Below are 70,612 nucleotides of genomic sequence, written 5' to 3' on the forward strand. Positions count from 1 at the left end.
TCAAATCTAATAATTCTTTTTTTATTTTATAAAGATGATCTTTAAGTGACGTACACTAGAGAAAATAAACATTAGCGGCTATAATGTTTGAACTATAAAATACTATATATTATTGATTCTTCCATCTCCTACTTGGTTTTCTATCCACAGTCCCCTCCCAACACACACGCAATATATATACACATTAGACATTAGAGTTTTGGATGGGTATATATGGACCATACTCGTCCTCTCTCTCTCTCTCACACACACACACACACATGCTAATGTTGTCATCATGACATGATAACTGAGATCATATTGGTGATGGCGACACATATTTTTCTCTTGAATGATATTAAGCATCAGTCATAACAGTTAATTTAATTAAGGCATGTTAATTATGTTGCATAATATTAATTATATGAAGTAATAAAATTAAAAATTCAATCATTTACATAATGTATGTTGCATAATATCATTTTTTACGAAGAAAAGTCGATATAGTATTCTTGAAGAACAGAAAATAATTCGTTTCATCTTTTTTGTTTGAAATAATTCGCTATATCATAATATTCGTTTTAGTTATCATTTTCATCTTCATTTGACTGATGACGAATCATTATTATTCTAATCACTGTGAAGAAGCAATTAGATTCTTATCAAGTATCACTGGCTTTGGCCATTCCTTTTTGCTGCTCTGCTCAGATCTGCAGCTGCCTGCATATTATATGTATATTTAAACAAATTAATATGGCAGCAGCAGGAAATAATTTTTACCCAAAAAGTGATCAGGAAATTTAGGGGTTCCTGAACAAAGTAAAACTGCAGTCTTGGTTGGAGGAGCAATGTCAATGTTGAATTTAACTCACTTGATGAAAAACCTGTAACTCCCTATTTAACTCACTTCTTCTTTTTTCTGCTACTTTAGGGCAGATATTCAGATAACTTATCTGCTCTCTGTGTATGATGAACTCTGAATATAGCTTTCGGTTTAAATTGTTCAACTACAATCTCTAAAATTGGTAAAATCCCTAAATAACTGCTGCCCCAGAATTGGGTTGATGCCAACAATAAAAAGCATACTAATTTTGAGTATAATATTATGTAGATCTTATCATTATTCTTGTACTGAGGAGACAGGAGCCTTTGATATCACACACACATATATGAGGAGCTAGAGAAGGCTTGCTAGGGTTTATGTTTCTGCAAAAATATATGTTTACTTTAAGTATATCAGTTTCAGAGGGTTTAAACCATATAAGGCTATGTTAAATGTTGCTTAAAAATTAGTTAAAATGGAATGATGATCAAACTGTTACTTATTATTATGGAGAAGTAAAATTATTTGTCTTGGCCAGATGTCAGAGTGTCGGCCGGTTTATTTCTTGTCTTGAATGTCTGTAAAGGGAATGGATCCCCTCCTAATCAAATCACACATACCGTTGGATTTTAATCCAACGCGTACAAATAGGAAGCCTTTCTAAAAGTTATCATAATTGTATCCGTTTGATCAAAATCTAATGGTTCGTGTGATTTGCTCACGAGGCTCAGCCTCCTAAGCTCAGAAGGGGATCCGTTCCAGTAGGACTTCAGCTTTTGAACTGCAACTAGTACAGTACTCGATCTATATTAGCGTACGTTCTCAATTATTTTGTTGAAGATTGTTGAGGTGCCCTTTTATGCACACATTTGTTGAAAGATTCCACTACTTTTCTTGATTATTGAGGTGCCCTTTTATGCACACATTTGTTGAAAGATTCCACTACTTGTCTTGATTATTGAGGTGCCCTTATGCACACATGTATATATGAAGAACTCTCTCACCCTCTCTCTCTCTCTCTCTCTCTCTCTCTCTACACACACACACACACACACACACACACACACACACACACACACACATCAAACTGCTACTTGAAATAAAGATGCAAAGAGTAAATATATGTGCAATTACGTATATATTATTTTTCATTCATGTACGTTATATTAGCGAAAACTAGTGCAACTTGGGGTTGTGAAAATCTCACTGCATTCTGTAGATATGTAGTGGTCCAGGTCCCTTCTCTCTCTCTCTCTCTCTCTCTCGATGCATTCAGTGGATGCCTTAAAGAACCTGTACTTTGGTCCCTCCTCTACTCTTCTCTAAAGGGTCTAACCCTTCTATCCTTGCTCTCTAAATTGTACATATATATATATATATATATGCTGCTGATTACGTACATACATACATAAATATATATATATATATATATATATATATATATCCCAACTGGTATACTGTATACAGACGATAGCTTGCATACACCACAATTTTAGGAGCCACATGACTGAAGATTACTGTTATGTAAGTATATATATAGCAAACTCTAGTATCTTACTAACTATTCAGACTTACTAATTATAAATATGCATGCCCCTTCTTAATCTTAAATTTTGCTCCACACAAAATGAAGAAGAAACTAAAACTGTTGCTAAATATTAAAAAATGAGTACTTACAATATAGTTTTTGGTGAAGGAAATGTTAGCAAGTTAGTAAATTTGGTTTATTATCCGTAATTTTGTTAGGTTATTTTGGTATTTTTATTAGGGTTTCTAGTAGAATAAAGTATATTAAGATTGCTTTCTTGCTTGTTGCTAGGGTTTAGTTTTGTTTTCTTGTTTGTTTCATGGTTTAAGTTTTTAAAATTCACATCTTGTAATTTTATAAGAATTAGGTCTAGCAAAATGTAAATCTTTTCAAGTTGTGTAGTTACTTTGACAATTTTGTAGTGTTTTTTATTTTTGTTTGTAGAATAAATCAGATCGTTTACAATTTTTTTTTCTCTTGTATCATCCTTTGATTTGTCAAGATTCTTTTTGAAATATTGATATGTTTTATATAACTAAATCACTTATAGTACTATTTAGTTTATATATATATATATATATATATATATGATTTTTATATGAATATTGCACTACAAATTTACATGTAGGGGAAAAAGATCGAAGAAACATTATCTCCAAGGGATTTATATATAGATTTTTTTTTTCTTCTGCTTTCTTAATTAAACTGGTAGCTAGGCATGCCTTCTTCAATTCATGCTATGTGGAAAAAGCTATTTGTAGTTGCCGATAAGTGTGAGATGGTCCCCCTTCAAAATAATCCAACATCTATACCTAGAGAACCTATTGCATAATATTATACGGTAAACTGCGACCAAACTTATTCATTAATTAAGTAGTGATTGTTCAGTCTGTGGTATGAACAAATTGATGAAATTTTTATACTGTGGCTTGACAGATGGACGAGAAAGTATAGGTATCGTGAACACAAGTTATGTAATGTATAAATTTATGTGTTATAATAAGAGAGGACAATGGAGTTAATATGTCCTATATTTAGGACATTAGTAAAAACAAATTCACGTGTTATATTATAAAATTTGAGTAGAATGATGATAACGCTATGTTGTCTTGTTTCAGATACATAAAAGATTGCTCTAAATTAACGTGTTAGCATATTCAGATGCCACGTGGCCATAAATGTGCCATACCTTTTCCTTTTTCATTCCCATGCAATATGGTGTGGTAAATTCTAGTTAGCATCTTTTCTTTACCAAATGGTCGATTATTATTTCTGAAAGTTTATATTCTCTCTATTTCTCTCTGCAGCTAAGAGCCTCTAAGATGTTGAATTTGACAGGCAAATGAAGTACACAGCTTAGTAAGAAATTCAAGAGAGAGCATCATATATACTTTAGCAAGAGGTTTGAAATCGCACTGTTGCATCCTGTTGGTCTGTCCTACTTCTTCTGTTTCTTTTTAATAAGTTTTCGACATCCAAGAACTAAATCTCAGCTTCTACGACCTCGGTTTTCAATCTGATGTGAGTACAGTTCATCTTATGATCCTAATTATATCTTTCAAAATATATTGATAAGAGGTAAAGGTAATTTAGGGTTTCCGGTAGTTTGAATTTGTATGATTTTGTGAAAGTAGATCAAGAAAAAGACCTCATTGCAAACTCTGATTTTCTACTAGCTTTTGCTCATCCTGTTAACTCTCAATTTTAAACAATTTATAAGTTCTTTAACTTCTTTGACGATTAAAATGGTTCAACTCATTAATCATATATATATGTGTGTATATATTTATCTTCTATAGTAGTTTGTGACCATTCTTTTTAATGCAACATCTGCTCAACTTCTCAGCACAATTTTCAGATTTGCAAATGGAGGATCTCCTTAATAATTAGGGGAGCATATATATATATATATATATATATATATATAGATGCAAATAAATACTAATATTGGAAACTTTGATGAGAAAATGTTTTCTTTCTCATCTATCGATCAGGAACTGAACAGTGATTAATTTAATTAGTTCATGAATCAATTTTCCATAAGATATAAACCCATATGGATTCCAAAAGAAATTAAGAATAATCATATGAATTCATGTAGTATATAACAGTTTATTATTTTTCCCCTTTTATTTTTATTCTTGTTTTTTTTTTTCAGTTGGATCTTTGGAGTCGAGCGATCGGAGAATTTCTTTCCATATCCGCAAAAAAGGAGCACTTGAAAGAAGGGCGAGATTACTATAATCAGAAATACTACAATGATAACAAATTCAAGGGACAAGGGTTTCCAAGCCAAGCAAGAGGGCCACAACAACAACAATAACAATGATGGGAACAACAATAGCAGTTTTCAGAAGGCATCATCATCAAGTACTACTACTTCAAGGCAATGGTCTGGATTTAGAAATCCAAGGATCGTACGTGTTTCGCGTACTTTCGGTGGGAAAGATAGGCACAGCAAGGTTTCCACAGTGAGGGGATTGAGGGACAGGAGAATTAGGCTTTCAGTACCAACAGCCATTCAATTATATGATCTTCAAGATAGGCTTGGTCTTAGCCAACCTAGCAAGGTAATAGACTGGCTGCTTGACATTACGGAACAAGATATCGATAAGCTCCCTCCACTTCAAGTTCCTCATGGATTTGGTCATCAATTTCATCAACCAATGCTAAATCCTCATAAAGCTGGTAATTCTCTTGTTGCTCCTTTCTTTGATGTAAATTCTACTTTTATGGAGGCAGACCAAGTTGATCATCAAGAAGTTCATGATCAAGCAAAAGGCAAGTCGATCAGGACAAACGACGGACAAGATGATCAAAATCGTCATGATCACGAAGGAAATGTTAGTGGACAACTCTTAGCTCAAAAGCTATTTCCCATAGGCAATCATCCTTCTTCCATACCTGGCTTGCTAAACAATGCAATGGCATACAACTACTATCACAACTATTCAGAGCCTTCAACGCTATCTCTAGCGCAGTTTGGTAGCCATGAATTTCCACAAGTACCACAAATAGATCAGCATCATAGTCACATGATGAGTACTAATGCCTTGTCATTTTCAACTCCAATGCCATCTGTTTCTCAATTATTCTTCTGTCCACCTACAGCAACACCGACGCTTTTCGGTTCATATTCTCCATATATTACCAATCCAATAGTGGAGGGTACTAGTACTGCTACTGATCAGCCTCGACAAGCCAACCATTTCCAATTTTTGAGCTCACCAAGTAATTCACAAAATTTCCTAGCTAACAATGCTCTCATGCCTCCTCTTCATTCAGTTAGCTCATCCTTGAAATCCTTTCCATCATTGGTTCATCCCAAGCAGCAGCTCCATTTGAATTCACAAAATAACAATGGAAGCCAACCAAATAAAGACGTTCCATAACTTATTAGCCTCATTGCAAGTAAGTTCGTATACCTTAGTTGTTGATCTCTCGTAATCTTGGAACATCTATCTCTTTATATCATGCATCGATTTGCACAACAGACGGGAGATGGAAACTGATGAACATTGACATGCATGGATGTGTTGGCTGGAGGAGCAAAGCAATTGATTATTTCGGCACAAGCTATAGCTACAAGAAAAAGTCAATCTCCTCTGGTTGTATTTCCTGCACTACTTTCCTCCGTCTCCCTCTGCAAAGGCGACAAGAATTAATAGTGAAAAACTTTGTAAGTATGGCAATGTTATATGTAGACATTTGCGTACTAGTGATTCATTAGAGTGCTTATAATCTTAAATACTATACTTTTTCCTATACACATTAATCCATCGATATATATATGTGTGAGGTCAGATATCCACAGTGTTGCATTCGTATATATTGTGTGTGTGTGTGAGAGAGAGAGAGAGAGAGAGAGAGAGAGAGAGAGAGAGCGAGCGAGCGAGAGATCCAATGAAATTATAATTATAGTCTCAGTGCTGGGGATCATATGCATGAGCAATGATTATTAATTAAGTCATGGTAAGAAAAGAAAAAAAAAGAAAAAAAAAGAAAAAAAAAGAGATATAGAACATGAACTTCTCAATTTAATGGGTATATGTATATGTGTGTGTTGGTACGATTAGGCCCTAGTTTAGTGCTGAGGTGATTCTGAAAAAAATGGCCATAATTTATGTTTGGTAAACATTCAGCTTCAGTTTTTTTCCACAGTTTTGGGTGAAAAAAGCCAAAAACACAAAACTGCAAAACCCAGCTTTGAAAACCAGCTTTTTTTCACATCTGTTTTACATAAAAGTTTATCAAACACTATAATACTGCTTTTATTTTATTATTATTTTTTTTTCAAAAGCACTTTTACAAAAAAAAGTTTACCAAACACTCTACTGCTTTATTTCACAGCTTCTTATTCTCACAGTACAGCAGAAGCAATTTTTTTTTTTTCAAAGCACAACAATACCAAACCAGCCCTAGGTTTACTATATTCTTAGTTTTCTGTTGATGAAAGACCAGGATTTTATATATTAGATCATCAACAAATAATAACTATAGTAATGTAAATTACAGTGGTTGTGGTAAGGTTATATATTGTTGATTTAGAAGGTTTCCCTTCGCCAGTCTTGGACATGCGTATGTTTGGTCCGATAATGACATGAAAGAATAGAAAGAAGTAGTGAACATAAATTTAAAAAAGTTGGCCAAGAGTGGAATGGTGTTTTATATATATGGGTATGTGTGTGTGTGTATAGATATATATATATATATATATACACACACTACTGTGTACTAATATTCATACTACCTACTACATATAATCCACATTCAAGATTTAGTTCCTTTCAGATATATACATTACTAAAGAACTTGATAACTTGGGAAGAAAAGTGAGAGAAAATCCGCCGATTTCACACATAATTTGGTGGATATCTAAGCAACGTATGAGTAAGAATTTAATTATATATTCTTCATGTGTTCTTTTAAGTATGCAATGCCAAAGGTATCAAATTATTAGTTGATAATCTATGGTTTAGCTACTAGCAAGTAGCTGCGGGATTGATATTAATATAATGTTGCCCTAGTCATCCGTGTTAGGATTCATATATCAAGTATGTTATAAAACCTGGAGAGAGAAAACATGTTATATAAGCTTGATCTGCATAAGTAAATCTGTCAAAGTGATGTGTTTTTAGCTTGATATTGGCTAGGAGTATGAACTATGATATCCACATCTCTTCAAGAGCCAATTAATACAAAAGACCACGTTTAATAAGAGCTAAGGTTCTACGTTTATTAGAGAGATGGTACAATGTGATGATACACAGTAACACATCTTGAGTTCGATGGGATGATCAATTAGCTTGTACGTACTCTATATGCCAACTGCCCTACCCCTACGTAATGCATCATATGCTCGTTAATTAAGATCATATACGTGCTTGTATATAATACAGCAAAGCAGAATCATATTTGTTGGCTGATTTTGGTTAATTATATACAGGAAATCTTGGAGATGTTGGCCATGGTCATATATATGTATTATGTATTATGTATATATATGCCGCGCTGACATGCTATGCTGTAATGTTTATATATGTGGGTGTGGAATGATATATAAACAACACGTAGTCCTAGAGCCAAAACTGTGATCGCTATTCTTAAGATCTGCTGCTAAAACTATAGCTCAGTCCTCATGAATCATGATGACCAACGTACGTCCATTAACATTGAAGGATTCTGATTACTAATTGTGAGTCCTGACATATCTACTTAATCTGTATGAACATATTATAAACGTATGCAGTGTATTATATAATGCCAGAAACATGTACCACTGTTTGCCTCTATACGCTTGTGGGTGCATGTTTAATTGTATGGCACTCAATAATATATTAAGGGTAATGTTACAGAAACTAAATTTGTAAACTAAATAATATGTCGTCAGTAAGAATGAGCACGTTTATAACGCTTAAGTAATAATCCAATCATCAACTTTCATGTCGTTTAGTTTACAATATTTTGTCTACAAATTTAGTCTCCCTAGCCTTATCCATATATTAATGCTTCCAAAAATGAAGAAAAAGTAAACTTAGAATGAATGGAAAGTGTCACATCCCGGCCCGGGGCAGACCACTTCCTGGGCCCGCTCCACCACCGTAGCATGATATTGTCCGCTTTTAGGCCCCGACCACGCCCTCACGGTTTTGTTTTTGGGAATTCACGAGCAACTTCCCAGTGGGTCACCCATTATGGGATTGCTCTAGCCTCCTTCTCGCTTAACTTCGGAGTTCCAACAGAACCCGAAGCCAGTGAGCTCCCAAAAGGCCTCGTGCTAGGTAGGGATGGGAATATACATTTAAGGATCACTCCCCTGGGCGATGTGGGATGTCACATAAAGTGGCATGCATAATCTAATTGAGGAGAGAAACTTGTTTACGACGGAAATGTCATGTGACGGTATTTAAGTCATGTCATATCCCGGCCCGGGCGGCACCACTTCCCGGGCCCGCTCCACCACCATAGCACGATATTGTCCACTTTGGGTCCTGACCACGCCCTCACGGTTTTGTTTTTGGGAACTCACGAACAATTTCTCAGTGGGTCACCCATCATGGGATTGCTCTAGCCCCCTTCTCGCTTAACTTCGGAGTTCCTACGGAACCCGAAGCCAGTGAGCTCCCAAAAGGCCTTGTGCTAGGTAGGGATGAGAATATACATATAAGGATCACTCCCCTGGGCGATGTGGGATGTCACAAGTCATATTATGTATTGTTATGTGTTATGTGTTTAAACTTTTTAATATGACATTAAGTGATTAATTAACATCGAGGCATCTCTGTTGCACATGAACGTCGAGCTCTTCTTAAAGATCTCTCTCTCTCTCTCTCTCTCTCTCTCTCTCTCTCTCGGGCATTCTGGAATGCATGCCAAACTACTTCTTTAGACTTTAACCATATGCATGCATTAACTATATACATGTCTAAAGCAGAGCTAGCAAACTACATTAGCAACTTAACTGCAAGAGTATATATAATCCATTTCCTATAACCTACTATTGGTGGTTTTTCTTTTCTTTTCTTCTTTTCAAATTAATTGCATGAATGAATGTGTAGTCTTAATTTTGGCACACGAGAGCCGAGCTAGCAAGGATAGCCCACAAGTCAAATTGTTTCCCTTCATATCTGCTCCCTCCTTTTGAAGCAATAAAGATTATAATAACAAGCATGCATGACTCCGCACAAATGAAAAAGGAGAAACAAGAAAAACACTGGTTAATTAATTATTGTTCAAATTAGTTTCGAAAATAAATCTGCAGTTCTTTAGAGAATGAAAAGGAAAGAACATGAGTCCACAGGCAGAGAGGACTGAATTAGAAGGCAGACTCTTGTGTCTCTCAGGCTCAGCGCAGCAGCTGCAGCTGCAGCTAGCCATGTTAGAAGATGCAAGAAGCATTAAAGGACACCCAACCCTAGTTCCCTGCCTTTTATATTATGTAGGACCGTAGGTGCCATGCCATCATGCAAAAAGGCTTTCCCAGTACCAGTTGTGGTCCTCTACGCTTAACAGTGTGGGGCATGAGTAAAAATTCTACTACGTTCCCGTGTATGGTATGCACCAGATAAATAAAGTGTTGGCTATGTAGCTAAAGGTCCAGCAGTCAAGGATTCAACGGATGTTGGTGTATAGGATGGTGTTCAGGGTGTCATTAGCGCATAGGGTTTAGGGTTATGAATACAAAATCAAAAAGAGACAATTAGTAATCTGGTTAGTCCATCCCACTAAAATAGTTCGTATAATGTACCAGACGAGGAGTACATATATCTAGCATGCAGGCACATGAATACACAAGAAACTTTTCTTCTTTTCTAATTATTATTTTTACTGTTGTCAATACATAAGGGTCGAGATGAATGGAATGTGTGTACACTGTACAGGCATGCTGATAGGTACTCCTACTAAGATTTATGGAATTTTTTGTGGTCCTCAACGTTCTACACGCTGCCCTAGGTCAAGGACCATATTTGATCTATGGTCTCTTACTCAAATTCTCAAATTGGTTTTTAACCTTCCCTTTTCAATTTGGGTATTATTTGAACGGCTGAGATTCAAAATAAATTAAGCTCAATCCTAGCAAAATATTTGTCAACTTTTCTTTTGTATTCTTAGCTCATTGCTCTTGTATTCGAAAACCGAAATATGTAGATGGTTCGACTCATTCACAAACAAAATAATTTTTTTATATGTAGGTATCACTTAACCACATTATACAACCTCTAATACAAAAATCACACTTCTTTGTTAGAGGTATAACAATCCACCTGGTTCGACTGTCGAAACTCAAGATTTCTCCATTGCTCCACCTCCTTGATCACCATTTTTCTTCTTTATATTTGATTGCAAACAAGAACCAATAAGGCAACAAGTAAAAAAAAAATATATATATATATATATATATATAAAATAAAATAAAAGGTGATAAAGTTTCACAGTTAGGCCCAACTTATGCTCAAGTTTACGGATAAACATTCTGGATTTGGGTCAAATGTGGGAACGTTCCTCAAAAGTCCAGCCCATTTGAAAAAAAAAAAAAAAAAAAATTTAAAACTGTGAAAATAGAAAGCCCCCGGCGAGGATCGAACTCGCGACCTTTCGCTTACGAAGCGAACGCACTACCACTATGCTACGGAGGCTAATTGTTAATCTCTTACTTTATAATTAATTTATCCAAATACATAATCATTAATTTGCAAATGACTACTTTTTTTCCTTCCAAACTACGCAATCATTAGTTGACCATGAGCAAAATTAATTTTCCGGATTTAATCGGTAACCTAATGTGCAAATGGTTGTATTAGAAAAATAAAAATAAAAGTGCAAATGGTTGGAAAATTGTTGATTAGATTGTGCGAGGTTAGATGGAACATAGAAGCTATGCAATGTTTTGCTATTAATCCCTTGAATCCAATACCAACGGCTAATAGAACAACGTTCATTTTCAAACCTTTCAACCAATCAATACAACCCCAGAGACCGATTTTAGTTAAAACTCGAGCAGTTTCTTGAAAACTCATCTTCGGATAAGAAAATATGATATGATCAAACCCACACATAGCATGTTTGAAAGGGAAGTGGAAAGTGGAGAGGGAAGAAAAAACAGGATCTTATATGTTGATTTCAAATACAAGTTTATCTTTTTAAGGACTTTTACAAGTTAACTTCTTTACAAAACCCAGCATTAAGAACTGTAGATATAACACACAATTTAGTATGCTGCTTTGCTCGCGAGCTAGCTGCTGCCTCACCAATAACGATTTCGTTAACCAGGTCCTTGAAGATCAATCGTTCAACATCTAACACTACTCCGGACGTGTCACCATGGAAAAACTGTCCAGCTTTCTGACCGGTTTGCACCATATCCTCCCACAGTATGTTTTTCAAACCATCATCCTCGTCCTCTAAGCTGCACTCCGGTTTCTTGGCTTGCAATTGTTCTGTCTCGCTAGACAGTTCCTTCAGAAGCTTTTGTGCGTTGAGGGTCTTCTTTGCGAGCTTGTCAGTCTTCAACCATGGCACGAGGAGCAAATAATGGGGTCATAATATCAACCAAAAAGCTTCATTGGGCCATCTCGTCAAGCACCTAGTAGGTACCTGCCAATTCCTGTTAACATATGCTGAAAGTTTATGCCAACATATATCGACAACTATTCTTACTTGCAGAAGCTTGTGAAGGGTAGATGCAGGATATTATGGAGTAATGTTGAAAACTGCCAAAACTTTTTAACTAAAGTATTTCATGCATGAAGAGAAAAAAGAAAGACAAATGTGATAGAAGAAAATAGAAGAAGTACAGGAAAAGAAGGTTGTGATTTAGTTTGTTTTAGTTGTCTATACGGGTCAAATACAATATAACAACAAATATACATGAGATTTTTGAAGTTATTGGAGACAAGGACAACCAATGATCCCATGCTGGCTCCGCCATTGACGGGATGAATACCAGCTGAATCCAACTTGTGAACAAGAATCTCATTGACAGCGTAAAATATGAGTTTTCGATGAGATTTCTCTCTCTTGCTTCGCAAGGGTTACCTTATCAGGGCTGCATTCTTCTTTTGCAAGCAAACTGCTTGCCTTGGTTTTCTCCAAAACATAGAACAACACAGGGTTGATGGGGATGGCCTGAGGGATGGAGCTGAAATGTTGTCAAGCTGGAGCCGAGGTCTCTGGGTAGGAGGCCTGAAGCTAACAATATCTCAGAAATGTATCTATGGTCTGGATTTGTGTTCTGGCAGAGCGATGCAATATAGTCTGTTCTTGCTTCATCGTGATTATAGTTCAATCGTCTAAGCTTCTGAACTAAGTTTTCAAAGTTCTTCAATTTCATACGAATGATTTCCGATGTAAGACCAGATCCCTTGCTGTCAAGCTTATCTGCAGGATTCCATTGATCTTCACCTTCGCTGTGGTTGGCATCTTCTGCACCATTGCCTGTATTCCAAAGAAGTATTTAAGTCGGATTTCATGGTCGAGAGAAAAAAACTGTTTCTAGATGCAAATATGTTCACCACTAATTCAACTCTATCTAATCTTTCTAGTGACATTAAGGTTCAAAATAACGTATTCCCTTCTAAAGGTTGAACTGTACCTTGAAGGGCATTCGGCATCTGCTTTACGAGAGATCGCGCATCATCTCTATATGCCGAGACATCAAGAACAGACATCGGACTAGGATGTTCTGGACCAACTGTAGCAAGTTCAGCAACAGATCCATACTCTTCCAACCTTGGACTTGATTTCTGAAATGTGCATATATAAAGTTATAAACTAAATTTTTCAAAAAGGATGAGTGGAAACGGAAGATTAAAACACCTACTTGCTGCATTGAACCAGAAGCCAAATACTTGGCAGCTTTCAATGATGGACTCTGGTGCCATGAACCAGCAGTCAAGAAATTTTCGTACAAGGGTTACGCAATTGGCTGATCGGTAAGGAATTTTAGGTTGCTGGGTTTGGATTCTGGGGTCAGGACTATTGTTAGTGTGGGAAAATAAGAGCTTATTGGGGTCACTTGCATCCATTGACCCCGCCCTAACTCCATTACTAGATTCAAACCTAGCACGCCTCATCCAGAGGTAGAGATCATCTTAATCATGGATTGGAGTACATAAATGGATTCCGGATTTTATCTGTTCAATGAGATAATGAGACAAAGACACAATAATCAGATCGTACTAAACTTTTTCGCGCATCCCTGATAATTGTATTGTTGTGCCTGGCCTGTGAGGGCTCTTAGCCACATGAATAATTCAATGTGCTCATCAGCGCCTGACCCTGAGATGTGGATCATCCAAGGCACATTAGCATGGCGTACTTCTCTTGTTCAAACCAGGGTTTGAAACCAAACTTCTACTCAGGAGGATAGATGGGGCGATTCAGGTGAGATCCAACGTAAATCCAACTTTCTATGCACTAGTGGGATCCAGGCGGGCCGGGAGGGACCACCACGACTCCTCTATTCTTGAGACTCCATACATCCATTTTCAGATATGGACAGCTATCTCTCGAGCACAGGTTTAGGTTCGGCCTCAATGGGAAAATAAAACGGAGCACCTACAAGCGGGTGATGAAACAACACATGAATTAAACACCATGTAAACAAGAATACTCTTCTACTCTGGTATGTCACATGAAACACATAACCAGATGAACGTACATGATACAAATAAAGAATTTGGTTTACAAAATTCATCAGCTAATTCTACGAAAATACAGGATTTCACTACCTAACCCGACACACGCTCTATCTGTATGCTTGGTAAACAAAAACTGAAACATAACAACAACAAAAAACAAATCATACTATTACAGGTTAAGTGAAACTTGGGCCGTAAGGAAGTTAGAAACATCAAGGACCCGAGGCACAAGATTGGCTTCTGAAGAAGGAATGATACGGGATAAACTGAAGATTGAGTGGTCTCTCTCTCTTCATTTTTTTCGTACATGAAGCAAATCCTCTTGCTGTTTTTCCTTTCCTGAATTTTGAGTGCATATTTCAGCACTACACTCCGGGCATGAATTCAATTCAAATTCCGGGGCAGCAGCACCTTTCGTATTCTTCTTTCTTCTCCTATTACTCAATTCTCCATGAGGCTGTGTGTGAGACATTTTGCTAGTCCTTCAAGCATCGGACCAGCTCACAGCATATCTTTTTGCAACATGATCTTCATGCCGAAGCACTCTGTGCAGTCCCGCGTATCCCTTACCCTCTCGGGTGGCAGTTGTGCTACATTTTCTACTTTACTCTCACTGTCCTCTTCATGCAGATTTCTAGCCTGTGGCCCCGATGTGAATCCACCATCAACTTCGAGCCAGCCCCACCGTTACTCATCTGAGAAGCATGTAACAACGGTGTATTTTCAGGTCTGGCCAGGGCCAAAAGAGGACTGCGGACAAACTGATTCGCTGAATCTTCTTACGAGTCCATATCTCGTTCATCCTCTCTCGTACTCACTGAATAACAACCTCCAAATGAAAAGGGCTTTCCTCAATGCATATAACGGCAACGAGGTACGGTTTTTCATTGAACAATTGTCATATCAAAATTTGAAACCATACATACGATATGAACACTTTATGTGAATTTCTGTAACCAATTGTGATCATCTAGGGTTTTGGTGACATCTCGTTCGACGACTTTGTGCAGATGGAACAAGAGTTGAACAATACGATGGAAGATTTGAGCCGGATAAGGGTAGCAAACAGCGATCTAACGACGAGAGTTTGTGATCTTGATGAGAACCAAGGCAGTAAGTCAAGCTACGGATTCTGATACACAAATAAAGGTCCTTGGGTCCATGATTGCATAGTACAAGAGATCCATATTCCGGGAGGAGGAGATTCAAACTTGCCATCCCGGGTGAGAGGTAAATGTTCTTCACCGCGTGAGTTACATACGCGGTGAAGAAACATCCACACATTAGCACACTATGAAACATATAACCAACTAATCGAACACAATAAGAATATTGCTTATATATAAAACCGGTACATAACTAGAACGAAGAATTATGCCAACAAAAATCAGTAGCAGACTCTTTGAAGATATCGTATTTCTTACCTAAGTTGAATAAAACGCCATATCCTTCTAGCTCTGTGTGCTTGGTAAACAAAAACTGAAACAAAACAATGAATCATACTTTTACACGTTAGAATTGCACCGTTAGGAAGCAAAAAACATCGAAGGATCCAGGGTACAAGAGAGGCTTCTCAAGATGGAGCTGCCGAACAATTTTATCTTGGCTGGGAGCAAAAAGGTTCCATGTGGGTTGCCAAAACAACATACACAATTATTCATTGCCATATTTTGGTACAAAAAGAGGTGAATTAGAACTGAAAAATCGACCCACGAACCCGTTTCCTGGGTAACTTTAGCCAACTGCAACTCCGCCTGCCAGTAATGGTATCAATTTTTGGGTGACACTGCTTGATCCTCTATAACTTGACGATAAAATATCCATGAACGACTTTTTGTTGTTATGGGGCGTTGACCAAATGGATGCTGCTTCACGTATTCTTGAACATTTTGAGCCTCAACTAATCTTTCCAGATAATAACGAATATCGCCTCCTTCTCCTGTGATGACAAATGAGCAAAAGACAAGAAGCCGTAATAAAACACCTGGACGCTAAAATTTGACACCACTAACATTGTAAATACTTAGAAGTACAAGCAAGTACTACTTAGAGAAGTAAACAAGAACGTCGAGGTTGAGGATGGATAAACTGAAAATTACGAACTCAAACACAAAGCTGTGAAGCCACACAAACGCGCATAATACTTGAAAGACATAATGACAAGAATAGGTCCAAACCTGAATCAAATTATAACCTACGTAATTATTTTAACTGAGATCGACCATGTGTAATGCAATTGTGAATGAGGCTAGAATGTGTGATATAGGTGCATCCAATGATCTTACATTTCCAATACAACAAAAACTTGAATGGTATCTCACCTAGTGATCTATCTCTTCGATCCTTGAATCGAAAGGGGTAGGGAAATATTGCTGTGTTCTCCTAAGCAATCAGAAACAAAAGTATTAGTTTCAGGTTGTAACCCTTGTACCAAAACCAGTAATGTCCATGAGTGAAGAAATAAGGAGGAACGAGTTAATCAACTAACTGGATTGCATAAAGCTTTGTATGGTGAATCATCCACTAATAATGTGTTTGTCTCGTTGTACTCTCCCCTCGCCCAAGGAAGATCAGGATCATGCTTCTCCCATAACTTTTTAAGTTCTTTCAAAACAAGGGGTTTTTCCTCGTTGTCAAGAGTATTGAACTTCGTAGTAGTACAGTGGGATTGATTCTGCACGCGCCAATCACCGTAAGAATAAAGCAATAGAACTGAAATTCAATGCAATGATGAATTGATTGCATCCAAAATACAAGTTCTACAAATTGCTAAAGTAACACTGAATTACTTTACTGAGTAAGTTAGATTACAGAAGATTATCCTAACTCAACAAACTATACTGAATAAGTCCTTAAGTGGTTAAGATGGTTTTACCCAGCAAAAAAGCAATTTCTTTCTGGAATCTCCCCAAAGGTAATCTACCACCATTTCCACGTTCTTCCTGAAAAGGCAAGTGTAAAAGATCATAACCCAACCAAAAAAAGAAATGAGAGAAGGAACAGGTGTATCAGTCCTAGAATGAAGTTTACTCGGTTCTTGAAGACCAAACACCCACGTTAAAATTGTCAAAGCAGAATTGTAGAAAAGAATCACAACACGGCCTCTTAAAAACTGTGAAAAAACAAGTGGGGATTAGATTTCAGTAAGGGTAGAAAAGTATCTCTCCAGATACATTCAAATGTAAATTATCATCACCTGATTTCCTCGATATTGTTGTGTCTGGTCTATATAATTTATATTGCTCGGAAACCAATTGAACAATATCAGCAAGAAGGCCGTTTACATCAAGAATGAGAAGCTTTTTCTTAGAAACACTAACAAGAGGTCTTTCAACAGCAGAGTTTGATATCTGTGAACGACTGCCCTCCTTCGCGACAACAGCCAAATCAACATCAACTTTTACGGACGAAGATGGCAAGGAAGGAACTTCAATTTTGGTTTCCGTGCATTCTGTATCAGTAATATTGTCAGATTCAGGAAAAGCATCTGAACAATATGATTTAGTGCCACTAACCTCCATGTCAATTTTATTCCTTGAACCAGCATCTGCACTCTTTTGTAGACCATTTTGTTCCTTGAGGATAGGAGAATATTCTTTTATATCAGTAACATCGTTTACAACTTGGCCAGGAAAGCCAGTGCAAACTTGGTGGTTAGTGTCGTTATTTCCTGAGGCATTACAGCTCTTGTTCTGATCCTTGTCCTCATTTTGCTCCTGTAAAGTCTTTTCCTCCAAAAGTAATTGAGACACATCTAGCTCTGGGTCTGATACTATTGTAAGCGGAGGCTGTGGAGATGGATCTGCTCCTCGAATAATCTTCTCCACTAAAGTACCAACAGAAGGATCACAACTTGTATCATTACTCCCAACCATTTCAAGCCTTTTCTTCCGACACTCTCTCTTTTGTGAGCAACTCAAAACTTCAAAGGGTTTGGTACTCTCAGAATTGGTTCTCTGTCTAATTCCCTCCACAAGTGGTTGTTCCACTTCTAGATCTTGTTCCGAGAACACTGCAACTGGAGGCCGTACAGTCAGATCTACTCCTGGCATAGTATTTCCTACTAAAGAAGCATCAATAGAAAGATCACATCTTTCATCAATACACTCATTGGTTTTATGCCTTGTCTTTCGATTCTTATTCTTCTGTTCTTGTGACCAATTCAAGTCCACAGTAGGCGACTTGGGACCTTCTGAGCTTACTGTCGTGCAATTTCCCTCCACAAATGCTTGTGGCAAATCTACTTTTTCATCTGAGAATTCTGATTCTGGAGGCTGCTGAGCTATTCCGGGCATAATACTTTCCACTAAAGAAATACCAACTGAAAGCTCACCACTTTTGTCATTACCACAACTTTCATCATTAGACTTTTTCCACTGAGGCTTTTTCTGCTTTTTGCTTGAGGAACTCAGATCTTCAATAGGTTCAGAATTTTCTGAATTAATTTTTGTACTAATTCCTTCCATAAGTGGTTGGGTCAATTCGAGATTTTGTTCCAATGATTCTGAGACTGGAGGCTGTTGAGACGGATCTAGTCCTGGCATAACACTTTCCACTACAGAAATACCAACAGAAAGCTCACAACTTTCGTCATTACCACAATTTTCATCATTACCCTCACGGGTTTTACTTTTACAACTTTTCTTCTTTTTCATTGAGCAACTCAAATCTTCAATAGGTTCAGCAATTTTTGAGTTTTCATCTGTGCTACTTCCCTCCATAGGTGGTTGTGACATTGCCACCTGTAGCACTTGTTCGGAGAATCCTGCAACAGAAGGCTCTACAGACTGGTCTACTGTTGGAATAATAGTTTCCCCTAACAAAGTATCAACAGAAATATCGCAACTTTTATCATTATTCTCATGGATTTCATGCCTTTTATTCTGCTTATTTCTCTTCTTTTTTTGGTTGTGAAGCAAATCTTCTTGATGTCCTTCCTTTTCTGAAACTGCCGTGCAAATTTCAGCACAAGACTCAGGGCATGAATCTTCAGATTCTGGGGCAACACTTATCGTATCCTTCTTCTTTCTCTTCCTATTACTCAAGTCTCCATGAGGCGGTAACTCAGCTGGTACCAAATCTGAAACGATACTCATTGAAGGATCCTCCAACAGCATATCAGTCCCAAGTGAAGAATCCTGATGTGCATCCCTACCCAATGACTGCACACAAGAATTTTTTTCAGGAGTAATACTCTCAACTGAAAGTGTCCCCTTCAAACAACATAGATCTGAATCATCAGGACTTGGGTAATGGCTCCTCTGCACATTATGCGGGGATTCCACCGGATTTACCAGAATTTCCAAGGCTTGCACTGGAGCTGAATCTGTATTATCACTTAAATCAAGATCTAAATTATTAATAACTTTAGCACTACTACTCCTAGCTCTATTCCGCTGTCTCTTCGGCAGTACAGAAGGCAGGGCTTCAGCTAGAGGCAAATCTGCACTAAGATTTACTGAAGGTTCCTCCAACAGAGCATCGTTCCTGGACTCGCTGAGCTTCTCTGAGTCCTCCCTTCCTGACTGTGAATTTGGTTTTTCACTACACTCTGCAGTTTCCATATTGATCAGTAGCTAATGACTGGGGAAATCTTCTCCTTGAATCCAAGCATTGTCAACTAAAATTGTCTTCACAATAATTTTTCTAACACCCAAAAAAATGGTCAACATAAACAAAAAATCAGATTTGTAAGACATTTATGCATTTTCCACAAGTAATAAAGAAAAATAAGCTAATTCATTAAAATAGAGATATAACATCCGGAAACCAATATCATTAAACGCATGCTTGGATTTCAAATTTCATATCGAATTGAATGCAATTAAAAAATCATAATAAAGTAGTAAATGAATCAGTCCAGAGTGTACATTCATATAAGCATAAAACCTGTAACTGTAGGTTGTTATATGCATATTCAGTTAAAATCACTATCGTCATATAAATTAAACAAGATAGCAAATGATAAAAGGAATAAACTGAACTAAAGAATCCATGGAGCTGATAAACTTCTGCCTGACGACCAACCTCCGCTACTACTAAGAGACTTAATTCTTCAGCAGTCATATAACAATGGGACTAAGTAATTTGCTTCACATAAAAACGGAATTAAGTGTTTGCTTCGCATTAACAAAGGGATTAAGTAATTTGCTTATTCTAATAAAGAATTTGAAACTTTGTAACATCGAAAGTCCGAAAATTGCACTCAATCAGCTGATACACACAGGAGTGAGATGGGATTAAGTAATTTTCTTCATATAGCAATGTGATTAAGTAATTTTCTTATCCTAATGAAGAATTTGATCCAGATTGAAAACCCGAAAATCGCATTCAGTCAGCTGATATGCCCAGAATTGAGCACCCAAGAAAATGCATTCACAAACAATCAATCAATCAAATCAACAGTTCAAAATTCGTTTCAAAGCAATAACAGAATCACCATTCAGAAGCTAATCAACAGCAGAGAGAAATAAAAACAAGATAATCTGACCCGAAGAAAACAGGATTGGGATTAGTAAACCAAAAACACAATTAATTCGTCAATTAATTAAATATTTATCAGACATCTCAAAATATGAAGAAAATAGTAGTCAACGGAGCACCGACCTCTGTTCAATCGGCAGTATCAGTACGAAGCAGATCTCTGACGGCGGAATTAACGGAAGCCGCGGAGGAGCAACCGAATTGGCGGCGGAGAGAAGAAGCAGAAGAAGAGAGGAAAATGAATGAGGCGGCGGAGGGAGTTGAAGCGGCGGCGAGTTGGGTGATGAGGTGCTGGTACAATTGGCAATTGGACTTCCTAACTGCTTTTCGCTTCGTTCGACGCGCGGTTACCTATTGTCCTGTTCGCATGGGTGGGTAATTTCGTCATTTTACTCAAAGTTAATTTTTGGTTTTATGGGGCCTAATTAATTTCTGCACCGGCCATATTTATTGTTGTTTTCAGCCTAGTTTTCTGCTAATGGGCTGCTGATAAGGTCTCATTTGGCCCAAATTGTTATTTTTAGGGCAAGGGCCCAAATGTTGATACATTCCCACGAGTTTCTTCTCACCCCCGTATTTTTGTTTTACGTGTGAGCGGTTGAGATTTAATTAATTGAGTGAAGAATAATGTGCGGGGAAGAATTTCCATATTCCCTACATACCACCCGAAACTAACCATGGATGGTAATACACATGGTGTTGAGAGTCAGATTGAATAGGTGTAAAAGTAATACATGTGGCAGATTATTATTGGCCAAACTTGAGAAATCCCCAACAAATGGATCGAGGTTCAATCCGAATATATGTACCCTCATTAGCCTATCACATTGACTCACTTCACATAAACTCAAAAACTTAAACTGCCCAGATATATTTTTCTCTCTTGAATGGGCTTGATCTTTCGATCCACAAACTCTGCATCTTGAGATTTGGATTGGAACTCATTCCCAACAAATGGGTCCTTGCTGCCAACAAGGACGAAATCGTTCTATTACTTGCCACGTAAGCATGGTTGCCATCTTTTTAATAGAATTATGTGAGATACTAAATATGAGAAATTTTTCAATATGCTAGGAATACGGTTTGAAACGCAAAATGTCATAATACAACTGGTCGGAAATAATTTTTCTTAAATTTTCAAGTAATTGTATTATTATACTTGTACCGAGCCATATTTTCCGCACACTAAATTTTTTTACAATAAATTCACCTTTTTTTATTAAAAAAAATAATAATAATTTTTCTTAAATTTTCAAGTAATTGTATTATTATACTTGTACTGAGCCATATTTCCCGCACACTAAATTTTTTTACAATAAATTCACCTTTTTTTATTAAAAAAAAAAAAGACAACTGAGTTATCCACCCCTTACAGGGCCAAGAAGACTCACAGAGGCATTTCAACATCACCTGACCACAAGTATGGCTTCCACACTAGCAAAAAATTTCGAACCTGAAACCTCTAATTTTTAATTTTAAAGAAGTTTCGTAATTCATCATTTACTGTCGAGCTACCCGCACGTGTTACAATAACTTCTCCTTTTGAGTAATTTGAATTAAAGTAAAATATATAGCTTAACTTAGAAAAACGAATCCATTCCGAAAATATCTTCTCATTGTGGGCCCCAGCGCATGCGATTTGAATTTCAGTATAAATATAGAAAGTTGCCGCTTGCTTTACTACTCAGTGCTCTTGCGACTCAGATCTGAAGTCCAAACAACGCAACGCACCCAGGTAACTCTCTCTCTCTCTCTCTCTCGCTACCTACTGTTTGTTTCCCGAGAAAATGCAGGAAAATGTGCTATGAAATCATCTGAAATTAGCTAATTGGAATAATTTACTCTTGATTTGGTGAATCTGCATCGGAATTTTACATTTGTGCTGTTTATTTTTCTGTTATGATCTTCTCAACGTTGTGCATTTCCTTTGCTTAATTTCGATTCTTATTGATTTAGCTACAACTTTTCAGATTGCAGATGCGTGAGTTTGTTTAATTAAGCTGATTAATTTCAAATTTTCAGTAGCTTGAATCGGTCTTTCATTACTGTTTTCGGGTCAGATTTCGCACTCGGACTTTTGAGTTCAATTTGACCGAGAAATGGAATTTCGTGTTCAATTAGTAGTTTGATATGAGATCTCCGAGTTGCATTATTAGCAAGGTTGGGTTTTAATCATTTTTAATTTAATGAAAAATATGAATTTCTAGATCTGGAAACATGAATTGTGGCGTAAAAGCACAAATTGTATCGGAGATAATCCCCGGAAAATGGAAATTGATTTGAACGGTGTAACGTGAGATGGTATTTTCTTGCTTTCTTTGTGATTCATGCGATCCCGATTACATTTTGGTTGGTATTGCTTTGTGTTACTTTCATTCGTTGTTATATAATTGGCCGAGAAAATGTGTGCAGTATCCATTCATTCGAGGCGAGGAAGATGGGTCGCGGAGTCAGCAGTGGAGGTGGGGAGAGTTCTTTGGGCTACCTGTTTGGGGGTGGAGAAGAAACTCAGACTCCTGCCCCGAAAAGGGTTACAGCTCCTCAGAACCAGGCCCCGGTTCCAACCACTGAATCACCTGCTCAGAAGCCTACTGCTTCCGCACCACCTGCAGAAGTCAGTAAGGAGATTCCTGCTGGCGTTCCTGGGAACACCTCGAACAACTATTTCCGAGCTGATGGCCAGAACTGCGGGAACTTCATCACAGTATGATCTTTGTTCATAGTCATGTTTTGCCCTAAATCATATATCAATGCATGAAATTTTATAGATTGTTCTGTCTCCATTTCGGTAGAAATTTATTCGCCTACATTTTTGTATCCCTCGTGAATAGGTTGTTCGCAGTCTGTAATTCGCAGATTTGCATACTTTCTGATGTTAGAAAGGAAGTTTAAATGCTCTTTCTCTTAAACTTTTACTACCCCTTAAGTTTTGGTATTCACGGTTTCAAAAATTTGGTTGACAGGATCGCCCATCAACAAAAGTGCATGCAGCTCCGGGTGGTGGATCATCCCTAGACTACCTGTTTGGAGCTGGTGGTGGCGGCAAGTGAAACCTCACGCCGCTGAAGTTGGAATCGTCAGTTTGGCAGGGATTTGGACCCTCTGTAGATGATTTCTCCTGTAACATTCTGGCATTTCCTGTGGCGGGGATTTGTTGGGTTTAAGATTTATGCTGCTAAAACTTTCGAGTTAAGTTGGCCGATAATATAATCGTTCCCAATTGCACTACATGTTATACAAGTTTCTTAGATTCTATTTGGAAGGAAAGAAGCACACGAGATGCGTTTCTCCATTTTTGTGCTCAAAATTTGTTCAGGGTTCTTGAAAAACGAACCTTTTTTCGCCCCCACTCTTTCATATTGGATGAGATCATATGGGGTAAATTCATGTCCCGAAAAAGTACAAATATAAAACCAGAGAAATTATCCAGGTAACTAATTTCCATCTAACAGAGACTGTAAACGATAACAAGAAAAGTAAAATTTAAGCTAAATTTTGACATCTCATGGAGATTAAACCTAAAAGAGTCGCCAAACTTCTTATAAGCAAAAGCCGCCTCTCTTTTTCCCTTTCAATTGGGAGAAGGGCCTAATTGAGAATTCACCGGAGTTTTGATGAGCACTATAAACTAGAGTTTTTGACCTACGACTGTTATAGGAGGTTTGCAGATACCACCGGTAGGAAAATTCTGTATCTCCCGTCATAGGCATCTATGATCTCCTTCACATGATGAATGTACAGATAGCCGGTGGCTTTTCATTTCTGGTTATGTTCAGAAGCCAATCCTCAACCAAACTCCTTCATATGGATGCCGCGTCATTCTGTCCATCCAGTGTTAGTTTCCCGTCACCTGCCAGCAGAACATTAGACGGCCAAGAAGATCAGTAAGAGAAGATGGTACAGGTTGCTTTGGCGATTGGCATTACTTGTTACAGTAATCATAAGCATTTGCATACAATGCTAATGAACCCGTAGCAAACCAAATACGTCATAAATCTCATTACATTCCTACCTTGGTTTAGGGATGAAGCAGCAGCAGAATTAGCTGAGGCAGACAAACTTTCCTTTGCAACTTCAGAGTTGAAATTTGGCGCATCATCATTGGTCTGATTTTTTCCCAGATTCAAAGGAACCACTGACGGAACCACTGACTGCTCAGGGTTTCCAGTAACCTGCATAAGAGTCCAGGGGTTTAGCTCGAAAATATATCCTACAACAGATAGCATTCAGTGTGCACAGGACAAACAAAACAAATTTCTAGCCCTCTATCTGTTCAAGACACGGGAAAGAAGGATCAGACCTTATGCAAATGAGAAGGGGCCGAATATGCTTGATTGTTTGAAATGGAACCTGCAGCGGCTTCTGTCTGCTCATGCAATATGGGCGCCTTTCCATGAACATTATCCCTTAGATCTATTATTTCTTGCCTGATGCCTCTAGAAGTTTTTGATTTGCTGCTGTAATCACCATTTGACATCAAACCACCAGCTTCACCGGCAGCCCGCTTCCTGATAAGGGATTTACATGATCAAAGTTGAATCAAAATATTCTAGGATAACGCGGTATAGTGATTGATATTCAAGTATACAAGTAATAATCCTCAGCAAAACACACAAAGAGATCACCATTTTCTGACCTGCTGGAACTAGGAATATCAATGTTAAACCCTGGCTGGTTGGGAAACACTATACCACGAAGAAGCTTTCCATCCATAACAGTTTCAATTGTGTATCCATCAGCAAGTTTGTCAGTAACCTTTCCAACAAATGTCTTCTTCCCCGAATCAAGCTCGGATTGATTCGATGGGATATCCTGTCTGCCTGCAGCTATAGCACAAGATCATTTGTGAAAGACATCAAAGCCCTCCTCAAAGTATATATTCAACCAGTGATTTTTTTTCTTTTTTCTTTCGCTTACATTTTTTTCTTTCATTTTTCTGTTTGCTGAATAAATTAACTTGGTCACATAGACTGCTTTCATTAAAATTATGAAATTTGTATTCATGAAGAATATTGGATAGTGACAAAAAAAAAAAAAAAAAAAAAAAAAAAAAGAGTGAGCGAGAACTTCTTAGGGTTAGACAGCTTTCCCTGCCTCTAAATAACTTAGGAGTTTGCAAATTTGAAAAAAAAAATATATATATATATATGTAAATTTTGATACATAAAAAAAAAGAAAAATGAAAACAGGACACTTTATCTTAGTAAATATCACTTACATGGTCGGTCATATGGAACTGGCATGGGTTGGCTCATATCAGCACTAGTTCCAACCAGACCAAGAGCTCTGTCGTGAACAGAGGCGAGATTTTGCTCTTGGCACTTTAGCTTCAACTGCTTCCTCAGTGATAATTTCTCTAGCTTCCTTTCAAGTCCTAAAATTAGAAAATATATCAGGCCAGTAAGACTCAGATTCCATACACATGAAATTTTACCCTAATTAGACTATATTGATACTTCAGGGAGGTGGTGGGAAAGATGATACTTAACCTGTGCTTAGGTAAAACATGTCATCCAGTGCCTCAAGACCTTTATTGCAACCACCAATAAATACAAGAACACCTCCCCTGACAGGATCCAAACAGTCCCCAGCAACGGAAAATCTAGCAGAAGGCCCATCACCAGCAGTTAGCACCTTGGTCCACACAGCAGTATCTGCACCACAGTTAAGATAGAGTGGGTATCTAAGGATACAATTCCAAAAATTAGAGCAACGGAAAGAACATAAAGTACATGTAACCGAAGGTGGATAGACAAGAAGGTTGAGAAGCTTCAAACAATCCATAAAAGTAAATATCCAAAAGTGAATGTTTCCGGGAATTTCTTGAAACTTACCAACATCAAGCATGTAAAGGTCACCATATAGATTTTGAGAGTCTGTGAATCCCCCAAAAACAAATAAGTTCTTCCCAAAAGCAATAGTACAATGACCCGCTCGGGGTGTCATAAACTGGCCAGTAGTTTTCAGCTCCCTCCAAATTAGAGTATCTAATGAAGTACCATAATACAAGAGTTACAGAAGGTATATATCATATACAATATCCAGAAGCTAGGTACTAGTGGTATCTAAATTACGTAAAAACTTTAATAAACTTGCAATTGGGCAAAGAAATTTCAGAAAATAATGATACCTGTATCAAGTATATGGACATCGGACAAATAGTAATTGTGCGCATCTTCACCACCCATCACAATTAGTTTGTTCTTCCAAGATGAACAAGTATGGCTATCACGCAGAGATGGTGGGTTGCCTGATGTTGTAGCACGTTTCCATACAAACGTCTCTACAAGATAGGATAAGAAAATGGATTAAACATGTCTTATGTGCTATCTGTATCAATGAGTGACCTAGTTAAGTCGAGTGGTCAGGTTCTAGATAAATGTAGACAAGGCAATTAAAAACTTAATGTGATGTCCTACACCTAGAACACTCCCTCTCTTCTTCCTCCCACTCTAGATTCTAAAAAGAACAAGGTGACAGAGATGACCCTGTGCAATCCTATAAACTCACAGCACGACAAGAGAAAGAGGACATGCAAATAAGTTAACTCATAAGATCAATGCGAGTGGTACCATGCAAATGCATAATCATTATATTTTAACAACAAAACTGTTAGCAAGATGCACATAATAGTTATAGACTAGACTGAAAAGCACTCCAACAACTTCATTCCCTAAGAAGTCCCACATGCTATCCAAAAACCTATGCTAAAGTGAGATGTATCAAGCAAATAAACTCGTAAGATCCGTGTGATGTAAATGCACAATTACCGTCAGAAAAAAGTGCGACGAAGGTAATTCAAACCAATCATCACCTAAGTGATGAATTTACTAACGTTACTTGGAAACCTACCTGTATTCAAAATGTAAAGATCATTGAAGTACACTTCATTGTCACTACTAGCATATTTTCCACAGCCACCAAATATAAATAGCCGTTTCCCAACAAGGGCAGCACCATGACCATCTCGTGCCTCTGGTCCTTCGCCTCTTAAACTTGGAGATATCCATGTATGTAAAGCTACACAAACATTAAGAACATAAGCGGGCACATTGGTGGTACACATAGTTCAGAAATCAAAATAAAGAATTTGATATAAGTCTTAAAAGGTCGCAGTGTCAATAAGTGTTGAGAATTGAGTAAATCTGGTTACATAGTTCGAAAATCAATAATAACGAATTCGATATAAGCCCTAAATGGTAATAGTATTAGTAAATGTTGAGAATTGAGTATATCTAGTTTCAACTCTTCGATATACCAATCCAAAATGGATAAGGAAATAAGTCAACTGTCACGCTGGACTTAGAATCGTCTAATTGAATTATTTATTTTCCAAAAAGGAATCATCTGATTGAATTACTTGGCCCAAAATAACACATATAAGGGTGAGCATGCTATGTAGTCAAGAAAAGATATCATTGCTAGGGAAAAAGCAAAAATATAAAAGAAAGTCACTCACAGGTGTCTAATATATGCAAATCCCCGAGAGGGTTCATCCCATCCGTACCCCCAAAGACGAAGAGATTATCACCAACAGTGGTGCAGCTGTGGCTGTCCCTTGGAGTTGGCAGGGTTCCTTTGATCGCTGGCTGGCTCCATGAATGTGTAGCTGCAGTCAGCAGAATAAGAGAATTAACAATCTCAAAAACAATCTCCATATAAAATGCAACAGCACACAGCAAAATGCAGAGTGCTAGTTGTCAACACCTACAGGAAAATTTGAAACAAAATTAAAGAGCTCATCGTAGCACTATTCGAAATTTTATAACAAAAACAAATAACAAACAGTAAAGATACAAAGAAAACCACCTTGGGATGTTACCAACCACCTAATACTACGCAGGCTCATCAAACGACGGTTTTTAGCTGCCCCAATGTAATGTCCTTTAAAATGTAATAGCAGAAAAAAGCTTATAGCTTGTGTGCCTAAAGTAAAACCCATGAAACCTCTAGCAATCAAAATTCAACAGCATAACCCTATCAAGCATTTACTCAAGAATTGTTGCAGAACAATTAACCCATCACAAAATTTGATTCCAATTTTCCAAAACAAGACCAAATTTTACGAAATTAAACCCCAGAAAACCCTAATTACAAGCCAACTAAAAACCCCTTAAACATTAATCAACACGGTTAATTACATAAAGATTCAAACTTTTTTCCCAGAAAATCACCAGCAACCAACATTACACAAACCCACATGGAAAAAAAGGGTAAAAACAAAAATTAAACGAATAATCTAGGCAAATTTTTAGCATTTGGGGAAGACCCACCAGTGTCAAAGACGTGAACTTCATTGGTTGGGCAGTTTTCTCTGCCATAGCCACCGATTACATACAGCAAACGCCCTTCGTTGATTGCATTGCAGGTGTGGCCCCACCGCTTCCCGGGGCCATGCACCTCCGCCGCCGCCGCCGCCACTCCTTCTTGCTGCAGGTGAGCTTGCTTGGGCTGCAGCTGCACCCTGTCCCACTTCATTATCTTCTCTGGGTAAAAAATTTGGGAAGAGACCCAATTGGGTTAGAAAAATGGGGAAGCAGTGAAAATGCTGAATTACAGAGAAGAATTTTAATTTTGGGTTAATTTTTTTTTTTTTTTAATTTGGGTTTTTGTGTACTGGGATTGAGCTGATTTTATTATTCGAGTTCATGCAAATAAGGACATTGAATAATTAAAAACAATAAAAAAAAGGGTCCAAATAAGAAGAAATTTTTTATTGTGATTGGAATACAACCAATATATTAAGTGTTTTTATATAAGTAATAAAAAAATTTATTTTTTAAGTTATTAATTTTTTAAAACACATATATCAACATTTGTATAATGACACGTAATGTATCATTCTGTGTTTCGATTACATTAAAAAATCTCTCTCGTATCTTTATTAACACACCTGTAAAACTAGTTATTTCATATCTTTATTAATATATGTTTTGTAAATGATAATTTTTTTAAAATGAAAGATAAATAATGTAAGTTGAAATCTTCTTTTAGAATATTTTGAAAACTTTATTTCCATATGTAAAGATAGTTGAGCAATTTGATGAAACATTCAAACTTATATGAATTGCCCTTTCTTATTAAATTAATAAGGGCTAAACATTAAATAAAAAAAATTAAACGATCTTAAAATTAAGAATAAAAATGCCACGCAATGGGTGTTTTCATGGGTTGCTTCATTTCATTTTCAAAATAATTTTTTTAATATTCATAAAAAGAATTTTTTAATAAAAAATTAGAAAAAAGTAATTTTCTAAATTAATATATTTTTTAACTTAACATAAGAAGGGCAATTGTGTGTGGCATGGGGCTAATTTTTATGGTAAATACATATGTTTGGAATTGTTTATTTTATGATAAAATAATATTAAATTATATGCAAATCTTTGAGAGGGTTCGTATCATCGGTACCTCTAGAGGCGAAGAGATAATCACCGCCAGTGGTGTAGCTGTGGTTGTCCCTTGGAGTTTGAAGGGTGTCTCCGGTCACCGGCGTCGGCTGCCTCCATGAATGCGTAACTGGTGCGGTGCCTCTTACCACCGGCGTTGACTGTCTTCTTGAATGTGTTCGTCGTTGTACGAAGATATTATCACCAGCCGTGGTGCAGTTGTGGCTATCCCTTGGAGTTGGTAGGGGCCCTCTGATCACCGGCGACGGCTGCCTCCATGAACTTGCAGCTGGTATGGTGCCTCTGATCACTGGCGCCGACTGCCTCCTTGAATGTGTTTGTTGTACGAAGAGATTATCACCAACAGTGGTGCTGCTGTGGATGTCCCCTGGAGTTGGTACGGTGCCTCTCATCACTGGCGCCGGTTGCCTCCATGAACCTCTGATCACAGGCGCCGGCTGTCTTAATGAATGTGTTTGATTTACGAAGAGATTATCACCGGCAGTGGTGCAGTTGTGATTGTCCCTTGGAATTGGTAAGTTGGCTCTGATAAAGGGTGACGGTTGCCTCCATGAAACTGCAATCAACAATTCAGAATAAGCAAATTAACAATCTCAAAATTAAACAATCTCTATAACATGCATTAATACACAGACATGAAAAATAAATAACTCACTCAAAGCAGTGTTCGAAATTGTATAACAAAAACAAATAACAGACAACAAATATTTCAGTGGAACGATATCTTAGTGCTTTACTTAGTTGTTAGAAGCGAAAAAAATCGGGCGCATAATAATGCATAAGCTAGCATGATTGTTTTCTGGTACTGTGTTGAAGTACCATATGATAACCGATGAAACCCTCTAAAATCAAAACTCAACAGCTTACCCTACCCTATGAAGCATTTACAAGAATTGTTGCAGAAAGTTAATAATAATATTTGGCTACTCGTGGGATAAGTAAGAGTTCCTACTTAAAATTGTTCGTTACTGATTCACAAAACTTTGTGTTTATGATTAAACCATTTATATTACAAAGTACTAGATCGCCTTGCAAAAAATCAATTAAAACTAAGGTTGTTTAGTCGTCGATCTATATAAATTAAAACAAATGAATGGTAAAAATATTACGAACCGTTTACGTATTTGCTATAATAGATTGACTAAACGATCTTAGTTTTAGTTCATTTTTAATTGTCAGAGATGATATTTACAGAGTGATCTATAAGATGAACGATTATGATCATAAACACAAAATTCTATAAATCGAACACGAAAAATTTTGAGTAAGAGTTTCTACTCATCCTTGATTAGCCAATCATTGTTCGAAAGAAAAACTTCACCCAAAAAAAAAGAGCACGGTTCGAAAATCAACCCATCACATCGGTTGATTCCAATTTTTCCAAACAAGATGACCCATGAGTTTACCAAAGGGGTATGCATCCAAACATCCATTTTTACTTCTCAAATGCCTTATAAATTTATAACCGTTGGATCGAATGAATTGAAAAAGATTAAATGACAGAAATTAATAAGAAGTGTATGAGAAGTAAAAAGAAGTGCGTGGATATCACACCTCATTTACCAAATTAAACCCACCCTAGCTACTTAAAAGACCGCAGAACCCCCCTTGAAAATTAATCAACATGAATAATCACAAAAGGATTCAAACATTTCCCCTAGAAAACTCACAACCAACCCTGCAAAACCAAGATTACACAAAATCGACTTGAAGAAAATAAAAAACAGAAAAATCAAACAAAAAATCAGGGGATTTGTTTTTTATTTTATTTTATTTTTTTCAGAATTTGCAAAGACGTGAACTTGTTTGGTCTGTCTGGTAGTTATCCCTGCCATAGCCACCGAACACATACAGCACCTACCTTCTCTGACAGAATTGCTAGTCTCACCCCGCCAGTTCCCGGAACCAGATGCCTCCGCCGCAGCCGCTTCTTCTTCTTCTTGTTGCCAGCCAGCTTGTCTGGGCACCAGCTGCACAATTTCGTACCTCATTTTTTTCTACAATTCTGAAGAGACGCCCAGTTGGGGTAGAAAAATGGGATCGAAAGATTGCGAATTACAGAGAATGGGTTATTGTGTTCTGGGATTGAGCAGATATTATATTTGGAGTTCATGCAAATAAGGACAATGAATAATTAAAAAATTAATAGAAAGGGTCCAGATAAGAGAGAGAAAATATGTTTTTTCACTTTTTTTTAATGAAAGAGAGAAAATAAGTTTACGTAGGTGATTTTATTTAAAAAGTTAAAAATATAATAAAATGATATACACTGCATTAAACTTCAACAAAATTTGCTTTCTCATGTTTATTAAAATAAGTTTTGTTTTCTTTTAGCGAAAAAAAAAAGGTTTGAAATAGCACATCGTATGTTAGAACTCCACATGATTTTGATTTAGACGTATTTATGATTGATATGTCGTACAGAAGTTATAATGTGATTTAATCAATAAAAGGATAACTAAGCGTACAATTAGTTTTAAATGAATACAATATTAGTTTCACTTATACAAATTTGGTTATATGATGACACGTTGTGTGTTTTCACTTCAGTTGTGTTCCATACAGTTGGACTTCAGTATCAATATCGTTAGATTGTTACGTACGTTGTTTTGTACAAATGTAGAAGTACACGAAGCACCTTCACGTGCAAGAAACTCAATTCATATTTAAAAACAGCAACCCTTTCGCGCGCTAACGTGGGTATGGATAGTATTCCTTTTACTTTTTGCACACAGGCTAACACACGTGCAAACATGTTTATTCTATCGTGAATCTTTTGTTATATTTCTTACCAGTAAAACTTGTTATTCAATTAATTTCTTTGGCAATATGATATTACATTCTAAATTGTAATAATTTATTGAGAGGGGATTCAAATATGAATGCAAAAGGATAAGCACATTGCCCTAGTCAATAAACTTAACTCACATCTAGAGAATCGTTATACGATTTTTGAAGTACCAAAGTTAGGGATGTAGGGTTTAGTTGAACTATTGGTAATCGATGGAGAGAATGCGAGATAAATAAATGAAGAACTAGTTTAAAAGGTGATGCTACATTTATCATATTTATGCACTAAATGATGTGGCACATTCTATACTTTATAGATTTTTATTACAATTATTAGTCAACTTCCAATTTAAATTAAAGTACAAATTTAATTTGCGACATATCATTTAGTGTACAAATTCGGTGCACACAACATTATTCCAGCCTAGTTAAATTAGGTAGTTTGAAACATGGTTTTTTAAAATGAAAGATAAAACTCATAAAAAATGAAGGATAAATATTGTAAACTGAGATCTTCTTTTTAATATTTTTGAAAATTTTATGGTAAATAAGTTTGTCACATCCCGGCCCGGGGCGGATCACTTTCCTGGCCCGCTCCACCACCGTAGCACGATATTGTCCGTTTTGGACTTACCATTCTCTCACGGTTTTGTTTTTGGGAACTCACGAGCAACTTCCCAGTGGGTCACCCATCATGGGATTGCTCTAGCTCCATTTCTCGCTTAACTTCGGAGTTCCTATGGAACCCGAAGCCAGTGAGCTCCCAAAAGGCCTCATGCTAGGTAAGGATGAGAATATACATTTAAGGATCACTCCTCTGGGCGATGTGGGATGTTACAAGTTTGTTTGGAATTTTTTATTTTTAGGTAAAATACTAAATACATTTTTTGGGTATTTAAAACTTTTATGGTAAAATATATATTTTGGTATTTTTTTAATTTTTATGGTAAAATATTAAATAAGTTTGTTTTGGAATAGAGGGGATATAATCCTGTTTCAGTAACGGATATCAGAGATTGTAAAAACATGCATGTGGGCACCACTTTCATCAGAGAGATAGAGTCCGACCGTTACAGGTTTAGGTGGACTAAAGGTCAATGCTAAATCATCGCTAATGACATCCAAAAGCCCAAGAAAAATGTGAATGTCTGAATGCATTCGAGAAAATTTGCGGAATGAAAATGTTAAGAGATATTTAGACTTTTGACCACATTCATGTATCATGTGAGATGGCAACTGAGGTGTGTATGTATGTCAATTAATGAGTTTCCATAGGAGGAAGAGTCTGACTGTTATAGTTACAGTTACAGGCCTATGTGGACTAAAAGTCAATACCAGATCGTCACTGATGACACCCAAAGCCCAAGAAAAAACGTGAACGTTTGTATATAAGTACTCGAGAAAAATTTCAAAATTAAAATGTTAGGGAGATTTCAACTTTTGACCACATTCATGTACTATGTGATGTGGCAAATGAGGTGTATATATCGTGTCAATTAATGAGTTTCCATAGAAGGGAAAGTCCGACTGTTACAGCTACGGTTACAAGCCTAGGTGGACTAAAAGTCAATGCCAAATTGTCATTGATGACACCCAAAGCCCAAAAAATTGTGAATGTATGTAAGTACCCGAGAAAAATTGGAAAAAAAAAATGCTAAAGAGATCACAAATTTTTACCACATTCATGTACCACGTGATGTGACAAGTGATGAGTATATGTCATATGAATTAAACAGTTTATCTCATTGGATATATATATATATCTCATTGGATATTACCATATTGACTATATTTGTCATTCGCCATGTCACGTGGTACATAAATGTGATAAGAAAATGTCATTTTTCTAACAATACTCATCGCAAATTTGTTTTATTTAGCGGGAAAATGCTTGGAAGACAATCTTTTTAGACTATATGGTATAAAACAAATGATACGTCGGTTGATGGTTAGACTATTTTTTTAATGATTTAAAAAAAAAATCCAACAATCAACCGTTACATAATGTGATCCACAAAATATGGTCTAAAATATGGTAAAAAAGATAGTCTATCTAGTATCACCCAATTTAAAGGTATATTAATGCGACACCTTCAAGATGGAATAGTTATGGGATTGGGCCTTTCGGCCGACCTCATCGCTTGGCCCACATACAAAAAAACTCACTCAGGCCCATTCCCATGCATTCTGTGCATTATGCTTTAGGATACTCGCATATGGCTACCAGGTGTAAGTACGTCTTTCTCATAATAATTGACCATAAAGAATGTAAATGCACAACTTCGAAAAATCTTAGGTCAGACCATCTGATCACATGAATAGTCCAACCAACCTAACAAAGACAACAAAACCCGATTTAAATTCCAACTCACATACCAATAGTACCATAGAGAAATATATTCAATTTGTATAAGTATTGTAGATTTTTTTTTTTTTCACAAGAAAGATCCTCATATGTGCTCGAATCATCAAAATTTTCACATTTGATGGGATTTAGAAGAGTTCAGAACATCTACTACGAGTTGTACAAGTAATCCATGTTTAGGGGAAATGAGAGAAAATATGTTTACGTAGGTGATTTATTTTAAAAGTTAAGAGATAAAATAAATGATATATACAACATTAAACTTCAACAAATTTGCTTTCTCATATTTATAAAAGTAATGTTCGTTTTTTTAGTGAAAAAAAAAAAAGGTTTAAAATAGCACTTGGCATGCCTGAACTCTAAATGATTTTGATTTAGACTTACGTATGATTGATATGTTGTACTGAAATAACAATGTGAATTAATCAACAAAACAATAACTAACCGTACAGTTAGTTCGGAATGAATACAAAATTAGGTTTTTTTTTTTTTTTGAACGGGATTGAATCAAGTTTGGTTATATGATGACATGTTGCGTGTTTTTACTTCAGTTGTATTCCTTACAATTGGACTTCAGTATCATCATTAGATTGTTATGTCAATTATGACGTTATTTCATAAAAATGTATAAGTACACGAAGCACCTTCGTGTGCAAGAAACTCAATTCATATTACAAAAAAAACAGCAACCATTTTGCGCGCTGATGCGGGTAGGAATAGTGCTCCTTTAACATTTTGCACGCATGCTAACACGTGCAAACATGCTTTTTCTATCGTGAATCTTTTGTTATATTTCTTACCACTAGGACTTGTTATTCTATTTCTTTGGCAGTATGATATTACGTTCTAAATGGTTATAATTTACTAAGAGGGGATTCAAACATGAATGCAAAAAGACGATCATATTGTCCTAGTCAACAAACCTAACTCATATATGAGGAGTTGTTATACGAATTTTGAAGTACTAAAGTTAGGGACGTAGGGTTTAGTTGAACTATTAGTAACTGTATTTAGAGTGTGAAATTGAGAGAATGTGAGATAAATAAATGAAGAACTAGTTCAAAGGGGTGGTGCTACATTCACCATATTTATGCATCAAATAATGTAGCACATTCTCTACTTTATAAACTTTTATTACAATTATTAATCAATTTCCATTTCTAAACTACAAATATGATTTGTCACACATTGTTTAGTGTAGTGTACTTAGCATTATTCCTGCCAAGTTAAATTAGGTAGTTTAAAATATGGGTTTTTTTTTTTTTTTTTTGTTTTTTGTTTTTTTGCCACTTAGGACTACGGTCTAATGATATTCCTCTTCACTTGTAAGTGAGTGGTGTTAGGTTCAATTCTCACCAAAGGCGAATTTGAACCGCATTATTGCTAGCCTATTGTAAGGCTAAACTCACTCTCTCTCCCTTTAGTGCAAATAATATCGTTTGTTAAAAAAAAAAAATTATTTTTTTATTTTTATTTTTATTTTTAAATTAAAGATAAATAGTGTAAATTGAAATCTTCTTTTGGAATATCTTTAAAATTTTCATGGTAAATAAGTTTGTTTTGGAATTTTTCATGTTTAGGTAAAATACTAAATACATTTGTTTTGGAATTTTATAATTTTTATGGTAAAATATTAAATACGTTTGTTTTCGAATAGAGGGGCTAATTACTATATAATCCCAACATGTTTCAGTAACAGATATTAGGGATTGGTAAAAACCTGCACATGGGTACCACTTTCATAGGAGGGAGAGTCCGACAATTATAGGCTTAGGTGGACTAAAGGCCAATGCAAAATTGTCACTGATGACACTCAAAGCTGAAGAAAAACGTGAATCTCTAGAGTACTTGAGAAAATTGCAAAATGAAAATGTTAGTGAGCTTTCATATTTTGACCGCATTCATGTATTATGTGATGTGGCAGATGAGGTGTATATGCCATGCCAATTAATGAGTTTCCATAAGAAGGAGGGTCTGACTGTTACAATTACAATTACATAGGTAGGTGGATTAAAAATCAATGTCAAATCGTCATCGATGACACCCAATGTGGTAGGAAGAAAAAGAAACTAACTTGGGAGTGTGACTAGACCACCTTAAAATTACCCCAATTTCTCAACTCATGATTTTCTCATTTTTAAAATTTTGGGATGATTTGGGTCGGGTCGTTTTATCAAGTGTCTAAGTCCGACAATTAACAATGGGTGCTTTAATAAGGAAGGGGACTTGATATACGAAAGTACTCCTCTCTTTTTTGCTCAATGAATGCCACGTCAACAATATTCTTTCCATGCGAGCAGATTAACCCAAACTTGATAGAATCTCGTCGAAGTGGAGTGAATTCTGAAAGTAAAGTGGTGATATTTTAGTCCCAAGAGTACAGTGAGATTAAAGTTAAGTTTCATGGAGCATTTTACAAAATAAACATTGTATGTTCTGTGCAGAATTCAATTTTTTTTTTTCTCACAAAATTCTAAGGATTTATTAATTTTTATTGTGAATGTAACATTTTTTTTAACAAATGATATTATCTACATTAAGGAGGAGGGGAGTAGGCTAAGTCTCACAATGAGCTAGCAATAACATGGTTCACATTCGCCTTTGGCGACAATCAAATATAAGACCTCTCACTCACAAGTAAAGAGGAATACCACTAGATCATAGTACTAAGTGGCGAATGTGCACTTTGTTGACTTCTACAGTTATACGTTCATAAAAAGTTTAGGTTAATGAAAATTTACAAACTTAATGATATGTCATCAATAAAAAATAAGGAACTTCAACGAAAAGCTCCCGGTACTGTTCATTTTAACGAAAAACCACATTTTTATACTAAAAAGTCAATCGTGATACTATTCACTTTACCCTTTATTTTGTCATTATCGTTAAAACTCAATGTTTTCAAACTCTTTTTATTAGTTTTTCTTAGAAAATAAGCACGTTGATCAATACTTAAGTAATAATCTAATTGTCAACTTTCATGTTATTTAATTTATAAAATTTAGTTTACCTAGCATTATCAAAAGTTTGTACATGGTGTATGTAAGTATACAGATGAACTTAAGGGCTAGGGATTTCTTTGGATTGTGTTGTGGAAACTAGAATTGATACCAGTCAACCATCAGCCCCTTCTTAAAGTGCATCTAGCGTCCGATGTCTGCTTGTTGCAAATAACTTCGAGTCAGCATGAACTTTTCTGATTCCTATCGATTGCATTACCTCGGCAGCGTTCATCTGCGACTTATATTACACTATTACTTATCATCTATTTTGCATTCAAGGTGACATATAATGAAGAAGCTGGCTCAAGCATCAAATTGAATGTCCGTTTATACAAGTAACAGACTGAACGATCACTTATACAAGCTCAATCAACGCTATGGGATTTGGCTACCGTGGTTGGCTTCCAACATTCCACGAATCTTGAGGAGATATTAGGAAGAGAAACTTGTGCGACAGCCAACAGCTGTGATGCTCAGTCTAATATACGTCTTGAAAACCTTGTTTCGAGCGAGGGCTGCAAATGGGGGCCGGGTTTAGAAGAAATGGACAAAACAACATCAAGGACAAGCAGATGTTCAGACTTGCTGATGGAATGGTTGAATGCGGCTATTATTTCCACGAGATTCCTCCGCAGATGGATGCTGATAATGTATGGAATCGTTTCAAGCCCTGCGGTTCGGAGTGTCTTTGGCTTTGGTACTTTTATCAATGCCTGTGATTTTTTATGGACCATTTCTTGTATTATATTTCTGCTTTGAAAATATTACACATTTTGCAATTGTACTTCTGTAGAATGTAGTAAACCGACTTGCAGTTGCATCAACCCAAATATGAAAGATCAGACAAGCGATATTGTTGGCAAATTACCACAAGATGGGCCTCAACATGTATATTGAAGGCAACATTGTCTCCCAGTGCAGGAACTGGCCCTATGCCTGTGCGGCTGTGCCTTGTATTGGATATTTTCTAAAACCCACATAGATGCTACCATCTACTTAAACTATATTTTGTAAATGACATGACGTGGTAGTTAATGGTTGTATTTCTTATTTAAATTGTTAAAAAAGTATCAAACCATCAATCGCCACATCATCTGGTCTACAAATATAGTATAAGAACATGCTCTCCTTAGCATTTTCCAACCTAAATTAATAGATAATAATAAGAGGAAAATTATTTTTGCACTCTCAAATTTTTTTTTGCCCTCTCAAATTTTTTTTGCCCTTACACACTCCTCCCTATATTTTGATTTTTGGATTGAATAAATTAAATGAAATTCAAGGGACAAAAATTAACAAAGTATAACAAAAGTGTGCAGAAGGTGAAAAAGAATGAAAATAAACCGGATTATAAGGCATAAGGCCTTTCACAATCAGCTGGAAATTTTAAGCTTGAATTCTAAACACTAAAATCAAAATCACGTAGTGAGCTGAAAACTATGAGGTTATTTCAATGTTAATTCAAAAAAATTACTATAGAGAGCGGATGATTCAAAATTATTAGAATAATTTACGAAGATGGAGAAGTTTCAGACCTAGGACACATGGGTTTGGAAACCCAATACTCTATCCATTGAGATATTGAACCAAATGCTTCAATAGTTAAAATCTTAGTTTAATGATAGAAACTTACCCACACCATGCATACGATTATGAAAATATTTCAAGTCAATCATATACTACTATGTGTTTAACTTCTCCATATATTGGTGTATAATTAACTTGAAATATAAGATGCAGTATGAGCAAGTGTACCCTGAATTTATTGTTCCTTTTCCCCCTTTTGTGCTGAGAATAGGACGATTCTCTACAATATTATCCATTGTTATATATATATATACGTCATGCAAATATCAAAACCCTAATAATTAACAGAATAAAGATCTAATGAACAAATTGAGATATGCATATGATACCTTGTAGGTAGGCAATTTGCCTGGTCTTTACTTAGAAAGGAAGTAAATGTCCCCACGAAGATTCTACCAAAATCGAGCTGTAAAGATCCTCTTATTTGACCCAAAAGTAGCACATCGATGAACACGGTTTTCAACCTTGTTCAACATTTGGTCATACAGATATGCATACTGTCTGTAGGTTGTTTGTATACAGAATCTATACATTTACATAGGAAGAATAACGCAGCTGCAGTCTAGTAAATCCATATTTCAATAGACTGAGATTAGGGGGAAGATGTGCTTTCGGTTATTATATATAATTATGGATTACCAAGTTGGTTAACTTTGTCTGTCACAAAACTCCACGTTAAACTGGCTAAAATGATTAGACCAATCAAGCATTAACAACATAACAATTAGATATCAATAACATACTGAAAAATTGATCATATAGAATTATAGTGGCGGAGTCAGAATTTTACAATAATGAGGTCACGGTTTCAATAAAATAAAATAAAACACTATTGCACTATTTCGTCAAGCATCTGATGGACACCTATCAAAATTTATCAACATTTGTTGAAAACTTGTGATGACATCTATCGACAACTTCTATGTTCTAGCATCTGCATCTATCAAGGTGTGCCCAAGTTAACAGATTGTCAGGATCCACCCGTCTTTGTGAGTGAAGTATTACATCGAGCATGTGGTGCGCACCACTGGGTTGCACACAAGAAAAAGGAGGATGAAGACACGGGAAAGAAAGAAGAAAATTGGAGAAGGAAGAAGGAATAAAAGGTTACAATTCAACCTTGTTCACTCTCTTTTTAGTTGGAGTTAAAGATAAATCTACCAATAAATATACATGCGGTTAGAAAGCTATTGAAGTCATAAGCAGTCATTGACATCAAGCTGGCTTTGCTACTGTATAGAACTAAAAATATTTGATTATTTTGACTAATTCTCCAAACTCCAATTCTTGAAATTGTAAAAAGCCTCAAAACTTTCACATTTCTGTCTAAATGTTGTCTGCCAATAAGATACATTTTATAGAGCAAGGAAACCCCACTTGTAGGGTTATTGTGCGACAACGTAGGATCAATCTTAGTACTAAAGAGGCAAAACCCTATTCACATTTATTTAGGACTAAACAAATCTCAATATACGACTTGGAAATTGCATTCACATTGACCAAACACATTACCGTCCACCAAGGGTTAGTCCACTCAATTAGTATATAATATGCATGCAATGTCAAACTAAAAGAATTAAGCATAGCATGCATGCAGCGATGGTTGGCTAAATTTTGTTTGGCAGACACGATCACTGGCTGTGGCTCTCTCTCTCTCTCTCTCTCTCTCTCTATATATATATATATTAAACCAGTCAGTTTCTTTGTTTTATAAATTAAGAGGAAATTACCAGTTGGGGTTAGTGTCAATTTGGCTAAATTCTAGCCAGGCGACAATATATGAGTCAATGACAATATGTTTTGCATTTTTATAAATAATTAGACATGCAGTAGCTATAGGACTTGGGGGTGGCAGAGTATATATATTTGCCGTCAAATGCATGCAACGGGGTATTGTGTCGTAGGTGGAAAGTGATATATATATATATATATATATATATATATATATTATATAGGGTAATACTAGATAAATTAAATTTATAGATTAAATTTGCAAACAAAATAATGTGTCGTCAATAAGAAATAAGCACGTTAATAAATACTTAAGTAATAATCTAATCATCAACTTCTATGTCGTTTAATTTACAAAATTTGTTCTACAAATTTAGTCTCCTTAGCAGAATCCTATTTATATATGGGTAATGCTAGAGAGACTAAATTGGTATACTAAATTTTATAAACAAAATGATATGGAAGTTGATGATTGGATTATTATTTAATTGTTAATTAACGTGCACAATTCAGGCCCTTGAAATTTGATCCAATGACTAAAATTATTATAACTTTTAAAGTGGGCCCTTATTTATAGCCGTTGGATCAAATTTTAAAAGTATGGATTAATTGATGAGGAATATTTGGTAAAAGGGATCCGAAGATGATGCATTTCTAAGTAGTAGGTAGTCTCTAGTGAAAAACTGTTTGCGCCACAAAACAGTTGGCTGCAAGTGATAATAAAATAACACATGTTTTTCCACGCTAAGCAAGAAATGTTGAACATTAACGTGTGAGGTAAAGAAGAAGTGCCTTCTTCAAGTTATACAAATGAGTCTTCAAGTTAAACATATCAGAATCAATACTATGATATTTAAATAAATAAATAAATAAAAATCTTCGATACTACATAATATTTAATAATACGGAAAAATATATTGTCACTAGCTTATGAAATGCAATGTTCTCCACTTTATTTTTTAATAGGCTTTTTAGTCAAAATGGTCATTGAGATTGTTCACCATCCATTATTTTGGTCATTCCGTTAAAAACTTCGTTAAGTGTTCCGGAGCTCTTGGCTGAAAGTTTGGACAATTTTCAAAGCTTCATAACTTAATTGTTTCTTAACCAAATTCAACTCATAATATATCAAAATGAAGATAGGAAAGTCTAGAACAAGATTATACCTATTTGGAAGCCCAATGGTTACCGGAGATGTCCGGAAAATAGCCTGAAAGGTGACTGGTCCGTGGGAAAGCTGGAAAACTCTCCAGAAACTGGGTAAACTTTAAACGTTTATAACTTTTTCAATACTCAACAAAATCTAGTGATTCAAAAATGAAAATCATACTTCTCGAGAAGATGAAGGGAATGATACCTTTATCAATGGCTAAATCTATGTGGTTTCGCCAAAAAATGGCTCGAAAGTGGCTGTCTTGGTCTTGAGTTAGCCACTTTCGAGCTGTTTTCCGGCCAAATCACGACGAATTAGCTATCTAAAAAGGTACCATTCTCTTCATCTCATTGAGAAGTATGATTTTAATTTTTGAATCACTCGATTTCGTTAAGTATTGAAGAATTTATGAACGTTTAAAATTTACCCAGTTTCTGGCGAGTTTTTCAGTTTTTCCCCGGACCAGTCACCTTTCAGGCTATTTTACGGCCATCTCTGGCAACCATTAGGCTTCCAAATAGAAATAATCTTGTTTTAAACTTTTCTATCTTCGTTTTGATATATTATAGGTTGAATTTGGTTAAGAAACGATTGAGTTACGAAGCTTTGAAAATTGCCCAAACTTCCGGCCAAAGCTCCAGGACACTTAACGGAGTTTTTAATGGAATGATCAAAATAATGGATGGTGGACAATCTCAGGGACCATTTTTATTGATTTTCAATCTCAGGGATAAAAGTGATGTGTTATGCAAATCTCAAGGACCATTTTGGCTAAAAAGCCTTTTGAATATTTTTGCTTACCACTCTCAAGTGATGGTGATACTCACCACCTTATTTAGTACTCTTAAATAAATTTAAATTTTGAAAAATGTGTAGAAAAAAAAACGAATTTGAAAATTTAAATACATCTAACAATATTAAATAAGATAATAGACATGGAATTGGATCCTCTCCGAGGCAATGCCTCAGGATCCCACTGACCAGACAACATCGGTCGTTGGATTTTGATCCAATAACTACAATTATTATAACTTTTAGAGAGACATTTTGTTTGTAACTATTAGATCAAAATCTAATGACCCATATTGTTCGGTCAGTAAAATTCCATGACATTGCCTCAGAAAAGATCCAATTCCAATAAACATTACCATCATTTAAAAGTAATGTGCAAAATGTACCATCTCATCTCATATCCTCCAACTGTAGCCTTTCCACGGTTATATAAGGCATCGCAAATTGATTTTGACATACCGACCTCATCATATGCCATATGGGCTCCATCATGTCGTCAACTAGCTTAATTATTCCAATGTACACAATATTCCCCAATTCCCTACATTTAATGTCACAAAGCAAATTAAGGAGGGTGTATTCAATTAGGAGTTTTAGAGATCTTAATTCTTTTTATAAATTCAGGGTATTCAATCAAGATTTTAAGTGATTCTTTAAAAGTTTAGATGTATAATAATTCATCCAGGATTTTAAAAGAGTTTATAATATTCGACGTGTATTCAATTAGAAATTAATTTTTAAATTTTTTTAAAAAGTTGGTGAATTAGTTGGAGAATTAAAGAGAATTAGAAAGATTTCGTACGTATTTAAAGTATTTTCAAATTTCATCTCTTCCCCTAAGAATTTGAGGAAATTCACTCAAAATTTTGCATGAAATATCTAGAAATTAATTAAACTCCAACAAAACCTATTAATTTATAAATTCATTTAAATCCCTCAAAGTTCAAATTAGAAAAATTTCGTAGTGTATTAGAAGCATTCTCAAATCTTACATCCTTCCTGAGAATTTGAGAAAATTCACTCAAAATTTTGTACATAATATCTAGAAATTAATAAAACTTTATCAAAATCTATGAATTTATAAATTCATTTAAATCTCTCATAATCTCAATTGAATAGGCAAAGAAATATGAAAAAGCATACAAATATAGAAGAATGATAATTTCTTTTTCAAAAGAAACCACAGTAAAAGCAAATGTTTACGGCGATTACAAATCGAAGAGACACCTTCACTCTCTATATAAACTCAGTCTCATTTCACTTCTCCCACCACTACCATCCCTCTCAGCTTTTAATTTCCCACCACTTGGGTTTCTTGTTTCCTAAGCTTTGCCTTTTCGTTTTCTCGTTCATTTTCCGAGTAACCATGGAATCCAACCCTCTCTTGATTCCACCAACTGGGTTATCATCATTTTTGAGCTTGGAGTTGTTCATCTGTCTCTTCCTCTTCGTCTTTGTTTTTGGATTTTGGCTCTCACCCGGTGGATTGGCTTGGGCATTGTCCAAATTTAAAGGTCAAATCCATTCGAAAACCACCATTCCCGGTCCGACCGGCCTTCCTCTTCTAGGGTTGGTCTTGTCCTTCACTGGCTCTCTCACTCACAGAGTTCTAGCCAAGCTTGCTGAGACCTCAAAGGCCAAACCTCTAATGGCGTTCTCAGTAGGGTTTACTCGCTTTGTCATCTCCAGTCACCCTGATACAGCGAAAGAGCTCTTGAACAGCTCCGCCTTCGCTGACCGACCCATCAAAGAGTCGGCTTACGAGCTTTTGTTCCACAAAGCAATGGGGTTTGCCCCTTTTGGTGAGTATTGGAGGAACTTGAGGAGAATCTCCTCCACCCATTTGTTCCACCCGCAGCGAATTGCTAGTTTTGGGTTGTTTCGCGAGAGTATCGGGCGAAAAATGGTGGGGGAGATGAAGAGTTTTATGAAGAGGAGTGGTGAGGTGGAGGTTAGGAAAATGTTGCATTTTGGGTCTTTGAACAGTGTGATGATGAGTGTGTTTGGGAGGAGCTATGAGTTTGGTGGAGAATTAGGGTGTAGAAATGGTGAGGGTTTTGAGCTTGAGGGGTTGGTTAGTGAAGGGTATGAGTTGCTTGGGATTTTCAATTGGAGTGATCACTTTCCTCTTTTGGGGTTTTTGGACTTGCAAGGTGTGAGGAGGAGGTGTAAAAAATTGGTGGCAAAGGTGAATGCTTTTGTTGGGAAAATCATAGAGGAGCATAGAGTGAAGAGGGATGAAAATAATGGAGTTTTGAGAGCTGATCGTGAAAGTGGTGATTTTGTTGACGTGCTTCTTGATCTGGAGAAGGAGAACAAACTCAGTGACTCTGATATGATTGCAGTTCTGTGGGTAAGTTAATTTGATTTTTTTGAAAAGAAAAACCCAATAGGTTTATTAGTTATTTGTAACGTTTGCTCATTAATTAGGTTTTCTGGTTTCAACAATTACTCTCTTTCATTGATACTAATCTACAAAGTTTAGAATCTATACGGTAGAAATAATTTTATGGAATTATTTTTATAAGGCTTTATGTTGTTGCCACTCCAAGAACGTTATTCTTCTCTCTTTTCTACACCAATTTTTTTTATTAGTTTAGAGTGCAGAATAACAATAACGACTTCATTTCTTTTTTGTAAGAGAACTTTATTCATTTATTGTTTTCTAAATTCCTTAGTTTGAGCTTTTATTCTTGACCTTTTATGTTTTTATTTATTTATATTCTTGTTCAAGATTGAAAATATTTAATTTTCTCTTTTGTGTATCCAATCATAAAACTCTCATGTTCCATCAATTCATTTATTCAATCCATTTAAAAGCACCTAATTAATATGATTAATCATATAACAAACGTTTTTCTTTCATGATTCCAGGAAATGATCTTCAGAGGTACTGATACAGTGGCAATACTCCTAGAGTGGATTCTAGCAAGAATGGTTCTCCACCCAGATATCCAAGCCAAGGCCCAGTCGGAGATCGACGCCATTTTAGGAACTCCAGCACGATCTGTATCCAATTCCGACCTCCCCAAGCTTCCTTACCTCCATGCCATAGTCAAAGAAACCCTAAGAATGCATCCACCAGGACCCCTCTTGTCCTGGGCCAGACTTGCCATCCATGACACTCACATAGGCCACCACTTCATCCCGGCCGACACCACTGCCATGGTCAACATGTTTGCAATCACACACGATGAGGAAATCTGGTCAAACCCTAATGAGTTCAAACCAGAAAGATTTGTTAGTGAAGATGTTCTAATCATGGGGTCTGATTTAAGGCTGGCTCCCTTTGGGTCTGGAAGAAGGGTTTGTCCTGGAAAAGCCATGGGATTGGCTACTGTTGAGCTTTGGCTTGCTCAGTTGCTTCAGAGCTTCAAGTGGGTCCCTTGTGATGATCAGTCAGGTGTGGATTTGTCTGAGACCTTGAAGCTTTCTTTGGAAATGAAGAACTCTCTTGTCTGCACAGCTGTTCCTAGGGTTGTGATTTGATGATCAATTTCTATTTACTTTTGTTAAATATGGTCAACCCTGTGGTCAATATAAGATAAGTTGGTCACTAGCTACACCCGAGTGAATTTATCACATGAGTAAAGAAATGATAATGGAACGTTCGTTATTTAATCCAGAGTACCTGATCATATATAGTATATTTTAGAAGGGAAAGGCTAAGGAAATTCTCTTAAAGTGTGACTCTTCATGAACTTTTTGATGTTTTGAATGCGAAAATTAAAGATGGAAAATAATTCACGGCTAAGATTCCTTAATTAAGGGCTAGCTATCTGTGTTAAAAACCAATAAAATTAAGGAATATTTCCCTAGATTTTTTTATTTATTAATTTGATCTTTTTTCAATGCAGAATTGCTTTTAAATGATTGAGGAACAAGAACCTAGCTGAACCAAACAATGATATGGCTCAACTCTCACCCTTGTTTGTGAGGTCCAAATCCTTCCTAAAGAATATATTTTGGTGAAAGATGTGCCTGTGAAAAGCCTTGCTCCCTTTTTCCAGCTATAAAGAAAGAAAGATGCAAACAGATTTGAATATCCAATTAAGCTAACATATTTTTTTTCTTTTTTTATCTTCATCATTGCATGCAAGTAGATTGCTTTTTTGGCCTTCTTCCATGAACTGATTCTGAGTCACTCACACCGCCATATCCCGACCTATATATATATTCCTTTCCTCCTAGTCCCTATTAATCTTAAGTCTCACGATCAATAGTAGAAAAATAACGCAAAATATAGCAGCATGCTTAATCAAGTTGGCTAGAGTAGTGTACTCTTTCATCTTCATCTAAGATAGGATCCCTAATCGCTTTTTGTGTTTGTATATACGTGTGTGTCTATATATTGTATGCAATATGCTGATTTTATGGATAGTGAACACTGTCAGCAAATGGCATATACATCCGTGCAAAGGATCCACACAATGCACACGATAATGACATGAGAAAATGAAAGAAAAAGAATATAGGATGATGAAATAAATATCACTATCTATTGCACATAATGTATTGGTTCTCAGAGTTCAGATAATTATATGCCTCCAGCCACATGTTTATATCTTTTTAAGTCCTTAAAAAAAAAAAAAAAAAAAATACTGTAGAGGAACCCCTTGAGATTCCAAAATTCCTGTTATCATACAACGTATAAATTATAAAATCAAATACAAAGACCAGACTTAATGGCCTCGTTTGATACAAATAATTGATTTGAGTATGAGTATTCACTATATTGAAGATATTTTAAATGAAGAGATTGATAAAAAAAATTCTTATTTTGTTCAAGTTGAAAGTAACTCATGAAGAAAAGATATCTCTACTAATCCCCATAAAAATGGTCAGGGGCGGGACCATGAAGGGACCAGAATGGTCCCGGACCTACCCTAGCATTATTTTCGTAAAGAAAAACTAGATTTATCCCAACCAAAGAGAGAGGAAGTAGGCGAAAGATCTTGTCCTTCTAGAGTTTAATTTTTTTCACATGGTGTTGGTGGTTGTTGACAAGCTTGAATTCTGCTTCCATCCATATGCGATTTTCATGTTCTCGTTAGCCCTTTCTATTAGATTGTTTTCTTCCCAATTTTACACACAGCTCCCAACTGGTCGGAACATATTGATGAAAATGAGTTGAATTGTACAATCAACACGATCATCAACTAGCAAACATCAAAATCGGACCAAAATCCAAAGTAGCAAAGTAGTGGCTAAGAGAAAAGATATCTCTACTAATCCTCATAAAAATCATCAAGGGCGGGGCCATGAAGGGACCAGAATGGTCCCGGGTCTACCCTGGCATTATTTTCGCAAAGAAAAACTAGATTTATCCCAACCAGAGAGAAAGGAAGTAGGCGAAAGATCTTGTCCTTCTAGAGTTTAATATTTTTCACATGGTGTTGGTAGTTGTTGACAAGCTTGAATTCTGCTTCCATCCATGTGTGATTTTCATGTTCTCGTTAGCCCTTTCTATTAGGTTGTTTTCTTCCCAATTTTACACAGCTCCCAACTGATCGAAACGTATTGATGAAAATGAGTTGAATTGTACAATCAACACCATCATCACTTAGCAAACATCAAAACCGGACCAAAATCTAAAGTAGCAAAGTAGTGGCTGAGATGATGACCAGACGATGGCTGAGAAATGAATTCGTGAGCGTTTTGCAGTGCTGGTGTTGTTGATAGTGTTGCAATGTTTTTTTTTTTTTTTTTTTTTTTTAAACATTTTTTAGGGGTCCCTCCTAATTCAAAATTTTGGCTTCGCCATTGAAAATGGTATGATTAAAAAGGACAACCAGTGTTCATGAGTAACCTTCAACTTGGACAAAATAAGAAATTTGTAAAACCTCTCTATCAAACGAGGCTAATGTGTTCTAAATTAGCTAAAGCGTTACAGATGTATTAGCTTCTAAAAAAAACATGTCTAAATTTGTTGCAGTTTTGGAAGTGTTGTGACAACTTCATGATATCCAAATACAAATTAAGCGAGGTGTTGTGACAGGTTGCTCCCTTGGATTCGAGTTGTGGAAACAGTTACTTTACAAAGTACAAGTAAGGCTACGTACGATAAACGTTTCCAAATGAAAAACTTTGTTTGCTTGGGGTCACCCTTTTACCAATCTAGCCACATGTATGTTTGTGGTATCATGTCAATAAAGTCACAAAACATTTCCGCATGTGATCACGCAAGGATCTATACCAGAAAATATTGGATGCCAAAAGTTTGAAAAAGAATTATGTGAGTCACTACTTGGCATCTATAGCAAAGCTAGCTAGTATCCCAAAGCCTAAATTTGTGGGTTGCAAAGCGAATTTAGGTTATTGTGTTGATGCAAAAAATACTCGTAAAAGGAATCGTTCTTTAATTTATCCACCAATAAACGTCAGGCTTTGAATCCCAGTTTTTCCATCTTCTTCTCTAAGCCTTCCATATTTCTGCATCTGAATATTACAAGACTGAATATTGCTACTGCCTTTGCTTGCATATAGTTCATAACCATTTTTTCTTATTTTTTCCCCCATAACCTCTAATTCTATATAAAGCTTTCTAACTAGATTGTTAATTTGTTCTTGGATTAGTCAAGCGTAACTACACATCAAGGTTTGATCGTGAGATAACTACAACTCATGCCTACTCTCCACTCGCAAAAATGAACCTAGCCCCCAATTTTGTTCCTTAATTACAATGGAAACATCAAGATATTGAGGGAATATCTAACAATACTGTTTTGTTTCCTTACCAATATGCGTGGAAATTGAAACGACAGAGTTATATGTGCAAAGTCCAATTTTTCTTCAATGGTTTGGGACTACTGAGTAGACCGGGAATGAAGAGTTATATGTGAAAAGTCCAATTTTTCTTCAATGGTTTGGGACTACTGAGTAGACCGGGAATGAACGGTTAAGATGGATTATAAAAAATTGAACGTTGAAAATTGTTTAAAGAGACAAGCTATTAGTAGGCTGGATTACCAAAGACAAACCTGTGCAAGTCATAAAAATCAATGGCATGCACCTACAGAACCCATCTAACAGAGTTTAAAACGGATCATAATACCAAATCACCATTACAACAAGCATGGAGCAGATCAACCCCACACTTATCTTCATGTTTTTCCATGAGGAGAAGAGGTCATCATGATTTTGGCTAACCAAGTTTTCAATAAAGAATGAGTAAGTACAATTCAGGCTGCCTACTCCGTCGACTGGAAAACCCTAGCTAAGTCCGAAACCCTAAAGAAGCACGTCTGGGCGAATCATCGTCCACCACCCTAACCACAAACCCCTACTAAACTAAATTATTTTTTACCATTAATTATATCGTATCATGCATATTGTGGCAAGATATTCTATAAAACCACAGTCGCTTTACATAATTTCATGCGTATTAATCAAGTGGCTGGGATCATGATCAAGGATCAACTAATTGTTGTTTTTTTATAAATATTATGTGGGTACAGGGGTTCATTATATGCTCTTGTTGGATGCTTTTCCAACATATGTTTTAACAAACAAATTTATTTTGAATACCATATGAACTGCTACACTTTTTATTTTTTTATTTGTCATATGAATTAAAATTTAAAGTAATTTATCTTTATTCAAAATAAGTCATTAGCAAGGCACATGACTTGTGTTCAGGGTTATTTTGGACACTTCCCTTTATAATAAGTTTGCCTTCGACAAAAATAATTCTAGGGTTTCTCAAAATATACAAAAAGGAGGTTGATCTGGCATACAAGGATCTAAGTGTTTTGCCGTTCAAAAAAGGGGAATGATCTGCACTTGCTTCTTTGTGTTTCAAAGTAAAGATGGCTTAAAAATGTAAAGTCATTGGGGATCCTATGGTAAAGTTTTTTTTTTTTTTTTTTTTTTTTTTTGAACAAAATCCAATGGTAAAGTTGGATGATATTCTTTATGTTCATATGAAAAATTAAAAAAAAATGTATAAGTTCTTAAGACATTTCAAAAGATTTCCCCTTTAACAACTAACATGTTAAATTAAACAAAAAATTGAGAAAAAGCAAATTGTGCTAGCTCCTTCCTCATCCCATTTGCATGGGCCACTTTGCTCAACTCTGCATATAATTGTACATATGCACATATAATTAGTGATGTCAATAGGCCGGACAATTGATCGATCAATAGGGACTTTCTTTGTGATCCCAGATAGGAAGAAAAACCAGACCCAGCTGTAGGGTACATAAATTTTTTGAAATCCAAGTTGTATTGCTGCGGCAATGGTTTCACACATGTATTAACGGAAATGAGTAGTTTAGTTTATCTTAACAATTATATGTGGGTCCTAAGAAAGCTTTGATGTTTAATTTGTTTATTCTTTATTAGTGTTAAATGGGATCCGCAAAGACATGTCCTTCTACATGCTTCTATAATTATGCATTCCCTTCTTCATCATCTCTATCATTATGTGATTTACAATGATGACAATCACAATAGTTAATGATGATTACGCGGAGAGAGTGACCATCTCATCTTAGTGGTTTTTTTTCAAACGATATCGTTAATGGCTTAAATTGTTAGTTGTTAGGGGGGATGAAGATGGGGATCAAACCCACACTAGAGTGCATAAGTATTATTGCTTTTTGCCACTACTAGTGGCAGATCTAGGGTTCAAACCTTGGAAGCTCTCAGTGTTAAAAGTCCAAGTTTTTTAAATAGACACATAATGCAATTTATTCACCGAGGCATTTCGTTGAAGACTTGTGGGCTTGTTGTCGTTAGCTAAATCAAGTTTTGCACATGTCAAAAGATATCGACATATGCTGAAACAATCTAATGAGTGATAATAAAAAAAATTGTCGAATGTTGTTGACGCAACCTACAAGAGATATCTCCCCAGACACTTGGTGTGCACAAAAAGGAAACATACCAAATATTCAAAGGGTCCTCAGAAGACCTTCACATGCATATATCTCATACTTTAGATAGTCTTGGAACCACTTCAATCCCAATGTGCATCCATCTCAATGTAAAAAGAATATGTATATATATATATATATATATATATATATATATGTATAGAAGTCCCAATGTGCATCCATCTCAATGTAAAAAGAATATGTATATATATGTATATATATATATATAGACACACACACACATACGCAATTTCTCACCTTTTTGACGCGAGAAAAAAAGTTAAGTGTCTATATGATTATACTAATATACTTCTCAACTGGAATGTAATTAAAATTAAGGGGAGTGCGCTAGCTTATAGCCTAAGAGGCAACTTTTGACAAATCTAACATATAATGGTGTGCATAACATTTCTTGTGGCTTACAGTGCATAATTGTCTTCCTACTCGGGAAGCCTTGTACCGACGACGGTCCTCTCTGAACTCTACTTGTCCTATTTGCTGCTGCCATGATGAAACCATTGAGCACATTTTCCTTGCTTGCTCTTGGGTTGAGCCAATTTGGTTTGGTGGGGCTTTGGGGTATAAATTGGATCGTCTTTCTCTCCCGTCTTGGCTGGACTGGATTCAGAAGGTATTCTCTCCGACTTTATGCAACTTTGGAGATACAATGTGGAGACAATCTTATATTGTTTTTACATGTTGGTGTATTTGGAAAGCTCATTGTGATTTTGTTTTCAAAGGGATGTCTGTTAACCCTTTAAAAGTCTTGGCGGATGTTTCTGCGGCTATGAGCTCGTTTTTTGGTGCTAAGGCAATGGCTGGGGTTAGGGGAGGGGGTGACGGGAGGAGGGGTACCCAGGTGGCGCGGTGGTGTGCTCTGGCCTTTCCTTTTGTGAAGATTAATGTGGATGCTAGTTGGTCCAAGGCCTCAAAGATGGGATTTGTTGGATTGATTGCGCGGGACATGGAGAGAAAATTCGTGGCTGCAGCGCGGTATGCTATATCTGCTCCTTCTGCTGCTGCAGCGGAGGCTTATGCGTTGCTGTACGGGTGCCAACTTGGTGACGAGTTGGGAATAAGGTATGTAATTCTTGAGTCGGACTCCCTTGAAGCGATTAATTGTTTATCTAGTTCGCTGTCTAGGGGTAGTTGGGAGGCTTTCCCGGTGCTGGCTCGGGTTAAACAACTGGGGGGGAAGTTCTTTGATTGCCGATGGTCTTGGGTGCCCCGTTCTGCAAATGGCGTGGCTCACAAGATTGCATCGGGTGGTTTTACGGAGATGAGTGATGTCGTTTGGGTCGTTAGGCCCCCATCTTCGTTGGTCTTTGTATTGAACAATGACGGACTACCTTGTCCTCATTAATTTGTTTTGGTGGTGCTAGGGCTGACACCTCTACTTGGTGGAGGGGTCTTTGTGGTTTACCCATTGTCACTGCCTGTTTATTGTATGTATGTTTGCCTCTCTGTAGGCCTTTTATGATATGGTATCTGGTGTTCAAAAACATGGTTTGTGAGAGAAAGTTTGACTGCTTATGTATTATTGACTGCCAAAAGAGATTAGGCGGTCAGTTGTTTAAACTACTAAGTTCTTGGTTAGGTGCATGATCATTTAGTTTAGTAACACTCAATTACTATTTAGTTGGACGAAGTTCTGAGTTCAAATTTCATATTAATAATAACGTCGATGCTTGTTATAATTTGCCTTAGTCTTTCCTAGCTAGCTTAGATAACCATGCAGTGTGCCGGGTTCTAGAGCACATCCATGATCCATATTCACTTTTCATCGTTTTAATACCAATACGAGAAGATCAAAACGGTTGTTTTAGTACCATATGCATTCTTATTGTTTTAGTTTTCAATTTCTTTTTTAAAACTGAAAATCTCGTTTGATAACTACTTTCAGCTTTTATTTTTCAAAAAAATTAAAAACTAAAATGTGCAAAGTTACTTTATCGAGTTTTCAAGTTTTGGTTTCAGTTTGTCTTGGGCTTGAAGCCCAACAAAAGTAACATCAACAGACCAATTTTGGGTGAAAAATAAGAAGTCATCCTGAGCCCACATTAGGAGCAGCCCATTTCATAGAAAACTGAACCAAACGCTGCGTTTTGGTAGCTAAGGAACAATCAAAAACCCTGCTCTCACAGTGAGCTTCTCTCTCTCTCTCTCAAAATGTGGCCTTTACAGTCTCTGCAACTCCGGCGGCTTCTCCTCCGCTATCTCTCCAGCTCCTTTTCATCGCCGTCGTCTTCCCAAACACTCCAAACCCACATCCCGGTTCTCTCCCAAAACCCCAACCATTTGCGCCATTCCCAACCCGCCATAACCACCGCAACAAGCTCCCACTTTCTCTGTCTACCCCATTTCTCTCTCTCTAAACCCTTCTCGTCCTCCGCCCCACCGACCCAAGATGCAGATCAATCCGAATTGGCTCAGTCTCTCTCCTCCGAGCTCCTCCAGGACCCCAGCTCCGACCCCCTCTCCGTAACCCAACGCCTCCAGTTGAGCTTCTCTCACATCACTCCAACCCCTTCCCTGGTCCTCTCCGTACTTAATCAGTCCCCCGAGGCCGACCGTACGGTTCTTGGGTTTAACCAGTGGCTGATCTCGAACCGTAATTTCGAGCACACCGACGAGACCCTATCGTATTTTGTGGATTACTTTGGCAGGAGGAAGGATTTCAAGGTGACCCACGATGTGATTGTGAGTTCAGGTGGAGTTGCTGGGGCGAAAACTTTTGCTTCCGCCATTGATAGGCTGGTGAGAGCTGGGAGGCCTGCTCAGGCTGTTTCTTTCTTTGAGAAGATGGAGAAGGATTATGGGCTGAAGCGCGAAAAAGATTCGCTGAAATTGGTTATCGAAAAGCTCTGCGAAAACGGGTTTGCAGGCAATGCTGAGAAAATGGTGAAGGGTTTGGCCAATGAGTTTTTCCCTGATGGGTATATGTGTGATTTGCTGATCAAGGGTTGGTGTGTTGATGGGTGATAGGAGCATATTCATGCGATTTAAATGGCTTGTTCTCGTGCATTTACGTTATGTTTCTCTAGTTATTTTAGTCCTTTATGCTTCTTTTGTGTGTTTTCAGGTTCTAAGGGCTTAGGGAGCAAGAAAGTGCATTTTGAGGCTATTTGGGGCACTTTTGGGCATGGATTGGATAGCTTAATCATGGAGCAAAGAGGATGGACGAAATTGAAGCCTTGTATGCTCTTTGGGGACATAAAACAAAGGGCCTAGCCCAATCAAACAAATCCTTTGAGCCATGGAAAACCTCTAGCCCAAATCAAACATTCTATGCCATGCAAACCAACCTATTTTAGGCCCATTCTATGTACTTAAACCCTAGCCCTTTAAACTAGCCATATTATGATTTATTCACTTCCATACTCTTCTTTATTCCACATGCATTCACACACATGCACATCATTCACTCACATTTCCTAGCCATGCATCACTTTAACCCACATTTTCACCCATTTACACACACATGCACTCACATGCATTTCAAGCACAAAACACCTTCAATGCCGTGACTTCCCCTTCATTCCATCCATTCCACATGCAATTCCAACCTAACCCACGTGCAACTTTTCATCATTGCACCACAAATCAGCCACTCACATGCATTCACACACACTTCACACAAACAACAAGTCTTTGCCGTGCCTTCCACACCAATTCCAGCTTTTCTTCATCATTGCAGCCACTTTGCCCTTTTATTTATGCATTAAACCTATTTCCTTTCCCTAAATTGCAGCCACAATCCACACCTTTCCAACCTAGCTGCATCCTACATACATTAATTAGTCATTCTTTTCATATTGCACTCACATGCATTCACATGCATTTCAAGAAGCAAAACAACATTGTGCCGTGAGCTTCCCTTGCATTTTCAGCTTTCCTCCTTGCATTCACATGCATTTCCAACCTAACATTCCATTCTTTAATCATTCCTAGCTGCCATTCACATGTTCTCCCATCCATTCTCTCCCTATAAAACCATGCATTGCATTCATACAATTCATTCATTCACTCCCCATACACTCTTCCATTTCTGTGCAGTTTTTCTCCTCCATTGCAGCCACTATCCAACCACTTCCCATCCCTCCAAAACACTTCACATAATCCCCAAAGCTCACCTTAGACCTTGTGCTACAACAACGAGGAAGAGAATAGTGCCTAAACGTTCATACAATTCAAGTTTGAGTTGTTGGAATGTTTAGGTGTTTCTTTGATTTCAATGTTTAAATTCAATTTTCTTTGTTTTGTAATGGAAGAGAAGAGTGCCTAAACGTTCATACAATTCAAGTTTGAGTTGTTGGAATGTTTAGGTGTTTCTTTGATTTCAAAGTTATGAGGAACTAAACCCCCCTTTAGCTAGGGGGTGATTCGAAACTATGTTTATACTTGCAATATGAATTGATTACTTTTGGTTGGAATTTCATAAGTTGTGGATTCAATTCGTTTAACCGTTTGATTGATAACTTATTTATGTACGTTTATTAAGAATGCGCGCTTAATTTTCATGCATGAATATGACGCTAGAATATAAGTGAGTTTCACCTAATAGTTACGAACTTATATTCACAAGTAGTGGAGGTTGTTTATAAACAATCGCGTTAAACGAATTCTTGGCATAAGTTTCATGCGTATTCCATAGTAACGAATGCCTCGTCAACACTTATAATTTTCATTGAACTTAATGATCTTGGTTGAATGTCTCTATCATGCGTATTCCATAGTTAGGGACTTTGATTAAGAATAATTTGGTTGTAATGCGTATCCCATTCAATCCAATGAATCTAGGGAAATCTGAAAGTTAATTTAAGCGAACCTAATTAACTTGGGGCATTGAGTTTCATAATTTATCGAAAGACCAACCGAAAGTCAATCTTGTTTTGCAAGTGTAACATGTGTGGAGAAGAACCCCTTGGCTATTCCATCATCCATATTTTCATCACATTCATATTTACGTTTATTCGTTTTACAATTTGCTTAGTTTATTAACTTGTTTTGTTATTTCAATTTTCGTCAAATCAAACTTCCCCCCCTTATTTTGTTAAGTCTTAATCATTTGATTTGTCTTATTTTATGTTTTTAAGTATTTGGAGTCTTTTGAACTTGTTTTGAGTCTTTTAAGTTTGTCTTAGTGTTTTAAAAGTTAGTTTTATTTATTTAAGTCAAGTGTTTAGCATCCCTAGTTAATCCCCGGTTAGAACGATCCATACTTACATCATTACTACAATTGTCACAAATAGGGTTTAGTTTGTGTGCGTATAAATCACGCATCAATTTTTGGCGCCGTTGCCGGGGATTGGCAAATTTGCTAATCCCTTATCTTGAGTCTTGTTTAAATTGTTTAGTTTCTGTTTTGTTTTAATTTTTTTTTTTTTGCACCGTGTGTATGTGTTTTGTTTTTGTGCCGTGTGTGGCAACTTGTTTTCTTACTTGTGCCAAGTCTATTAAGTTGGTTATTTATCTTGTTTACTTTTGTGTGTAGGTACTAGTTTATGACCCGTAGCTCACAACCTGTTCGTGAGCATATCTCCGACTTTGACGGTGATTTTGAGAGGACTTTGAGAAGGAACAAGAAATTGCAAGAGTCTAATCCTCCTAGTCCCGAACCTGAAGTAGAAGAGGAAGCCCCAGATTGGGTTAAAGAAGAAGTACCAACCATGGCCATGGACAATCGAACCATCAAAGAGCTTTCTGCCTCGGGTTTGGCCAATGCAGCCCCTCTTTACATTCAATACCCCGAGGCTGCCCAAGGCAAGACTGATGAATTCGAGTTGAAGTCAAGCTTGTTGCACCACATTCCGAAATACCATGGGCTTTCCATGGAAGATCCCAACAAGCATCTCAAGGAGTTCGAGGTTGTTTGTTCGAGCATGACACCCATAAATGTTGATGGGAACATTCTGATGATAAAGGCTTTTCCATTCTCTCTTGTGGAAAAGGCTAAGGATTGGCTTTATGAATTGGCACCCGGGACCGTTAGTTCTTGGGAGAGCATGAAGAGAGCGTTCTTGGAGAAGTTCTTCCCTACTTCAAAAGTCATTCTCTTAAGGAAGAAAATTAGCGGAATCCAACAAAGTCAAGGAGAATCTTTTCCGGCATATTACGAGCGTTTTAAAGCCCTTGTTGTATCATGTCCTCAACATCAAATGAAGGAGGAGCTTCTCCTTCAATACTTCTATGAGGGCCTTCTTCCCATTGAAAGGCAAATGCTCGATGCTTCGGTGGGAGGTGCATTGGTGGACAAAACACCTATGGCAGCCAAGACCCTAATTGCAAACCGTGCTCTAAATGCACAACAATATGAAGGTGTTGGGCAGAGAGACGCCCCACGGCCACATCATGTAAATGAGGTAAGTTCTATTTCCGAATTACAATCCCAAATGGCTAACCTTACATCTATGTTGTCGCAGTTTGTGGAGGGCCCCAAAGCGCAAGGAGCTACAATCTGTGGTGTATGCTCCATTCAAGGGCATCCATCCGAGACATGCCCTCAATTAATTGAGAACGGAGGGTGGGAATCTGCCAATGCCATGGGCTATGGGAATCAAAACCAACCAAGGAACGATTCATATTCTAACACATATAATTCAGGTTGGAAAGATCACCCAAATTTCAGATGGAGAGATGCACAACAACCTACCCAACAAAGTGGATTCCGACAACCTCCGGGTTTCTTTCCAAGGCCAATGGCACCACAACCACCTCCTCAAGCACAATCATCCCAAACCAACTCAGGTACGTCTATGAATGATGATAAAACATATCAATTATTAACCACAATGGCGCAGGGAATGCAGAACCAAGCAAAGGAGGTGAATGAACTAAAGAAACAAATGGGACAAATGGCCGAATTTTTGGGACAATTTCGTGAGAATGGTAAGTTACCAAGCACTACGATGGTCAATCCAAAGGGTGGCTTCGAATCTGCAAAAGCTATCACCCTAAGAAGTTTAAAAGAAGCGGGAAGCAAAGCACATGAATCTGCCCAAAACAAGGAAGATGAGCAATCCGACCCCACGGCGAGTGTAGCACCACCCAAGCCGCAACCATCTAAACCTTCCCATCTGTCCATCTCAGGTAATGTTGTCCCAAATGTTGTGATTTCGAACACTAATCTGCCCAATGTTCCTTTCCCTCGCAGATTTGCACAATCAAAGAAGGAAGAAGCCGAGAAGGACATTCTAGAGACCTTTCGGAAAGTTCAAGTCAATATCCCGCTCCTAGATGCCATAAAGCAAGTGCCCAAATACGCTAAGTTCTTGAAGGAATTATGCACTACAAGGAAGAGGGCGTCACATAAAGAGGTAGTAAGGGTAAGTGAGAACGTTTCCGCTGTTTTACAAAGAAAGTTACCACCAAAGTGCAAAGATCCAGGTAGCTTTACAATCCCTTGTATTCTTGGTCAAACTAAGTTCGAACATGCTATGTTAGACTTAGGAGCTTCAATTAACGTCATGCCATACTCTATTTATGCTTCAATGAACCTTGGTGAATTGAAAAATGATGGTGTGATTATTCAGTTGGCCGATAGATCTAATGCCTATCCAAAGGGCGTATTGGAAGATGTCTTAGTGCAGGTGAATGATTTGATCTTTCCGGCTGATTTCTACGTCCTAGACATGGAGGATTCAGCCCATTCTACATCTTTGCCGATTCTCCTTGGTAGGCCATTCATGAAGACGGCCCGAACGAAGATTGATGTATACAAAGGCACCTTGACAATGGAATTCGATGGGGAAGTGATTGATTTTAATATTTCTGAAACTATGAGATATCCCGTTGATGACCATTCTTGTTTTTCCATTGATGTTATCGATTCTTTGGCGCAGGTATACCTTGAAGAATTGAACGAGGACGCCCTGGAAACAACCATCACTAAGGCTATAGAGCGCAAAAATGAAGGATTTGGGCCAATGCAAGGCCACGGCAAGGAGGAGGAATTCTTTGCAATGGGTTCTAGTGAAGAAATAATTGAGGTTGTGGCAGCCCTTGAGTCATTGCCACAACAATATGGTAAGGTTCCACTCTCACTTTCAAATTCAGTTTCCACTAAGATGCTACCTTCTGTTGTTCAGGCACCATCGCTTGAACTTAAGCCGTTGCCGGACCATTTGAAGTATGTGTTTTTGGGAGAAGGCGAAACATTGCCCATCATCATTTCATCAAGTCTCACGGCAATGGAGGAGGAGAAGCTTGTGAGGGTGCTTCGAGAGCACAAAACGGCCATAGGGTGGACTTTGGCCGACATTAAAGGAATAAACCCTACCACATGCATGCACCGTATACTTCTTGAGGAGGGGACTAAGCCATCCCGAGAGGCTCAACGCCGTCTCAACCCTCCGATGATGGAAGTGGTGAAGAAGGAAATAATCAAGCTTTTGGATTGCGGAGTGATCTACCCTATCTCCGATAGCCGTTGGGTCTCTCCAGTTCAAGTCGTTCCCAAGAAGTCCGGAGTAACTGTTATCAAGAATGATGAGAATGAGCTCGTGCCTACACGCATTCAGACTGGATGGCGAGTATGTATCGATTACCGGAAGCTAAATGCCATGACTAGGAAAGATCATTTTCCTTTGCCATTCATCGACCAGATGCTCGAAAGGTTAGCCGGTCATGCTTTTTACTGTTTTCTTGATGGATACTCTGGATATAACCAAATTGTGATAGCCCCGGATGATCAAGAGAAGACCACATTCACATGTCCCTTTGGAACATTTGCTTATCGTCACATGCCATTTGGCTTATGCAACGCACCGGCCACTTTCCAAAGGTGTATGGTAAGTATATTTTCTGATTTTGTTGAAAATATCATTGAGGTTTTCATGGATGATTTCAGTGTATTTGGGAGTTCATTTGATAATTGCTTGGATAATCTGACCTTAATTTTGAAACGATGTGTTGAAACTAACCTTGTCTTGAATTGGGAGAAATGTCACTTTATGGTGAAACAAGGTATAGTTTTAGGACATATTGTTTCAGAAAAAGGAATTGAAGTAGATAAATCGAAAATAGACCTTGTACGTCACTTACCCTCTCCTACTTCGGTTAGAGAGGTACGTTCGTTTCTTGGCCATGCAGGGTTCTATAGGCGTTTTATCAAGGACTTCTCCAAGATGTCCAACCCTCTTTGCCGATTGCTTCAAAAAGATGTGCCATTCAAGTTTGATGAAAAGTGTAATTCGGCATTTAACCAACTCAAGGAGAAGCTAGTCTCGGCCCCCATTATTGTACCTCCAGATTGGAGCCTTCCGTTCGAGCTCATGTGCGATGCATTCGACTATGCATTAGGAGCTGTTCTAGGACAAAGAAGAGACAAGCGGCCGCATGTCATATACTATGCCTCACGGACTCTCAATGATGCCCAATTGAACTACTCCATGACGGAAAAAGAACTTCTAGCTGTGGTTTTTGCTTTAGATAAATTCCGTTCATATTTAATTGGTACTAAAGTAATCGTTTATTCTGATCATGCAGCTTTGAGGTACTTGCTCACGAAAAAGGAAGCAAAGTCGAGGCTTATCCGTTGGATTCTTCTTCTTCAAGAATTTGATATTGAAATCCGGGATAAGAAAGGAAGCGAGAATGTAGTGGCTGACCATTTAAGCCGAATGATCCACGAGGAGCATGAACATGCCGTACCTATCCCTGAAACTTTTCCCGATGAGCAGCTGCTATCCATTGAGGTAAGTGAACCATGGTATGCAGATTTAGTGAATTACTTGGTGGCTAAACAATTTCCAAATGAACTAAACAAACACCAACGTGATAAGCTTAAAAATGATGCACGTTTCTATGTTTGGGATGACCCTTATTTGTGGAAGTATTGCTCAGATCAAATTGTACGTAGATGTGTGCATGATTCTGAATTTCACTCAATTCTAAGCTTTTGTCACACATATGCATGTGGTGGTCATTTTGGCACACAACGCACTGCCCTCAAGGTTCTAGAGTGTGGTTTTTATTGGCCGACTATATTTAGGGATGCTAGAACCTTTTGTATGTCTTGTGATCGTTGCCAATGAATGGGTAACATAGGTACCAAGGACCAAATGCCGCAAACCCCTGTCTTTAATGTTGAAATTTTTGATGTTTGGGGCATTGATTTCATGGGCCCTTTCCCTCCATCTTATGGTTTCACTTATATCTTGCTAGCCGTTGATTATGTTTCTAAATGGGTGGAAGCAAAAGCCACCCGTACTAACGATTCTAAGGTGGTTGCAGATTTCGTGAAAACTAACATTTTTGCTAGGTTTGGAATGCCGAGAGTAATCATAAGTGATGGAGGGTCTCACTTTTGCAATCGGACCATTGAGGCGTTGCTAAGAAAGTACCATGTCAACCATAAGGTCTCCACACCTTACCATCCTCAAACAAATGGCCAAGCCGAGGTGTCTAACCGAGAAATCAAACAAATTTTGGAGAAGACCGTTGGACCAACAAGGAGGGATTGGAGCTTACGTTTAGATGATGCACTGTGGGCATATCGTACGACGTACAAAACACCCATTGGGATGTCACCTTTTCGGCTCGTCTATGGTAAGCCATGTCATTTGCCCGTAGAGTTAGAGCACAAGGCACATTGGGCCGTGAAAACTTTCAACATGGATATAGATGCAGCGGGAGTTCATAGGAAGCTCCAATTGAATGAACTTGAGGAGATTCGGAATGAAGCCTATGAGAATGCCCGGATGTACAAAGCCAAGACCAAAGCATTCCATGATAAAATGATTCGAACCAAGACCTTCACAGTTGGGCAGAAAGTGTTACTTTTCAACTCTCGCCTACGTTTGTTTCCGGGTAAGTTGCGTTCCAAATGGGTTGGTCCTTTTATTGTCACTAATGTTTTCCCTCATGGTGCAGTACAAATCAAAAGTTCAAGGACGCAGCAAGAATTCAAAGTGAATGGACATCGATTGAAGCCCTATTACGAGACGTTTGAGGAGCATGTCGTGGAGGAGGTACCCCTCCATGCCGTGGAACCTAGTCAATCTTAAACGGAGGTACCGTCCGGCTGCAAGACGTAAAAGAAAGCGCTACTTGGGAGGCAACCCATGCATTGAACAAAGGAAGACTTAGAAAGCACTCCAATTCCAGATTCCTAAAAACTCTTCTCTTTGTTGTTATTTCGTTTCTGCCTTGTTAGGTTGTTTAGTTGTTATTGTTTGTTTGTTTATTAATTGTGTGAGTCTATGATTGTAACATTGAGAAAATGTTTGGTTTATTGATAGGCACTGCTAAACAAAGAAAGATGGAGCCTTCACAAAGGGCGTTTACTTGAAGCCCCACTACTGGGCAAAACTCTGGAAGCAGGAGGCATAGATGCGGAAGGCATCGGAGCGGAAGGTATCGGAGCGGGAGGCATCAAAGAAGAGGCCTCAATACTTGGCCAAACGCTGGATGAGCCTGGAAAAATGTGCCTCTGGAAGTAAGCCGCAAGCCTTTGACGGTCAGTTTGACGGTCACTTTGCATCCGACCATTGGATTCTTGTAGCTCATCAAGCTTCCTCTTCATACCCGTCGAATAGTTGTTGGCAAGCACGTGCAAACTTCTATTCTCGTACTTAAGCAGTTTGATCTCCTGCTTGAGACTTTCCACCTCTGCCATCAATGATTCCACCTGACGGGAGCGGGCAAGCAGGCGTTGGCCCATGTTGGACACAGAACTCGCACACTGAACACTAAGTGCGAGGGATTCTTGAACGGCCAACTCATCGGACCGTCCTGACAGCAGCCTACTATCTTTTGGTGTGAGGAGGTTCCTAGCTACTATTGTAGCTGTTGTGGCGTCCTGCATCACGGAGTCTTCACCTGTGAGAAGACCGTTAGAAGATAAGAAAGAAGGGCGCCATACGTTACCTTGACGCGGTGCGCCCGTATCACTGCTAAGGCTCAATTCCAAGCTAAGGTTCGATGAGTTTGCCATTTTTCAAAAGTGTTCAAAGAGAAGGGATGGAGTTAAATTTCAAAGGGCCGGAGTCGATTTTCAAGAATGGGAATTCTTCAGAGTGTGTTTGTTGTGGTGATCGATAGCTCTATAAAAAGCCAAGGCGACGCGTCCACCGATTCAAGAACCCAGAATTTCCGGCGTAATTTAGGCGACGCTCGGCTTTTCAGAAGGCGCGTTCAACTTTGTCAAAAGATTTCTTCTTTTCAGACAACACGTGGAGGCCATCATCGCAACTACACATCTTTTGCCGACAAGCGCAAAGTTCGGCGACGCTTTCTCTGCTTTTCAGAAAACGCGTGCAGCTTTGTCAAAAGGAGCCGCATCCGCACTACTACGTGTCGTTCAGAAAGCAAAGGGGCGTCGTTCAGAAATCGAAAGGGCGCCTGCTCAGAAATCGAAGAGACATTTGTCGACAAGGGTAAAAGAATAGTACCACCACTTGATATTATCTCTATATATGTCGACCTTCGTCTTTTATGGCAAGGCAAACCTGAAGAAAATGCCCAACTCTTCCGCACCTCTGAGGGCGCTCTCCCAGCAACGCCTTTTGAAATACTCAATTTTTTCTCCCCAAAAGAAGATACCAGAAACCTGGAGTACAAATAAGGCAGAAGGAAACGGTCGATCGAAGCATGTAGAGACAACCACAACAAATACATGTGCTGCTTCATTCGCCATCTCTTCAAAAGCAAAGGTATCTCATATCATCAAGGTCTAAAGCAAAAGTATCTCATATCATGCTCTTTCCCTGTCCTTTTCTTTGTCCTTGTTCTTACTCGTATGGCAAAGTGAAAGAAGCAATCAGCCGGCACTTGGAGTCAGTCTTCCGATCTAGAGCCAACTGCCTGGAATCTATTCCTGATTGCTTACCTAGCGTTGCTCTCGAGTAGTCATCTTCAACGGTTGATACACTTCCAGAGAAGGGACCACTCCTGCACAGATTGAACAAAGAAACAGATAAAAGGGATAAGCTCAGACCTTCGGGGGAGACCAAAAGAAGCCTGCTGCCCAGTTCAAGAGTAGCACAAAGGAAAATCAACGATGGGAGCAGCGCAGTTCAAGAGTAAACCTGTGGAATCACAAAGATCAAAGCCTCAATGCAATTACCAAGGAGAAGATGGAATTTACACTCCATAACCAGATTTGCGTCCCTAAACTCTTCTCTTTGTTAATTACATTCTGCCATGTTTAGTATGTTTAAATTGCTTTTTGTGTGTTTACTTATGTTTTGTGTGAATCTATGCTTAAAACATTGAGGACAATGTTTGATTTAAGTGTGGGGGGTAACTAAGTATATTTAATGCAAATTCGTGGGAATTTATCACCCATAACTTCAAATGTTGTTCCTTGCTGTTTTAAGGTGTTTTTTTAAGTTGTTTTAGAGTGTTTTAGTATGTTTTGTTTTTATAACTCCGAAAATCACATAAAAATTTGAAAAACATGTTTTAAAAAGCCTAAAAAGAGTGTTTTGAGTCGTTTTTGTGTGTTTGTGTCTTAGGGTACCTTCCAACACAATGATAAGGATTTGGTTTGTAATTGCATGACGGTTAAAAAGAGTTATAAACATAGAGAAAAGTTTGATTTACTCTTGGTATATGCTTGGATATGGTTATAATGTATGACTTCACATGCAATCATAAAAGAAAAATTCGTTTTTGTAACATGCTTGAAGGAAGGAACTCAAACAAACGCTACAACCTTGTGAGACTTGAGCCTAAATGTTCCTTGGAGAGTTATATTCTGTGATTTCTTGTTTTCTAAAGTCGTTGCATGATCTCATCATTCTTTGCTTGGTTGCTATTTGGAATGCATTTCATTATAGTTCCAAATACTAGAACTCATGCCCAATTCATTCAAAGCATGATATTGTTTGCATAACATACAATAAGATGAAGTTGTTAGTCAAGCCAAAGCCAAAAAGCCTATCCCTTTTCATATTTCTTATTTGTTGTAAGTTTTAACCCTTTTGAGCCTTTTCAAGCTTATTTTCTTTGTTAACCCCTTGTTCTTAAAGAATAGTGAAGCATGACTTAGAAGGAACTCCTTTTGATCAATATATTACAGAAAATAAGTGTGGGGGAAGATAATAGGGCACGGCCAAAGAATGAAATAAAGAAAAAAAAAATTGTTGAAAAGAAAAAAAAAAAAAAAAAAAAAAAAAGAGTTGAAAAATAAGTGAGAATGATCTCACAAGCATTGGTTATTGAAGGAAGGGTCCAAAAGAGTGAGTTTGACCCTAGTTGTTGCATGAATCTTCCCTTATGTTTAAAAGTTGATTTCTGCCATTAAAAGTGAGTTGAAGTGTCAATTTCATTACTTCGCTTCCTATTACTTTAAGAACCTTTGTTTTACTTTACCTTTCTTTGTTAAACCATTACCCTTAGCCCCGTTACAACCCTCAACTTCTATCTTGATGTTATGTATTCAATATGTGGAGTTTGAATTTGGTATGAGTATATGGAATCACTGGTTCTCGTTCTAAGTAGTAGCTTTCCATTCATGAGATCATATTCATGTCATTATCGTAAATCCAGAAAATGCTTTCTTTGTTATAACATATGTGAGATACTAGTCTTTCATGTTTACATCATTCTCTCACATATAATTAGTGTAGGGTGTGTAGTCAGAAAATCTGTGTGAAAATAGAGTGCATTCTAGTAAGAAATTGAGGAAATTCTCTAAGGCATGTTACTACATTCGAAATGTGTTTTAAATGCTTAATTGTGAACTAGTATGTGGTGACTATGATTAAGAATGTATTTAAGTGTAAAGATGGCTAAAATCTGTGGGAATAATGATTTTTAACTTGTCATGTGCATTGGAAATCCGTAAGACGATTGTTGGAAGGTGTAGGTGGTGTTTTGTTCGTTTTGTCTAGTTTCGTGTTCTTTTGTTGTTTTGTTTTGCTCGAGGACTAGCAAAAAATAAGTGTGGGGGTATTTGATAGGAGCATATTCATGCGACTTAAATGGCTTGTTCTCGTGCATTTACGTTATGTTTCTCTAGTTATTTTAGTCCTTTATGCTTCTTTTGTGTGTTTTCAGGTTCTAAGGGCTTAGGGAGCAAGAAAGTGCATTTTGAGGCTATTTGGGGCACTTTTGGGCATGGATTGGATAGCTTAATCATGGAGCAAAGAGGATGGACGAAATTGAAGCCTTGTATGCTCTTTGGGGACATAAAACAAAGGGCCTAGCCCAATCAAACAAATCCTTTGAGCCATGGAAAACCTCTAGCCCAAATCAAACATTCTATGCCATGCAAACCAACCTATTTTAGGCCCATTCTATGTACTTAAACCCTAGCCCTTTAAACTAGCCATATTATGATTTATTCACTTCCATACTCTTCTTTATTCCACATGCATTCACACACATGCACATCATTCACTCACATTTCCTAGCCATGCATCACTTTAACCCACATTTTCACCCATTTACACACACATGCACTCACATGCATTCACATGCATTTCAAGCACAAAACACCTTCAATGCCGTGACTTCCCCTTCATTCCATCCATTCCACATGCAATTCCAACCTAACCCACATGCAACTCTTCATCATTGCACCACAAATCAGCCACTCACATGCATTCACACACACTTCACACAAACAACAAGTCTTTGCCGTGCCTTCCACACCAATTCCAGCTTTTCTTCATCATTGCAGCCACTTTGCCCTTTTATTTATGCATTAAACCTATTTCCTTTCCCTAAATTGCAGCCACAATCCACACCTTTCCAACCTAGCTGCACCCTACATACATTAATTAGTCATTCTTTTCATATTGCACTCACATGCATTCACATGCATTTCAAGAAGCAAAACAACATTGTGCCGTGAGCTTCCCTTGCATTTTCAGCTTTCCTCCTTGCATTCACATGCATTTCCAACCTAACATTCCATTCTTTAATCATTCCTAGCTGCCATTCACATGTTCTCCCATCCATTCTCTCCCTATAAAACCATGCATTGCATTCATACAATTCATTCATTCACTCCCCATACACTCTTCCATTTCTGTGCAATTTTTCTCCTCCATTGCAGCCACTATCCAACCACTTCCCATCCCTCCAAAACACTTCACATAATCCCCAAAGCTCACCTTAGACCTTGTGCTACAACAACGAGGAAGAGAAGAGTGCCTAAACGTTCATACAATTCAAGTTTGAGTTGTTGGAATGTTTAGGTGTTTCTTTGATTTCAATGTTTAAATTCAATTTTCTTTGTTTTGTAATGGAAGAGAAGAGTGCCTAAACGTTCATACAATTCAAGTTTGAGTTGTTGGAATGTTTATGTGTTTCTTTGATTTCAAAGTTATGAGGAACTAAACCCCCCTTTAGCTAGGGGGTGATTCGAAACTATGTTTATACTTGCAATATGAATTGATTACTTTTGGTTGGAATTTCATAAGTTGTGGATTCAATTCGTTTAACCGTTTGATTGATAACTTATTTATGTACGTTTATTAAGAATGCGCGCTTAATTTTCATGCATGAATATGACGCTAGAATATAAGTGAGTTTCACCTAATAGTTACGAACTTATATTCACAAGTAGTGGAGGTTGCTTATAAACAATCGCGTTAAACGAATTCTTGGCATAAGTTTCATGCGTATTCCATAGTAACGAATGTCTCGTCAACACTTATAATTTTCATTGAACTTAATAATCTTGGTTGAATGTCTCTATCATGCGTATTCCATAGTTAGGGACTTTGATTAAGAATAATTTGGTTGTAATGCGTATCCCATTCAATCCAATGAATCTAGGGAAATCTGAAAGTTAATTTAAGCGAACCTAATTAACTTGGGGCATTGAGTTTCATAATTTATCGAAAGACCAACCGAAAGTCAATCTTGTTTTGCAAGTGTAACATGTGTGGAGAAGAACCCCTTGGCTATTCCATCATCCATATTTTCATCACATTCATATTTACGTTTATTCGTTTTACAATTTGCTTAGTTTATTAACTTGTTTTGTTATTTCAATTTTCGTCAAATCAAACTTCCCCCCCTTATTTTGTTAAGTCTTAATCATTTGATTTGTCTTATTTTATGTTTTTAAGTATTTGGAGTCTTTTGAACTTGTTTTGAGTCTTTTAAGTTTGTCTTAGTGTTTTAAAAGTTAGTTTTATTTATTTAAGTCAAGTGTTTAGCATCCCTAGTTAATCCCCGGTTAGAACGATCCCTACTTACATCATTACTACAATTGTCACAAATAGGGTTTAGTTTGTGTGCGTATAAATCACGCATCAATGGGAAGCTTGAGGAAGCGAGGAGATTGGCTGGGGAGATGTACAGAGGAGGGTTTGAGATTGGTACTACCGCTTACAATGCGATTCTCGATTGTGTTTCGAAGCTTTGTAGGAAGAAGGACCCGTTTCGCCTGCATTCGGAGGTGGAGGAAATCTTGGTGGATATGGACACTCATGGGGTTCCAAGAAATGTGGAGACTTCCAATGTTTTGATTAGTAATTTGTGTAAAATTAGGAGGACAGAGGATGCTCTGAACCTGTACGAGAGAATGGGTGAGTGGGGGTGTTACCCGAATGAGACTACGTTTCTTGTGTTGATCAGGAGCTTGTATCAGGCAGCAAGGATTGGGGAGGGAGATGAAATGATTGATAAGATGAAGTCTGCCGGATTCGGTGAAGCTCTTAATAAGAAGGAATATTATGGATTCTTGAAGATTTTGTGTGGCATTGAGAGGATCGATCACTCATTGCGTGTTTTCAAGAAGATGAAGGACGATAAATCATAGCCCGGAATCAAGACTTATGAGCTGTTGATGGGGAAACTGTATGCTCACAACCGTGTCGATTGAGCCACTGCCCTGTTCAATGAGGCTCAAAAGAGAGGGGTGCCTTTGACACAGAAGGCGTATCCAGTGGACCCGTATTTCTTGAAGAAGGAGCTAAAGACTGCGAAGAAGGGTGTGAAGAAGGAGAAGAAGCGGGAAACGTTCCCTGAGAAGATGGCAAGGAAGAAGAGACGGTTGAAGCAAATTCGATTGAGTTTCGTAAAGAAGCCAAAGAAAATGCAGCGTCGAGCCTACTGATGAGACGTCATTAGAAGTCGGAGTTGTCAAATTGTCAAAGGGGAATGACAGTTCTGATCAAAGCTTCTGTTTTCCGTAGTTTGATCATTTGTTGTCGTCGATGTCGAATGCAAGTCTGATTCACCGGCTGCTTATGGTGCTCAAATGTCCTTTTGTTCACTAATTGACCTCGTTTCAGATCCGACATCTGTGCTAGTGTTTGCATAGACGTCGGACCTGAAACTAGCTTGTAACCAACTAATCAACATTCCAAATCCTTTAAGTTTATACATCGTAGTGGATCTGAATACGAATAATCGTGCTTTGTTACTAGAAAAGACTTGGACAATGAAGGGTTCGCGAATTAGAGAGAGATTAAAAAAGTGGAGTAACATCCTAAGTCAGATCATCAATCTACATATCTTCACAGCAAGAAAGCCGCCAGCCGATTTCTAT

The 70,612-nt window shown here is 37.4% G+C and overlaps 8 protein-coding genes and 1 non-coding gene across 13 annotated transcripts in view; 4 read left to right on the forward strand and 5 right to left on the reverse strand.

Moving 5' to 3' along the window:
• Window positions 1–4,494: 4,494 nt before the first annotated feature.
• LOC137709772 (transcription factor TCP5-like) lies at window positions 4,495–5,963 on the forward strand. The gene has a single exon (XM_068448756.1). It carries the CDS (start codon window positions 4,589–4,591, stop codon window positions 5,720–5,722), a length of 1,134 nt encoding a protein of 377 aa, XP_068304857.1. The 5' UTR covers window positions 4,495–4,588; the 3' UTR covers window positions 5,723–5,963.
• A 4,931-nt stretch (window positions 5,964–10,894) lies between these two features.
• On the reverse strand, window positions 10,895–10,966 carry TRNAT-CGU (transfer RNA threonine (anticodon CGU)). The gene has a single exon. It is a non-coding gene; the product is annotated as a tRNA-Thr (tRNA).
• Window positions 10,967–15,325: 4,359 nt separating this feature from the next.
• LOC137711060 (uncharacterized) lies at window positions 15,326–20,762 on the reverse strand. 2 transcript variants are annotated; one of them, XM_068450262.1, is made up of 7 exons: window positions 20,576–20,762; window positions 17,166–19,615; window positions 17,000–17,081; window positions 16,845–16,911; window positions 16,458–16,643; window positions 16,291–16,351; window positions 15,326–15,908 (listed from the first exon to the last, which is right to left on the reverse strand). In XM_068450262.1, exons 2-7 carry the CDS (start codon window positions 19,531–19,533, stop codon window positions 15,739–15,741), a joined length of 2,934 nt encoding a protein of 977 aa, XP_068306363.1. In that variant the 5' UTR covers window positions 19,534–19,615; window positions 20,576–20,762; the 3' UTR covers window positions 15,326–15,738. The 2 variants fall into 2 exon arrangements, with proteins under 2 accessions (XP_068306363.1, XP_068306364.1); XM_068450263.1 differs by lacking the exons at window positions 15,326–15,908; window positions 16,291–16,351 and having other exon boundaries at window positions 16,464–16,643; window positions 17,026–17,081.
• A 1,388-nt stretch (window positions 20,763–22,150) lies between these two features.
• LOC137709845 (protein SPIRAL1-like 3) lies at window positions 22,151–23,682 on the forward strand. Of its 2 annotated transcripts, none has more exons than XM_068448826.1 (3): window positions 22,151–22,187; window positions 22,865–23,156; window positions 23,416–23,682. In XM_068448826.1, exons 2-3 carry the CDS (start codon window positions 22,890–22,892, stop codon window positions 23,500–23,502), a joined length of 354 nt encoding a protein of 117 aa, XP_068304927.1. In that variant the 5' UTR covers window positions 22,151–22,187; window positions 22,865–22,889; the 3' UTR covers window positions 23,503–23,682. The 2 variants fall into 2 exon arrangements, with proteins under 2 accessions (XP_068304927.1, XP_068304928.1); XM_068448827.1 differs by having other exon boundaries at window positions 22,168–22,186; window positions 22,862–23,156.
• Window positions 23,683–23,770: 88 nt separating this feature from the next.
• LOC137709843 (uncharacterized) lies at window positions 23,771–29,003 on the reverse strand. 2 transcript variants are annotated; one of them, XM_068448825.1, is made up of 11 exons: window positions 28,726–29,003; window positions 27,912–28,061; window positions 27,305–27,472; window positions 26,583–26,735; window positions 26,287–26,439; window positions 25,942–26,106; window positions 25,671–25,826; window positions 25,089–25,272; window positions 24,753–24,960; window positions 24,465–24,624; window positions 23,771–24,302 (listed from the first exon to the last, which is right to left on the reverse strand). In XM_068448825.1, exons 1-11 carry the CDS (start codon window positions 28,928–28,930, stop codon window positions 24,253–24,255), a joined length of 1,752 nt encoding a protein of 583 aa, XP_068304926.1. In that variant the 5' UTR covers window positions 28,931–29,003; the 3' UTR covers window positions 23,771–24,252. The 2 variants fall into 2 exon arrangements, with proteins under 2 accessions (XP_068304926.1, XP_068304925.1); XM_068448824.1 differs by having other exon boundaries at window positions 25,089–25,278.
• An 816-nt stretch (window positions 29,004–29,819) lies between these two features.
• Window positions 29,820–31,853, reverse strand: LOC137710225 (uncharacterized). Its single transcript, XM_068449162.1, has 2 exons — window positions 31,724–31,853; window positions 29,820–30,418 (listed from the first exon to the last, which is right to left on the reverse strand). The coding sequence occupies exons 1-2, from the start codon at window positions 31,851–31,853 to the stop codon at window positions 29,820–29,822; spliced, it is 729 nt and encodes a 242-aa protein (XP_068305263.1).
• A 6,687-nt stretch (window positions 31,854–38,540) lies between these two features.
• Window positions 38,541–46,771, forward strand: LOC137710226 (cytochrome P450 78A5-like). The gene is made up of 4 exons (XM_068449163.1): window positions 38,541–38,694; window positions 38,813–38,907; window positions 44,610–45,635; window positions 46,157–46,771. The coding sequence occupies exons 1-4, from the start codon at window positions 38,541–38,543 to the stop codon at window positions 46,769–46,771; spliced, it is 1,890 nt and encodes a 629-aa protein (XP_068305264.1).
• A 7,556-nt stretch (window positions 46,772–54,327) lies between these two features.
• On the forward strand, window positions 54,328–55,140 carry LOC137710227 (small ribosomal subunit protein mL104 (rPPR9)-like). Its single transcript, XM_068449165.1, has one exon. The coding sequence runs from the start codon at window positions 54,328–54,330 to the stop codon at window positions 55,138–55,140; it is 813 nt and encodes a 270-aa protein (XP_068305266.1).
• Window positions 55,141–69,380: 14,240 nt separating this feature from the next.
• Window positions 69,381–70,612, reverse strand: part of LOC137711248 (cleavage stimulation factor subunit 50) — a 5,540-nt gene continuing 4,308 nt past the window's right edge. For both annotated transcript variants that reach the window (XM_068450478.1, XM_068450479.1), the window contains exon 14: window positions 69,381–70,612. This exon is cut by the window's right edge and continues 159 nt beyond it. The gene's annotated coding sequence lies outside the window, so the exon portion shown is untranslated.

Source organism: Pyrus communis, chromosome 12 (assembly GCF_963583255.1).
Source record: "Pyrus communis chromosome 12, drPyrComm1.1, whole genome shotgun sequence".
Lineage (NCBI taxonomy): Eukaryota > Viridiplantae > Streptophyta > Magnoliopsida > Rosales > Rosaceae > Pyrus > Pyrus communis.

Bases quoted from the DNA above. Each gene is read 5' to 3' on its own strand.
- LOC137710227 (XM_068449165.1), top strand. From the start codon at position 54,328: ATGTGGCCTTTACAGTCTCTGCAACTCCGGCGGCTTCTCCTCCGCTAT.
- LOC137710225 (XM_068449162.1), bottom strand. From the start codon at position 31,853: ATGAGGTACGAAATTGTGCAGCTGGTGCCCAGACAAGCTGGCTGGCAA. The intron at 30,419-31,723 runs GTAGGTGCTGTA...TGTTGATTGCAG, and splicing joins TAGCAATTCTGTCAGAGAAG to TTTCATGGAGGCAACCGTCA.
- LOC137709843 (XM_068448824.1), bottom strand. From the start codon at position 28,930: ATGAAGTGGGACAGGGTGCAGCTGCAGCCCAAGCAAGCTCACCTGCAG. The intron at 26,440-26,582 runs GTATCATTATTT...GTACTTCATTAG, and splicing joins TGTCCATATACTTGATACAG to ATACTCTAATTTGGAGGGAG. The intron at 26,107-26,286 runs GTAAGTTTCAAG...ACTGTGGTGCAG, and splicing joins CCTTTACATGCTTGATGTTG to ATACTGCTGTGTGGACCAAG.
- LOC137711060 (XM_068450262.1), bottom strand. From the start codon at position 19,533: ATGGAAACTGCAGAGTGTAGTGAAAAACCAAATTCACAGTCAGGAAGG. The intron at 17,082-17,165 runs GTGATGATAATT...GTTTTTTCACAG, and splicing joins AACAATATCGAGGAAATCAG to TTTTTAAGAGGCCGTGTTGT. The intron at 16,912-16,999 runs GTAAACTTCATT...TTGCCTTTTCAG, and splicing joins GTTTGGTCTTCAAGAACCGA to GAAGAACGTGGAAATGGTGG.
- LOC137709845 (XM_068448826.1), top strand. From the start codon at position 22,890: ATGGGTCGCGGAGTCAGCAGTGGAGGTGGGGAGAGTTCTTTGGGCTAC. The intron at 23,157-23,415 runs GTATGATCTTTG...TTTGGTTGACAG, and splicing joins ACTGCGGGAACTTCATCACA to GATCGCCCATCAACAAAAGT.
- LOC137710226 (XM_068449163.1), top strand. From the start codon at position 38,541: ATGGGGGCCGGGTTTAGAAGAAATGGACAAAACAACATCAAGGACAAG. The intron at 38,695-38,812 runs GTTCGGAGTGTC...GTACTTCTGTAG, and splicing joins GAATCGTTTCAAGCCCTGCG to AATGTAGTAAACCGACTTGC. The intron at 38,908-44,609 runs GTATATTGAAGG...TTGTTTCCTAAG, and splicing joins CACAAGATGGGCCTCAACAT to CTTTGCCTTTTCGTTTTCTC.
- LOC137709772 (XM_068448756.1), top strand. From the start codon at position 4,589: ATGATAACAAATTCAAGGGACAAGGGTTTCCAAGCCAAGCAAGAGGGC.